This window comes from Lytechinus variegatus, chromosome 15, assembly GCF_018143015.1.
Source record: "Lytechinus variegatus isolate NC3 chromosome 15, Lvar_3.0, whole genome shotgun sequence".
Lineage (NCBI taxonomy): Eukaryota > Metazoa > Echinodermata > Echinoidea > Temnopleuroida > Toxopneustidae > Lytechinus > Lytechinus variegatus.
The window spans coordinates 27,187,230-27,258,329 of record NC_054754.1 but is presented as its reverse complement, the minus strand read 5'-3'; the positions used below and the strand labels follow the sequence as shown (position 1 = coordinate 27,258,329).

The window sequence follows — 71,100 nt, the reverse complement described above, 5'->3', positions numbered from 1 at the left end:
TCGAATTCTCATGCAATTTATTAAGTGCGTTTATCCACTTTGCAGAGTTCTCAAGCCGCTAAGAGTATCTTCTAGTAAAAAGAAACAATAATTCTTAAATGAAGATTCATCCAATGTTTTTGAAAGCAGCTTAAAGGCCACCGCACACCTTACGACTGTTCGCAATCCGATTTTGGAACAAATCGCATTTTGCTAATTTTCTGAAAATGTGAATGGAACTTATCACTTTATTCGAGGTTGAAATCAATTTTAAAAAATACTAATATAACCATTTTGAAAGATTGCAAGCCTTTATTTTGGAGTAAAGGCCAAATTAGTTTCAAATCGTAGCCAATCGTACGACTGCTTTTTATTTTATTCTAAGAAGGATAATGGCATAGTCATAGATTTGAACATAGGTATTCTTAGATGATTTAGAACATTACACGGTAAGATATTCCATGTCTTAATATTGGCATCAAACTCTACTACGTTTTATTCTAAAATCGGATCGCGAACAGTCGTAAGGGGCGCGGTGGCCTTTATATATTTTCCTGGATCCTGTCTACTAATCTCAACTATGAAAATCCTACAAGACCATAATTTGCCATCTAGAATCCATATGCCATTCCTACATGTTTCAGGATGATGTAAGATGCTCAGACACCCAAAACATGATTTATAAATTATGTGATCACTGGCCTTCTATAGTTACGATTGATCTGAATCTATCACACCATCCATAAGGCAGGCTCAGCTTTTCTTCTCATGTCTTATATACTGGTGCATGGTATGTATTTAAATGCTTGGATATACAAATTATGATTGACAAATTATGTGATCACTGGCCTTCCATAGTTGTTCTTAGTCTGAATCTATTTCTCTATTCATAAGGCAGGTCCTTTTCTTTTTACTCCTTAGTATGCTGGAGCATGGTATATGATCAAATCTTTACGAAACGATGTCCACCCTTACCAACGTATCTCACAATATTCTCTTCATCACGATGGCTCCATTCTCATGACATCAGATGGCATTCAATCTGGGTAAGTGATTGTTAATGTATTTCATTTTTATAAATCTGTTCAATTTTTTTTTGTAATAGAGATTGATATTTAATACTGTCTTATGAATATGCATCCTGTATGTTTGTTTCTCATGTATGGAAGGCCAGAGTCATAGGCTCATGTTTTTGAACACAGGTTTAATTCAAACTCTGGTCTAAAGTTGTTTAACTATGGAAAGCCAATTGTGGGAGGTATCTCTGACAGCACAAGTTCTATTTGTCAGCTCATTTGACTTTCAGATCATTTATAACTGACTGGGAATAAGATCTGAAACAATTCTCTTCATCATTAAAACATGAGGAAAGAGCCAATTAAAGATGGGAAACATAATTTTGTAATATAATTTTGTAATGTTTGGCTTCCTGTTATTTTAACAGAGAGTTAAAGAAATTTAGATAGTATAATTACTTTCGCATGTAGACCCTAACTAGAAGATTGATTTTTGTACTGTTCGTAAATACCATACTGCGTAAATACATATATAAGAAGATTTTTCATTTGAATGAAAATGATAATAACAACAATGGTGAGGATGAGGATGGTGATAATGATAATAGTATTTTTTAATGTTGACATATAATGCTGTGCAATTTTCCACTATCAGGCACGGTTTTAGGGGGGGGCTTTGGAGAATGAAGCCCCCTAAAAAATTTTTAAAGCCCCCCCCCCCTGAAAAAAAATGAATAAAATAAAAATTTCAACCACAAATAAAAAAAAATAGATATATATGTAGGCCTTACACTGTGCGAGTATAGGAAGTCAATGATCTCCTGCAATATACAAGATTCAACTTTTTTCAAATTAACTTCCCTGTAGGCGGGGTAAGTTGAGCATAGGGGCAAGTTGAGCCAACAGCCCCAGGCCAACAATGAATGAGTCAGACATTGTGGTGGTGTCATGTATTGATGACCCATAGCATAACCCCTAACCCCACCACATTGTTTTCCACTTTGAAACAAAAAGTAGTTTTTTAGAGGGAAAAGTATGAATTTCAGCAAAAAAAGTAAAAAAGAGTGTGAAATAGATAAGTACTTTATTCACACACACGTCTTTAAATATAATAAAGACATGATAACAACATTGTTAGTCCAGGTATGGATCTTCATTCTTGTCATAGTCTGTTATATGATGATGCATAATAAATGTGTGGATACAAAATTATCGCACTAAGCTCGGACTGGGGTAAGTTGAGCCAAACAGCATGGGGCAAGTTGAGCCATGGTAATTCTTATGGTAATGTATCTTAAAAAACAAACAAACCATAAAAATTAATTGAAATGCAGGCTGAAAGGAGCAAATTTACATGACTGCTCTTTTCCTTTTAAAGGATGTTAGTATTATAGAGAATTAGCAAGTAAAATGAATTTAAACAAAAAATTGATATCCTGGTTCTCCCTTCATACATTTTGTACGTAGTTTTTGTGGCTCAACTTACCCCCAGACGGTGGCACAACTTACCCCATATATGGGGCAAGTTGAGCCATTTGACATCGTTTTTTTCAAAGGTCACGATGACTTTCAGTGTGGGGGTAGAAAGTTATATGTAGGTGAAAAACATTTCCCAAGAATCAAATTTAAAGGCAAGGTACTTATTTCTACAATAGTACTAGTCATATCAATTCTAACATGCAAAATGCAAAAAGTGTCACAACTTACCCCGCCTTCCCCTATATATGTACCTCAGCCACTGTGAATTTAACAATGTTTAACCTCAAAACCTGTCTGTGTTTTGTCAAAACACTCTAAATTTTTGTCATTCTTAAGGATATTTTTTATTAGAAAATGGCTCTGTTGCTATATACTCCCTGATTGAGGCTAAACTTACCGGTATCTTAAACATAGTTTAGAGTGTCGATCCATGTTTCGGATGGTAAGAGGAGAGTAAAGATGATATCCAAAAATGTAAAAAAAAACAATGTCCAAAAATTTTGGTGCACTCTGTGTGCCAAAATTTTATTATAAAGCAGAATTTGGCACGTGAAGCACACCAAAAACTGTTAAACTTTTCATGTTTAATAGTATTTTTATGTCAACTGGCTTTATAGCGCATTCAGATGTTTTCTCAAACACATATTGGCAATGGATTCATAAATTTGTTCAGTATCCCATTTAGTAATTTAACTATGTTGGAGATGTATATTTATTTGGAAGTTGATAACGTGTTCCATATGCAAGCTTTCACTTCAAAAATGTTCTCCCTGGTCATCGCATTCCCTTGTAATATTTTAATGGATGTCATTAACATTAAAACCCTATCTCCTGCCATGTTCTGTTATATCTTTTTGCATTCAAAGTCTCTAAATTTTGAGAATATCACTCTTTTAAAAAAAAAAAACCTGGAGAGAATAACAACACAAACCCATTTCTTGATAACTGGTCCTACCCCCTCCCCTTCGTTATCTTTAAATTCCCTCATTTAACACCCATCTGGCCCTGTTGCATGAAAAATTCTAAAGCATTTTGAAAATGTTATTAATTTAGCTCAGTCGCTACGCTCCCTAGCATGATGTGACAAATAGTATTTTTAGGGGCCAAGCTGCTTGGTCAGATAAGGCTACCCACAATAGGCCATTTCCATTGTATTGAATAAACCAATGTCGACAATTTCTCAAGCCCCCAGAAGCCCCCCAAAAAACTTTTAAGTCTAGAACCGCACCTGTGACAGATGGACTCTTAGTACATTGCAATGATTGATGTATGGAATGCTAAAAGAGTGCTCTCTTGTTGTGATTGCCTTCTCACTTGAAATGAAACTTCAAAGCTTGTACTGAATAAATAAAGATATTACTCGCTATACCCAAAACCTCTTCTTTTATTAATCAGACCAGATCAGTGTGACACCACCTGGCATTTTGAGGCCAAAGCTACTCTTGGAGACCCACAGGCTGCCAAGCTAACACTCAAACCTATCGGTATCCCTGCACAAGGAGGTGAGCTTCTTGATAATATGTAATTTTATGAAAGCTATGTCTCCATTGCTGAACTGGACAATCAAGATATTTTAGCCTGTTTGGTGTAACTTGGTCTTGTTGTATTGAACAGGCTGAGATGCTTTAACCCCTATCTGCTTGAAGATGTTGTTGACGAAGCTGTTCATTATCGTTATTACTTGAAGTGGGTAAAGTTAAGTTAAATTTCAATTGGATCTGCAAAGTATAATTACAGGTGAATCTACTTCTGTCAAATTTCTTGGAATGACAAGATTTTGTAAGACGTAGACAAAATGTGACTTAGAGAAGACTTAAATGATAATAATATAGGGTATTTATATTGCGCACATATCCACCTTGCTAGGTGCTCAAGGTGCTCCTATATTACCCGGCTAAGCTAGGCGTTCATAGCGCATGCTATTTATATTTATGTATATGTATGTATGTACAAATAGCACATGCTTTATATATTTTGGGCTTACATCTTGCAAAGATTTTTAATTGATCTAATCAACTTTACCTATATGGAAATCCATCAATACCATATATATTTCTACAGGAAAATGCACAATGCCCTTTTGTAAACAAAAGAGGACAGTGAACTGTCAAGAATACTATGAATGTATAGAATATACATCGAATCTGACAAAATATTTTGAACAAACATGCATTTTTAGATGGTGATGTTGCTGGCTTTCCATAGTTATGGTTGATCGGATCAATCACAACTCTTTGTAATACAAGACCCTGGTCTGAAACTTTGCTTCAACTTTGCAATTATTTGACTTATGCAGATTTAACTGTACAATCCTCTCCTGATGAACCCAAAGTTTTTTTTCTAATCCCCTTTTGTCTCTAAATGCTGATAAATTATAACTTTACCTTTTATCTTTCCGACTTTCAGAGGATTACTGGGTGATCTACACCGATTACACCGACCACGCCCTGGTCTACAGCTGCTCCGACAAGAAACTTGATGGAACCTGTAAAGAGGGCGCTGTCCATGCTTATGTCATGAGTCGTAATACCACGCTGTCCGACCAAGCAATGGGACATGTTAATATGCTTCTTGAGGCAGTGTGTGTTGATCCAAATGCTATGATCCCCACACCCTCAGGTCAGTTCTCAGTCTTGATTTAACTTGAGGGATTCATCCTGGGTGGTGTTTTGTAAAGCTGTTTGTAAGATATGAATGACTTTACAAACGACTGGTGATCCTCTCTTGTGGTAAACGATACACCAGCTTTCTGTTGGTGTTGTCTTACTTTCAAAAGAAAGGGACACCAGTCATTCGTAAAGCCACTCATAAGTTAAGAACAGCTCTATGAAACAGCCACTTGGGGGCCGTTTCATAAAGCTATTCGTAAGTTAAGAGCTACTTTAAGAATGACTGGTGATCCTTCTTATGCGCTTGACTATCGCCAATGAATATATCATTTACCACAAGAAAGGATCACCAGTCGTTCTTAAAGTCGCTCTTAACTTACGAACAGCTTTATGAAACACCCACCAGGATTTATAAATCAGGGCAACTCAGATAGTTGATGATTATTCATTATTTTCTGACAAACCTTTAATCTCCCGCCCCCACCCCCCCCCAAAAAAAAAGATGACAATTAAGAGATATAAAAAGGACAAAATTGTCTTTATGAAAATATAACAAGCATAAAACAAAACATAGCAAGGAAGTTCATTATAACCTCAAGAGGGTGCACTTCTTGTAAAAAACGGGGCGATAATTTACCATTTGTGGCAAATAGGATTGGTGCGTACCCTTTGGGATGACTCCCCCTCCTTGGTGCAGCACTTAATCTATTTGAAATTTACATATTCTTCCGTCTGACTTATTGGTAAAACATTGTGTACAATGTTCATGCACAATGCATAGAAGGTGGTAAACATACAGCGAGCAAAATTTTTGTCTTGATATATGTGTCATATTTTAGTGATATTTTGTGTTCAAATTCAAATGCAACTTCTTATTTGATATTGTTCTGAGAAAACTTTCACTTCTGCCATGAAATATGTGTTCTCTTCCGTATGTTATGGAATTTGTTTTCAGCTCATGTTGGAGTACATATTGAAATTTCTGCCCCAAAGAATTCATGTCCATTTGAGACGAAAACCTGTTTGATATTGTTGCTTTTATTCTATTTATTTTTCTCTATGTAGAATGTGATCATGTTCTTGAAATGGGAATCAGAAGACCAGGTATGCTTATCATTCAAATACTTCACTATACTTTTTTAAGCCGCCTTTGACACAAGTAGCTAAAAAAAAAACACCTGTACCACTAAGGAAAAGCACCTCTGAGATGAGATGGAATTTTAGTAACAAGACAAGGTGGAAAGTTTGACAAATTATTTGAACTTTAACAATTATCAAAGTCTTTGGAAAATTTGTTCTCAACCAATCAAATACCAGGATATAGTAGCTATTAAATACACATTGAACTGGTAGTTACTTACTAAATTTATGGAAACTGGTCCCAGTTGGCAACAGTTATAAACTGCCTTCAGTTATCAAATTCATCAGCCATTGTGCGTAATTTAGATATCGATCTAATATCCTGTAAATTTTATTGATAACATGTTTGTATATTTTTTGTTTTGTATCTTAGTGGTAGAATTGGCCAGGTCTTGTGTTGTGGATGAGCTCCCCATTATGGAAGATTTTGATATTGCACGAGTAAGTTTGGTTGTAATGTTGCGTTCAATCATGACTGCATTAATATTTTTGTTTGTCATCAAACTTTTTGTTGATTTATGCCTGGAAGTTAAAATAAACTGAGCCTCTGAAAATAGAGGAGTTTCTTATTGTGACCAGGATCTAAGACTTGGTGTCGCAGATTTCGATGAAAATCAATATTTTGTTTTAAATACTGGATATGGTATCACATGATGGCCAGTTCATATCACAGCTCTAATGAAATAAATGATATTACAATGTCATGTCAAAGGGAAAGCTATCTTTTTGAACAACGCATTATTGCATTATGTTTTTCCATTCCCCTATACATATAACTTGCATCTTGAGATTTAAGGTTTTGTCACCCCATTATTTATATGTGTATAGGAGGGAAAATCGACCCCATAATTTGTGTTTTTAGGTGACTTTGATATCTTTATTAACTGTATGAATACATGTGCTCATAATTTTCCATGATATCGTTGTACAGAGAGCAGCATACTTATATTCTCATTCCTTTTGCAGTATGCCGGAGCATGGTATACAGTTTCCCAGATACAACCATTTGAGTATCCATTCCACAGAGTTTCAAACTATGTTCTCCAAGACAATGGAAGACTTCTGATGTCTACAGATCAGTTCTTCAGGTCAATTTCTTCCTTATTTGATCATATTAGAGATCATGATGATGGTGATGATAATGGAAGAATTGGTGTTGATGGTGGTGGTGGTGGTGATGAGGATGGTGATGGTGATGATGATCAAAGGATGGTGATGATGATGGTGGTGATGATGGAGGTGATGATGATGATGATGATGGTGATGATGATGATGATGGTGATGATGGTGATGATGATGCTGATGATGATGATGATGGTGATGATGATGATGATGATGATAATAATATGCAACATTTATATAGCGCTTAATACAAATGTTTCTAAGCGCTGCATACTAGTACCCCGGCTTTAGCACGGCTACCCTGATCGGGCGCATCGAGCATTCAAGGAATTTCTTCCTACCGGGTACCCATTTACTACACCTGGGTCGAGAGTGGCAAATGTAGATAAACGCCTTGCCAAAGGACGCTTTTGAGCACTTTTAGAAATGCACATCGACATAGTCAACTGGTACGAGATGACGTCATTTTTTAGCGTTCCATATGCCTCAGGTCCTCACACACGTCCACTATCAGAATCGAGAACCTCGCCACATCCATTTTGCGGTTCTCCTAAATCATAGTCGACGTGCACGTGAGTGACGTCATTTAACCGCTCAAGCTCAGCATGAAGTTCAACCTTTCCCTTTTAAAACACAGTTTTCAGTGACTTTTTCACAAAATTAATGTAAGTTGTACGATGCATTATGTTTATCATATTTGAAATTGCTTTCTGATCTCCGAAATTTATATCGATATATATCCTAACACGCGTAAAAAAGGAATCAAAGCAAGTGAAAGGGCAAGTGTGCACAAGTTGCACCTTCGCATCACCCGACCGGGTCGCCAGGCGATGGTACGCCCAGATCTTCCGGGTCGGGCAGCGTGTCATGACCCGCTGGTTATCATGCTGTTTCAAGTGGACGTACATACACGTACAAGTCGAGTGAAATCTAAAGTCATCCGATCTGTAGTGAACGAGGGCAGACAACAACGTTGACTCGAGCGATCAGAGGACTGCTGCGACGTTCTCGTTCACTACTCCTAAAAGTCTCTAGTGCTGCGGTGGGATGTGAACCCCGGTCCTTGTGGTTCACAGTCCGGAGACTTATCCACTGAGCCACAACACCTCTCGATGATGATGATGATGATGATGATGATGATGATGATGATGATGATGATGATGATGATGATGATGATGATGATGATGATGATGATGATGATGATGATGATGATGATGATGATGATGGTGGTGGTGGTGGTGGTGGTGGTGGTGGTGGTGGTGGTGGTGGTGATGATGGTGGTGTTGGTTTCGGTGATGATGGTGGTGGTGGTGGTGGTGATGATGATGGTAATGATTCTGATGGAGTTGTGGTGGTGGTGATAGCAATGATAATGTTAATTGTGGTTTTAGTTGTGATGATGGCGATCATGTTGATGATAATGCTGATGATGGCATTGATATTTGTAATTATAATAATGATTATAATATAACTACTAATTTCAACATAATCAAATTGTACACAATTTAATCAATAATAGCACTTTCGGGCTTAACGGAAAAGAGCTGTGTAAGTGATAGTAATGTTAATATTCAAAATAGAACACATAGGACACCATATATTATATACAGGCATTTCAAGTTTAGTTTATTCAAAATTAATTTCAAGTATAAGTAATTTAAAAAGTCCAACACACATGTATGAATACGAAAGAAGATAAATGATACAAAAGAAAAATTCTCAAACAGTTCTTGAATAATAATTCAATCTCTATTTTCTGTATATCTTGTTTGTAGACCAGGGAACTGTTCGACCATGCATTTTGATGCCCATGCCTTCCATCTGGATCGAGAGGAGGGCGATTCCAAACCAATCAATGGAAAACTATTCCTTCAACCTCTTGATAGTAGGGTCCCTCCAGGTAGGTTTATTATAATGGGAATTTTAATTCATTCATTGAATTTCTTGGGATAAGTTTTTAATCTGATTTTTAATTTATTCATGGAATCGACATAAAAATAGATACATGATAATATGCTTAATATTGTTCCACCATTGGACTGTTAAAACCTTACATCTCAAAATTAAAAATATTAACAAATTGAAGACAGCTCAAATAGGGCAGTATTTTAGTGTCGTGAACATGATTATGACATATTGGTGGAAGCCTAGTATTATCTTAATAAAGTTTCTTAATCCTTGTAAAGAACGTTTTCTAGGCATCTTATTATTATCACTCAATATCTCATAAATGAAAGTAAATCTCTCAGATGTCCTCAAACTATTATAGATTTGATGTCCAAAGTTTTGACATCCCACCAATGATATTATTAATATGATATAGGGGTATTATGTACATGTATGTATATTTATTCAAAACCAGCTGGAAATACAATTACATCTATTATTGACACTATTACCCATTATTGCCAAATAAATGTTTGTCTTTTTGTTATTTTATTGTCTTTATTATTATTCTCATCATCACTATCACCATCATCCTTCATGTCAGGCAACTACTGGGTAGCTTACACCGACTACACGGACCATGCCCTGGTGTACAGCTGCATCCGGAAGAACGTGAGCGGAGAGTGCATGAAGGGATACTCCATGGCCTGGTTTATGTCGAGGAATCCCGGGCTGAGCGAGGGCGCTATCACTCACATGAAACACCTACTTGGTCAGCTTTGCGTTGACCCGGCCAGATTGAGGGACGTCATCACAGGTGAATCCTTGTTCATCAAATCAATTTTAAGGAAAACAGAGTTAAATGAAAGATCATCATTGACATGTAAACTTTTCCTTCAAAATTGAGTCATTTGTTTATGTAGATGACAGATGCATTAGTATATAACATTAATAATAACAATAATATGAATAACAATAGCAGGGCCTGCTGGGAGAAAAGTTTTTTGAACTGAAGTGGTTATACTGGATCCAGTTATTATTGTCAATGATTTAATTTTTTATTGATTTATGCATACTTGATTTATTATGCATCAAAGTTTATGTGAATTATTTAGATTATTCATATATAACTGATGAAATTGAAAAGTAATTTGATTGTCTTTGTGTCATTGAAGGAAGAAGATGAATCATTGCATTAATTGAATAAATACTTACTACAGTACTACAAAACACAACTAGGCTTTGTTTGCTGATTTCTTTAGACCACATGAGTTATGCAGAGCTGCCAAGTAGTACGGATTTTCCGTATTTAGTGCTGTAAAAGAATAGGCCTACTGATGATTTCATGCAAAATACTGATTCTCTTTGGTTTCAGTAATATGTGTTGTCCTATGGTATTTCTTTGAAAATACCGATTTCCTCGCCAAAATACTGATATTCACCTTTAAAAAAATGAAATGTTCAGGTTGGCAGCTCTGGTTATGTTGGTTTCCCATATTTAGTTCATGCATTCTTGCTTTTACTTGTGAAACGTAATGATATTCATGTGTATTTTTACATTTGATGATAACAAATGAAGATGCAATTGAATTAAATTCAATATTGTTAAAGAGTTAACTGGGATAGTATGTATGAGTATCATGAAACAAATATTTACATATCATCTTTAGGCATGACTTCATGTGAGAAATGGATGAAAAGCCAGTTTAATTTTGTTTCTCTCTAAATTGTTGTTTTCCAGCTTGTGATGCAGCAATCGGTATAAGTTCAGAAGGTAAGCTTCTTATTTAAAATTTTACTTATATATATTGATAATGATAATACTGATGATGATAATGATGTTATCAATATTGATAATGATGGAATAAATGATAATACAAAATGAAAAAGGAAAGAATTCAAAATGCCCAGATAAAGAATATTTGGAGAGTTGGCTCTGAAGAAATGAGTTGAAAAGTATAATTTAAACATTCTTTCTTTTTGCTTTATTTTCATATACTTATTTTAGTAGAATAAGATTTCATATATTTCATTGTGCTAGTTTGATTATATCAAAGTTATTTTATGTTTGATTTTTATGTTTTGCAGCAAGAAGTCCATGCGATATTTCAACATTTCAAGTGAAGGAAAATTTTGTCATCGATAAGGTAGGAGAGATAAGTAATGTACATTATATTGAATCCTTTATGTTACTCGCATTTTTGCTTGATCATTGAACTGCCACTGGCAGTAACATAAATATATATTTTTTAGGTGTTCATATATGTGTATCATTATTCAAGTATTTTTGTCTTTGACTCTTTATTTGTCTCTTGTTTCTGTCTTTCTTTTAATCTATTTATATTCTATGTCCTGCTTGCTTTCTTCCTATGAATTATTTTCTCCCTTGCTAAATCTCTGTCTTTATATGTGTACAGTACCTTCTGTCAGTTGCTTTCTCTTTCTCTTTTCTCCCCCTCTCATACCCCTCCCCACCCCACCTCCACCTCTCTTTAACTTTCTTTCCCCATCTCTCTCTCTTTCCCATCCTTCAAACCTACAGCTGTCCAAGTCCACAACTTCAATATCAATAAAAGGTACTCCTTTATAAATCTTATATCTCTTTTTTTATTCCTCAGTTTATGGGAGACTGGTATGAATTAAGCCACATCCGTGGTGAGAATCGATTCATGGTAGTCCCGGACAATGAAAAGATGTCTATTACAGCGCCCTCTGGTGACAATGCTGGTCACATTGCGATTACCATGAAGAACATTAGATTGTGAGTCATAGGCCTAATACTGGTATTTGTATTATGAATATGCGACCAACCACCCCAAAACCAATATTAAGTCGCCAAAAATTGATTTTGAGATTTACACCAAGCTTGAAAAGCATATATTCTAAGCTTTAAAATGATATATAACTTTTCAAATTGATCAAAAATGACCCTCACAAGTACTAGATTGAATGCAGAAGAAATTCCATGAGAGCTTCAACAAAGGATAAAACAAGGTTTGAAGTTGGGCATTCACTCAATCATGACATATGTGCACACTGTACACTTTCATTCAAACTTCCAAGCAGCTAACAAAAATTGGTTATCAAAGAAATTCTTGTAACTTATCTTTTATTCAACTGTACAACTTCAAATTTTGACAACATGAAAAGAATTACTCTTTTAAAGCTTATTTTCCAAATTTTGCTTTTTGAATCCGAAACCATTTTGGATGTTTACAGAGTACCTTTTGGGGTGGCTGTCACATGGTTGATTTTTACATTTTCCTTATCATTACAAAGTGTTTGATCTCTTATAACTTGCCCATATTGTTGAAATCTGTATTGACAGAATGAACTTATAATGAGATTTAAATAACCATAACTTCCTGCCTCCAGTGAATATATTTTTGTATATCAAACTTTATATCCTCTCATTTCAAAATGACAACATTTCTGTTTGATACAAGTAATCATACATTTACTTCAGATTTATTTTATTCATAATAAACAGCTTTTCTCAAATAAAATTTCCTAATTATGCAGAGATGATTGGCAATTTTAATAGGTACCAATCACATTTTTTTTATTAATTTGAACTTCATCATTTATCAGTTTTTCTTGAGCATATTTTATTTTATCCCTCTCCCAACTTATTGCATGTAGGGATGGAGAATGCTTACCAAATGATATGCCAGGCATGGGATGGCTTGGTCGTGAAGAGCCTGCTAAGATTGTTGTATCATTTCCTCTTATACCAGAAGGTTATCAAGTACCCCAAGTGGGTAAGTACAAGTTAAAATGCCAGAATCGGGAATAAAGTTTTAAACAATATTGGACCAATGACCGCACCTTGTGGACTACAAAGAAAAGGCGTGGGTCAAGATTGCCTTGAAACTAAAACCATTTAGACAATTCACATCTGTCTTAAAGTTAGGGCAAAATTCTTAGCCAGTTTTAATTAAGAAAAGTTACTTAGCCATTCATCCTATATCTGTCTAAGTCGCGCAAAAACTCTTAGCCAAATTCTAAGACAAATTCTTAGCCAATTCTGTATAAGCTGTTAGGCTGAATGCAATGGGTTCATTAAACACAGCCTCAACGAGAGTGGATAGGTCGCATAATGGACGAATGAAGACAAGCATCATTTGGTTTATACAACAAATCTTCTAGAATGTGTTATTTGACAAAATCAATGAAAAAAAGCAGATGGAATTAAAATGTATTTGCCTTTGTCTCAAACATTTTCTCTGATGACATGATTATTTTCCCCATGTATGAAGGCAGTTAATTTTTGTTTTTTTTTGTAACGTGCTTTGATTCATGCATTTATAAAGTATACACAGCCGTGTTGATGCGCGCGACCACACACACATACAAAATGTACGTACACACACGTGCTCAGTACGTGGTACACACTGAGGGAGAGAGTTCAACTATGCAATGAAAAAATGAAAAATGCATCGTTGCTGTGCAATGGAAAATAAAATTTGCAAGCAGCACAATGACAAAATGGATCATATATTGAATGACTTTCAGCCAATGAAATGACAAGAATCTTTTTTGAGTTGTATAATATCCATTATCGCATCATACAGTGAACTACTGGGTGCTGGATACAGACTATGACAACTACGCTATCATGTACACCTGTCATCGGATCAAGAGGGACGGCACCTGTGACCCATTGGCCATGGGTCTCTGGATCTTGGGTAGAGAGAGGCAAATTCAGCCAAGATTCTGGGCAACCGTTCAGAGGGTCATCGAGGAAGCTTGCGTTGACCAGGCCACAGTGCAGGCTAACCCAGGTAAGAGACTTATTGTGTTTTATGATTATTTATAATAGGGCTTCAACTATGTTGCCAATAGCAAGTGTCGTGTTCATGCTTTAATACTACTCTACATTCCAATTGGCATTTCTGGGCACAGCGCTGTGCAGTTTGGGTGCAGCGCTGCTCTCTGGTTGGTCATGCATGCATCACACTGGCTATATGCTTGCCATCATAAATACAGAGAAATCAGGGGAGCGTTTCATGAAAGACTTGTCACAAGTTTTACCTGAAAGGTACTGTGGTCATGGTGCCTCTCTGCCAATCATAATTAAGGAAAGTTTTCAGACCAATGTTGATGAAATGCTCCCCAGTTCTTAGGTTTTACTCGCGAATCTGCAGTATTTGTATAAAAGCCTGTTCTACATTAACCACTATCACTTGTAGCCCTCTTATCTTTGCCCTTGTTATGAATATACACATAGGGATCCCTTTCCATAGATATAAGCTGATAAATTGAAATATGTTCAAACAAAAATATATAGTAATTATGAATATAGTCACTGGGTTTGTCATAGACTAAAACAATGTTAGATTTCATCAAGAATTTTAGAGGGGATTATGATTATTATAAACCCTCAGAAGGTACATGTATGACAAGATCATAGTATGAATAACCATTACTTTTTTTTTCATCCTTTCTTTTTTTTATCATTACAGCTCCTTGTCCCCAGGAATCTAATGCTGGCCCAGGTAATTTGAAAGTATTTTATATCCCGCTACAGCTTCTTTTTTTTCCCCTGTTCCCCATCAGGTCAAAGTATTTTGATTATGCTTGTAATTTCTCAATATACAAAATAGTGGTAAACATGAAATTGACAAATCCATAGGAAATTGATGGCAAAGATATACATTATAATTTTTTTTTTCGTATTTCCAATTCATAATCAAAATAAAAATCTTAATTAAAAAAGTAGCAGATGTGACAAATTAAATCAATAACAGTAATAAGTCATGATGTAGCACATCCAGATTCCTTAATAAACAAGAATAGTTTGAAAATATCCAAGGAAATGGGAACATGCACATTTTGTGAAAATTTTAATGTTTACCTCATTTTACTAAATGCATAAATTGAGAATAGAAAGAGAGTGTAAATATGACATCACATTCCTGTAGATTGTACACATGATAGAATATGTGTGTACCAAGAGTGGTTAGATTCAGATGAAAATGGTATAGAACGATGGGGCACGTGGTAGAGTGGTCTAAGACGCCCGACTACACACATGAAGTTGTAGGGTTCAATCCCCAGCCACAGCACCTATGCCCTTAAAGGCAACTTGTCGATAGTCTATGCTGCGCCTTTTAGCAGGAATCCCATAATGAAGGCACTATATATATCTATCAACTGCGGCTTTCCTGCTTTCCTTTGTTTTGTCTATAATGAAAACTGAGGATTGAAAAAGATGCTTGAGGGATCCCTGCAGAAAAGACAAGACTTTTGACAAGGTGCCTAGGCACGTCAAATCAACCTATTCTTTTATCGATCATACAATGAAATAAGTGGAAATGCTTTAGGCATTGTTGGTACCAACATGGACCTATTAGAGAGGGACACTCATCAATTAGTTAATGAATTCACTAATTGGTGACCGTCATTGTGCTCTGAATAACATTCTCTTCATATTTGTCTACGTTGATCCTTCCTTGTTCTGCCATCAATTTAGACCATTAGTTGAAAGAAGCAGTTCATGATTAGACATTGATATTGCACAAACTATATACACAGAAGATGATAAATCACATAAATCCTGGAAAATCCATGTGCAGTTCTGGTTATCCTTTGGCAATCATATTTCAATGTGTTTTATTTGGGAAAATGTATGCATATTTTAAGATAGAGGCAATATTGTAATTGATTGTCTATTATGTATAACCACAAACCAAAACCAGGAAAACTGTCCTTTTGTAGTTGCTATTGTCAAAACACCTGTATGTTCTCACTAAGACGCACATAATCACGAGGCAGCGGATCTCATTCGATCAAAGAAATGATAGCGTTGAGTTCCATCTATAATAGATCCACGAGTGTACTTTTTATCTTTTGAATTTTTAACTGGTGCATTTCTTGGGGATGGGGCTGAATTAGACCATCCAATGTTTTTATGCATCAAAAGAATTCATTGACATTTTCATAGTGATAGTAAAGATCTTCCTTATTTTTCTATCCAGCACCAGTTGACAACGTAGTTTGTGAGGACATAGGATTTGGATGCTGTCTCTTGTCTGCTGAGGCCGCTGTCGATGCCGACTACTCAAACTGTCCTCGTGAGTAATCACCTGACCCCATCAATCATCACTTGCATTTGATTTCATTATATTTTTTAAGTTCCAGGGGCCCAGATTCATAAAGGACTAATGATTGTGGCAACTTTGCCATAATGGCGACTACCTTGGTAACAGAGCTTGACAGCCAATCAAAAAAAAGGTCTCCATGGCCAGAAGTATAATGGCAAAAATACTGTAATGATATCTTTATGAAACAGTCCCATGATACAAATGACACATTAGATTATGCTGTATTTGTAATTGGCCAACAAAGACCTAACAAAAAAATCCCTTGTTCAGGGATGCTTTTCATAAAGCTGTTAGAAATATTTCTAGTGTTCAATTAGTTTCTCAACAAAATTCATTCTCATTTATAGGTAAGATTTAAATGGAATCCCTTAGATTAAATTTGAAATTCTTGTTATCAAACAGCTAATTGTAAAGTTTCAAATTTTACAAAAATATTGATTAGAGTTATATAAAGTTGATTCTTATGATACAAAAAAGACAAAACTTATGTATGCATATGTCATTTTACATTGAAAATATTTTTTCTCTGTAGCTCCTTTGAAAAAACACACAACTAAATTTTCCTTGACATTGAAATTTGGAGGTTGATTAGAAGCCATATATCATTCATTCACGAAGTCACCAACATCGTTCATGCATGGGGTTGATCCAGAATTTTCAAGAGGGGGGGGGGGCATTTTTTGTTCAAAAAAATTATTACAAGCCCCCCCCCACCCCTAAAAAAGGTCTTCTCTTGCATATGTCTGCCAACTTTCTACTTCAAAATTGTTTTTATCACTCTCAAGGGGCTGGGGCACAGGCCAGATGTGCCCCACGAATCCAACTCTGTATGTGATATGTTGATCCATTGAATATCTGTATTATGTTCTTGTATTAAATACAGGTGTAGCGCCCCCTGTTGCTGGCCAGATGATCCCTGAAGCACCTGTTAGCATTGTTGAAGGTGAAGGTAGGACAATATTCCTCAGCCCTGTTTCATAATGATCTGTTACCCTCAGCCAATCAGAATGAAGGATTTCAGTAGCTTTTAACTGTTAATTGAAATTTTTTTATTATAATATGTTTTGTGAAACAGGTCCCTTGGCCCTGTAAGATAAAAGATACAATTAGTGGTATGATAAACCATAATTATATTCCATGGCATATTATGTTCAACCATTTACATTCAGTTGTAAATATTGATTATATTTCTTTTTGTGACACCACTGATGCATTGAGGTTTCATTGTTTTTTTTTTTTCAAAATGGTTATTATAGATGTTTTGAATGTATGAACATTCCATTAAGCATAACAGTAAATGTAAGTTTACTGCAAATCATGTACCAAAAAAAATTATGATCAACTTGGGAATATTATTTGCACCTCTTATAGTGGTACATGTATCTACATGTATATGTCTTTGAGAATCTAATCTGCCTTCATTTTAGTTACAGACTAGATTGGTTTATATTTGAAATGAGATTTAAAGAAAGCACTGGTAATGTGGAAGGATGAAGGCCAGGTCATCCAAAATCGGAAAAATTTCCCTCTCTTAAACAGTATATGCACCATCTCTGTAGAATTTTAAAACAAAATTAGAGTCATTTTGGGGTTACTAAGGGCAAATAGCCCCTCTCATCCTTGCCACACTGCAGTCCACTTCGGTATACTACCAAGATGGACTGTGTGGTTCTTCGGTAAGTTCAGTAAGTTTGCTTGCCTTCGCCTTGGGCCGAGTCACAGGTAAAGTCTATTGAAGAAGGACTCCTGCAGCAGCCTTGTGAATTAAAAAAGAACCAGCTTCAACTGCATCCATGATGATTTATATGAATTAATGATAGATAACTGATCACATTTTATTCTGTTCTGCCTGCCTTCCAGCTGTCTGTGATAAGCGCTTGAATTGCAAGATGTTCTGCCGCTTTGGATTCAAGAGAGACAGCGACAACTGTGAGATATGTGCATGCGCCGAAGCACCAAGTAAGAGTTCTATTATCATATGTTCTATGTTCACATATGATGTAACACCAGTAACATCATTAGTGTGTTCAGAGTAGTTCCATAAAGTAATCAATTTTTAGTTTCGCCCAACTCAAATTTTTCTCAATTCTTACTTTGTACAACTGTAAAATAAATGCATGTTCAGAAGCACCAAGTAAGAGTTTTATTATCAAACATTCTAAAGCTACATTCCTACGTGATGTGACCAGTTTCCGTAACAGTATTTTTAGGCAATCCACACAGGCAAGAATTTTTTGGGGGGAGAAGGGGAGGGGGAGGGGGCTAAATTTAACAACCTACTGCGTAAATCTGCGACATTGGATAAGCTTTTAACATTGCAATGAATGAGGATTTCCAGTGCTCTAGCTATTCTTTATTGTCCAGGGGCCCGTTGCAGAAAGAGTTGCCTTCAAACGCAACTCTAAAAATCATGCGCAACTTGATTTTCAACCAATCCACAGTGCGCATTTGGGACTTGCGTTTAAACGCAACTCTTTTTCCAACGAACCCCGGTGCTCTTTCAAGCATTTCTGGGTGAAATCATCCCGAGCCCTGTGTAGTTCCTGCCATGAATTAATCAATTTATTGCGTACACCCGACCAAGATGTTTCTTTTTCTTACTTCATTTCATAATCATAATCTGCTCAAAGCTCCATGGCTTTTGTTCCTGCAACAATTCCTCCACTCTAAATTCCACACACTAAGTGAATGACCAAATTTAACCCTGGGTTTAACACTATACCTGACCCTAAACCTAACATAAACCCTGTTGCAACCCTAACCATACATCTGAGACGAAATTAAGCCCAGAGCAATTGTCGCAGGAGGAAAAGTCGTGTCACCCTGCTCAATGCAAGATCATTTAAAAGCATCACAGCGTTTTATATCAACTAGAAAACAGATGCAAATTATTTGAAGATGGTTCTACATATATGGCATCAGAGTAATCTTTGATTGGCAAAATAATAATAGTCTGTTCTTGTATAGTGCATAACACATTATGAATAACGTCTCTCTGTGATTCCAAAGGACTTGCATATTATTACCCCGGTTGTAGCTCAAGCAGCTTTTACGCACTTGGCATTTAAAGGAATAAGTTCCTGCCAGGTATCTGTTCAACTTACCTGGGTTGAGTGCAGCACAATGTGTATTAATTTCTTGCTGAAGGAAACTACGCCATGGCTGGGATTTGAACCCACGACCCTCTGTTTCAAAGACCGGAGACTAATCCACTGGGCCACAACGCTCCATGTCTGTAGAAATGTCTGTAGATTTCATCTTTTATATTGTTTACGTTTCCCTTAAAACGTTAACTAATGTGTAATGAATCATTGAGAATTCCTCATTTGTTGGGGGTTTACAAATAGAGATAAATAAAAACTTATATGCTAATTTCACTTTGTTTTTATATTTTGTTCCATTCAGTTCTAACACCAGATCAGCCTCGTCACAGAGGTAAGTTACTCAATACTAACTAACTTCTACATTTTCAATTATAAGTATAAATTTTCCAAATAAATTAACTAAATTACACAATTTTTTTATTAGACCACCATCAATTTCCAACTTACCTGCTCACGATTCTCTTTGTGTACCATATTTGTTTTTTATTGTATTACTTTTTTTGTTGTATGCCACACTCTGTTTATTCCTTATGATTTCAATCTTTTATATTGTAAAAACTTTTTGTAATTCGGCTCTGTGCTGTGATGAAAGTTTTTTATCTAAATAAACCATTTTGAATTGAATTGAATTGATAGGGGTCTCCTGTCTTCATTAGTAGCATTTTTATATAAAAGAATTTTTTTTGTTCACATCGTATTTTGTATTTTATTCATTATATGACTGCATTGTTTTTATTAATTATTTTGTATAATGTGTTTGTAAACATGTTTTATATTATGTATTGTATAATTTTGAATGCTGAAATAAAACCAAACAATATTCTGCTTTCAAGATTTAAAAAATATCTATTTTGGACCATTTTTCCATCTCTTGGTAGCTATTCTATGGTCCTCTTATATTTATTTATATTATATCGCTGTATCACATAGTTAAGCAATTGATTAAACAAAAATTTTAGCCATTTAATTGAACATAGTGATCGATGCAATCAATATTAAAAATCAACCTATGATCAATTACTTAGCTTTGTGTTATGGAACCCTAGGCTCCTAAAAGTTCCGTATCAGAAGTGTCTTTACAAATGAATTCTTAAATCATCTTCTCATAGGGAGAGCCTGTCAGAGACGTTATGACATCGTCATGGCCAAGTTGAAGAACAACCCCCCTCGTAACGGATTCTACGTCCCTCAGTGTGACGAAGACGGCAATTACCACAAACTCCAGTGCCTCTACCCACAGGAACGATGCTGGTGCGCCAATACCGAAACTGGGCAACGTGTCGGCAAGGCCCGGTACAATGGAGACACGCCCTCCTGCGCTCCTTGAGAGAATGCAATATGCAAGTTGGGATGAAAAGCTATCGATTTGTATGGAGAGATATGAAATGTTTGAAATGTTGCACAAAATTTTATTTTCTGATGATTTTGGGGCATTTTTTAATACTGCACTGTTGGGAGATTGCAGTTTTTTTTCCTGTTCAGAGAAGCCCCTCCTTACTTACAATTCTATGTGGACGTGATTGCTCAAAAATTTGTGTTTATTTTTGAAAGAATGGAAGACATTGGTTTTTGACCATATAAATCTGGTATTGACAAACGGGTACAGTTTTAATGGTTTAGGAACAGATTGGGATCATTACACTGGGCATGGTTTGGATCATATTGAATATCCTAATTGTTTTACAGTCCTTTAAGCTTTCCTTCATGTAATTAAGCTGACAAATCTTTATGTACTTGCACCAAGAAAAAATTGTGTTTCGACTCATCCATATATTTCATGACATTGTATTTAGAGTCTTACCATTATGTTGTCAGCATTTGACATTTTATGAATCTATTGTCATTAAAATTTGCTATTTTTGTATTGCATGAATGGATGTGAATTGATACAAACAAATATGTTGTAAATTGTTTTAAATCTCTTGATGAATTTGTAAATTTCAGTTTTGAAACAACTTGTACTTAACAATGAGTACCATGTCCAACCTTTTTCTTACTCTTTCTCTGTCTGTTCCCCCTCCCTCTCTCTCTCTCTTTCCCACTCCTTGTATCTTTGCTATATCATTATGTAGGGAGAAATGTATTACCAGTATAACACATACAAATACATTATTTTTTTCAGTGTAGCCGTCTTCAACAGCTCGTCAGTTTAATTAATTATGTTAGCTGATACTATTTTCACTACTAGTATTTGAAGAAAACTGCCATGATTTTTGTGATATTCCTTTAAAAAACATACAAATAAATTGTGTGATTCAATATATCATAGAGAGCCTGTATCCTTATGTTCTCATAAAGATTGTTTTTGGTAAAGTGTGGTCGTTTCATGAAGCTGTAAATTATATATGATTTTATGTGTGACTGGTGATCCTTTCTTGTGCTAAAAGATAATATCCCTTTGTATTATAGCTTATCACGTAGCACATAAGATCATGTTCCAGTTATTTGTAAAGTCATCTGTAACTTTACAAAGAGCTTTGTGAAACACATCCCTGATGTAATTGAGATGATTTTGATTAGAATAATCATGATGATGATGATGATGGTGGTTGTGGTGGTAATAATGATAAAGTGATGATGATGATGATGATGATGATGATGATGGGAGGATGATGATGATGATGATGATGATGATGATGATGATGATGATGATGATGATGATGATGATGATGATGATGATGATGATGAAGGTGATGATGATGATAGTGGTGGTGGTGGTAATGATGATAGTGATGATGATGATGATAATGATGGTGGTGGTGGTGATGATGATAAAGTGATGATGATGATGATGATGATGGGAGGATGATGATGATGATGATGATGATGATGATGATGATGATGATGAAGGTGATGATGATGATAGTGGTGGTGGTGGTAATGATGATAGTGATGATGATGATGATAATGATGGTGGTGGTGGTGATGATGATAAAGTGATGATGATGGTGGTGATGATGATGATGATGATGATGGTGGTGGTGGAGGTGGTATTGATGATGATGTTAAAAGGATGGTCCGGGTTGAAAATATTTATATCTTAATACATAGAGTAGAATTCACTGAGCAAAATGCCGAAAATTTCATCAAAATCGGATAACAAATAATAAAGTTACAGAAGTTCAAATTTTAGCAATATTTTGTGAAAACAGTCGTCATGAATATTCATTAGGTGGGCTGATGATGTCACACCCCCACTTTCCGTTTTCTTATGTTATTGCATAAAATCATATATTTTTTTTCATTATTTCATACTTGTGTGAATAATATGTCTCCCTTATAATGAAATAAGTTGCAGCAATAAATATCTAATGCACTAAATCAGTTGTCAATCCAATATTTTTAGTTCTTGGAGAAAAAAATTGAATAAACCTAATTTCATGTAATGAAATACAAAAGAACAAGTGGGGTTGTGACATCATCAGCCCACCTAATGAATATTCATGACAACTGTTTTCCCGAAATATTGATACAGTTTAAAATTAAATAACTTTATTATCTGTTATCCGATTTTGATGAAATTTTCTACATTTTGCTCAGTGAATTCTACTCTATTTATTAAGCTATAAATACTTTCAGCCCGGATCATCTCTTTAAGAGTGAAGATGATGGGAAATGTCACAGTGGAATTGGAATTGCATTTACTACCCGTGTATCCCTTAAAGTAAATACCGATAAAGAGATAAAATAGAGAACTTGCTCTTTGTGTCATTGGTGGTAAATGATGGTGAAATGAGATTAGTTAACTTTCCAGTGTAAAAAGGTCTGGGCATTTAACCCTGAAAAGACCAGGCTATTTCAACACCCAAGAAGAATGGGGGGGGGGGGTGATTCAGCTCCACCTTATGATCTCGGCCGTCGATCATGTGATCGTAACGAAAATCGGCACGCGCTTTGCACATGGCATAATTTCCAAGTTGTATGATCGAATTCTTAGAAAAATCCCATTTCTAATAAATTACGCTAATTCATGTGTAAAATCAAAAGTTTGCTTTAATTAACCTGAAATGTTTTTTTTTTCACAGACTTTATGAGATTCTTAAAAAAATTAATAAAAAATATAATTTCACAATTATTTTCTTATGTATTTTATCCTTTACTTTATCCTGACCATAATATACAAAATGTGCGCTGACGTCACAATTGATGAACAGGTGATTAATTAGCTGTAGGTATGAGCTGATTTTTCCAATTATCTGCCCTCTAACTGCCGATCCGATGTGTTATTGTATGAAGCTAATAAACTCGAATTATTCTATTGACCATACTTTTTATATACCTCTTCGGTTTCAAAATACTTTACTCTGCAGTGCTACAAAGTATGACGAATATAACCCCGAGTTTGAATAAATGGTAGAGTGGTTTGGAATTTTCCTCACATAGATACAAAAAATTTGGCGCGTTTTTTAGTGTTTTAAAAAGCACATTTGCTCTAATAAAAGTGCTGATAGTTTGAAAACAAGCGTATGAACCCCTACTTTTTTTAATGTTTACACCTCTTAGGCATACATTCCTTTAGGACTTTGCAAAGTTTGGTGAAAATGACATGGGTTTTAAGTAAAGGGCAGCATTTATTGTACTTCTCAGTTTTGTTATTGAAATTTCACATTTTTGAGATTTGGTTTTTATTATCTTTCACACCATTTTGAAGAACTGCCAGTGTTGTTAGACTTTGAAAAAATAGTAATATAAATAGATTATCCATCTTATGGATACAATTATTAACTTTATTGCGAAATTTAATGACATTTTCATGGATATGAACCGAGTAATGGAGGTTTAAACTCGTTGTAGTGATCTCGTGAGGTCTAAAAATGCCAAATTCTTTTGAATGCGTTTTTTTTAAAGAATATTCATTTGGGCGAACTTCTAATCTTTATAGCAAAAAAATCAAGCACATGGACCCATGTTAATTTTTGCAAAATTCAAGTGCTAAAGGATATATGTGAAAAGTTTGGTGAAATTGACATGGATTCCACTTTACCTGTGGAACGTCCTTAATCGATCAGTAAAAGGAAAAACAAATAATTCATGATATTTGGCTAAAAAATCCCACTATTTGCATTTGATTTGTTCACGAATTCACTTTTTGGAGCAATTTTGGGGTCTGTATGCACTTACGAAATGTTGCGTAATTTCGGAACCGTTTATCCGGGGTTTCAATTTTGGTCTCCAAAGTTGCGCGACACTTGAAAAGTAAAAAGTCATGCTCAAACTTTATGTCGTCACGATGATTATTTTAAGGTATTTTGGTTATATTTTGGCTTGCTAAAGTAAAATAGTGAGATGTGATCTGAATACGAGTTTAAGCATTTTGCTTGCCATGTAAAATGTTAAGTAGAATCAATACTTTCAATTGGATACCAGCCTTGCATGCATGCTTTGCAGTTTCTTAACACTGATGCCAGAGATTATTGAAATGTAGGCCTTTGTTATTAGTGTTGGAGAATGAGGTGTAATTTTAAAGTGTGAAGGATGTCTAGATAGAGGTCATTGGAATGCATGCCTTATTTCACTTTTTTTGTAATCAGCCAAGGAAAGGCTTTTGTGTTTGGGATTTTTCAGGTGTACATATGCAAATTAAGTAGTAAAAGTTGGGGCAGATACACCCAGTCAGTTACGGAAGAAGGACGTGCCTCGTATGGGCATGGGTCCTCATCAGATTTTATCATTTAAATATTTTCATCATTTCTTTAGTCTTGTATCATCAAAAGGTTCTCAAAGTTTGAGACCACAAGAACCTGTTTTTAAGTTGTAATTCGGCACAGACGGTGAGTTGACTTCGGAGCTTTTGAATCTTTTTGAAAAGTAGCAGAAATAAATGGCATGTGTGAATGAAAAGGATAGTCTTTCTTATTACAGTGAATGTATGATTCAAGTTTATGAGCAATTTACAAAATATTTGATTTAATTCTTAGTATCGTTTGAACTTGTGACGGAACTTTATAATGACTTTCAATATGCTGTATCTTCAAAGAATAATAAATAAAAAAAACATTATTGCTGGTCCAGTACTTCCCGGATACTCCTTTACATTTGTTGTCACCATAACCAAATCGGGTGAGAGAAGCAGCAAAAATGTTTGTCCGACAAGTTGACAGATTTGACGGTTTTCCTGATTTTGGTAATAGTTGAATAAAACGGATTTCTGGGATAAAAAAATCCGACATTTCCTTTCATGAAACGCTCTCCAGTTCCCTGGTTGAGAGATCGTACAGCAAATAAGTTTTGGTCGAATTTGGCTCAAGGCCTCCTTTGATCACGGAATTGGCGGAAATTAATGACCAGTCCTCGACGCCAAATCTGGCTACCTCGAAATGAGATGATTTAGGAAATACATACTGACATTTACTGATGAAACAATAGACAGGCATGGTGATGACGTCATCCAAAGGTGTCTAAAATATCCGCAGAAATTAAGAAAAAATATTGTCCTATGTGGGACAAACAACCACCCACCAACATGTGTTGTCATTTTGCTATGTTTTTCATACATAGTTGACGTCACATAACTAATCCTCTCAGTATGTGTCTTGTACACCTGTTTATCTCGAGCGAGCCTTTTGATTCGTCACGAATTTATGACGTCATAATAGACGGACAGTTCCTCACCTTAAATATAGGCACTTTATATATAGCCTTCATTGGACTTTGAGATTAATGAAATAAAAGTTCAATTTTGAAAATATCAATGTGGAATTAAGGAAAATTCGGGAGAAGTATGATTTTATTTACCGTTTGATTCGGTGTTACTTGCCAAACTACTATTAAAATGAAAATCAAACACCATAAGATTTCGACTTGGTTTTCAAAATTGGCTCTAGAACTGGCGCGAAGTTTCTTAACAACAAATGCATCTTAATTGTGCTGCACTCAACCAAAGTGAACAAATAGATGTGGCATGAATTTATTTCTTAATATTTTTTTTTATTTCTTAATATCAATCAAATAAATAATCTTTTACAAATTCTAAGATCTGCCGACGACCATCTTCGCTGATCAGACGTATAGGGTATTCACTTCACGTCATCAGTGAATGAAATCGGAAGATGACCGGATCATGGTTTCACGATGATAAAAGATGTAGGTTAATTAGTTGGATTAGGATAAGCCGTAGGCATATTACCTAGGTCAATAGGTATTGACAGATTAAAAATGAATTGAATTTTTCCTGCATTGCCACTGCAAATACAACCAATTATTCTTAATACATTCCAGGGAAGCCTCGGTATCTTGATATTTATTCTAAGAATCAAACACTAACGCTTACCTTTAGTCGGTAAATTGCCAATTCGTTACCTGCCAACGCGTTCACTCCCCACATCTACCTTTCTTCAGCAAGAAATTTATCCACATAGTGCTGCACTTGACCCAGGTGAGGTGAATGGGTACCCGGTAGGAAGAAATTCCTCGAATGCTCGAGCGCCCGATCAACGTAGCCGTGCTAAAGCCGGGGTAATAATACTATCATGTTATGCAGGGCCCGCTGGTAGAACAGTTTTCAGAACTGAAGTGGATTCCCTGGGTAAAATATGACGTTATCATGATTATTATTATTCCTTTAATCTAATGTCATTCCGTCCATCAACACTTCGTCTAACAACCGTTTGGTCCAATAATCATTTGGTCCAATCATCACTTCGTCTAATTACAAGTTCGTCTATGACCATTGTCCCATAACCAGTTGGTCTAATATCCATTTTATTTTCGTTCATTTAGTCCAATGAGACCAAATGGTATATGGACTAAGTGGCTATTGGACCAACTGGTTATTGATTACTGATTGAGACGTCTTGTTAATTTGAAACGATTTAGAATAGAAACCAAAAGACCTCCTTTTCTGTTGAGATACTTTGTGTGCATTATTCTGCTTCCCATCTTTCTTCTCTTTGAATACTAGTAGTAGTATAACTATATAGTTTTGACTCAGATCCGGCAATTACTGAGAGGTCATTGGCATAATATCGAGGGAGGTATAGGAAATTCCTGCAGAGAAATACTTATTCAGTTATCACTGACATGCAATTGAACTCTAATTAACCTCTGCACATCACAATATTACTTTCGCCTATTCTATTCGATGAAATAAGAAAAAATCAGATTTATTATCAATATTTTTCCCCTTTGACTTTGATGTTGAATGGCATTTTCACGGTGATCTTCCAAATTGCAAGCTCCTGAAAACACGGTCACCATAATCGAAACAAATAGAGTTCTTCCGGAAATAATCGGAAACTTTCAGCGGATCGTTGGATTTGTTCTACCGATAGGACAGGGGTTCAAGAAAAGGGGCACAGGGGTGCCAGGTCCCAGTGGTGGTGGTCTCGCGACTGGGTGACCGATCGGGGTTCGAAACTTTCCTCTTCACAAGTTTACTATTCGATGGATAATAAAATGCTCTTGGAACTTACTTTCTTTGGAAAATCAATGAAACTTTATTATAACTTTTGCCATAAATTTATTCCTCTAATAATATCCTTTTATTTTGTTATATCTTTGTACAAAAAAAGTGCAAAAAATATACATGCATGTATGTATATCTACAGTTTTCAATATCATCGTGGAAATCTAAGAAATATGTTCTACCTCAAAGTGTGTGCACAATGCATTTATTGATATACTTTTTCGGTAAAAAAAAACGTATATATCGTAGATGTAAAACTAAAAATTAAGGTTTAAATTGCAGTTTAAAATACACTGCACTAAGTTATGGGCCCGTTTCATAAAGGACTTACAACTGTTGTAACTTTGCCATTATGGCAACTACTATGGTAACCTTGATTCTGATTGGCTGATGAGCCCTGTTACCATGGTAGTTGCCATAATGGCAAAGTTACAACAGTTGTAAGTCCTTTATGAAACAGAGCCCAGGGGGCGTTTCATCAACATTTTTGTCCGACAAGTTGTCAGGTCTGACAACTTTCCTTGATCATGATTGGCAGAGAGGCACTGTTACCATAGTAACTGGCGGATGAAACGGTACTTGTCAGATAAAACATCTGACAAGTTCTTTCATGAAACGCTCCCTAGGTGTGTCCTACTGGCCTGCAATCAAGAAGCGGTCAAAAATGGGACACTGCACTAGCAAGTTAAGTCAATTGTTTTGGCTTATCAAATCAATGACGTCAAGAATGCCGAAAATAGCAGACGAGAGTCCCCCTACTTTTGGAGCCGAGTGCAAAATCAGGTAGAAATTTGTCGGCAGAGATCGAGATAAAGAAGAGAGGGGTTGAATTGCGCATGCGCATTGCTATCTGTTTCGATGTTGAATCATCAACGAACTAATGAACCTGCCGAAACTATGGAAAAAGGGGGTGTCCCCTAAAATCTTTCGCGCCATTTCATACATGAGGTGAGAAGTAGTTCATCGTTACCTGAGGTGGTCTAGATTGTAAAAGGTTCTTTGCTTGTTGGTCAGATTAACCATTGGGTTACATTGAACAAACCTTCGTTTAATTGCATCATTCCGTCACCATTTTCATCTGGAATTGGTAGCTTACGAGTCTTCAGCGCAGCGATAGTCAGTTTTCAGTTGTTGATGCCCCTGCCCCATGAACAAAGGATTGTGAACCAAATGGAGTTTTCATAAAGACGAGTTGCAACAAGATGAACTACTTCACCTCTCTTTAATCTATTGGATGGCAAGCTTGGATTAAACAGAGAGTGAGATACCACACATCTGCAAGTATAAAGTTCGTATCTTCCATCAAAGCGATCTATACGCTAGAGAAAGTATTTCTGTCGTGTTCATCTAATCTCTTTGTATTAAAAAAAAGGTGTGTTCCCTGAGGCGAAGACACTTCAGATTAATTGATGACGTTAATGCGAGAGAAAAGAAACAGAAGGAACAGTGAAATTATCTGCCCCCAGCAGGCAGCGGAATCAATTTCCCGCCAAATCATCGCGGGTTGCTTTGCAGACGATCGCTATGTGTTAACCCTATTTGCTGTCATCGGGGATTTGGCGCGGCGGAAGACGCGAAAAACGAGTTAGCAGGGGTTCAGAATGGAGATACATTATTATGAATAAGCTCAAACTGTTGATCCACTTCACACCCTGTATGCCGACAAAGTGAGCTTTGGTGTTGTTCACGGATCATTGACCCATGTATTGTCGGTGACATTTACATGCATTTTGTGAGATTTATATGAATGAAAGATGCTGTGATGATTCACCTAACTTCCATCAGGAATAAATTCCCGTGATCCTACTCATCTTGTGCTACCGGGTATCATTCCACGTCTTAGCATTTGAACTGATATGATAATCCCGCTCAATTCAGTGAGTATAATTTTGGAATGTTGTGACGACGGATAGAGCTAAGGATCACCGAACTCTGACGTCAATCTCATACTTACCTCGATAACTTTATTAGAACATTCAAACAAATGAATGTTGATTATTTTGATGTCAATTTCAGAAGACTGGGATTATATGGAACGCAGAGCATATATATTTCCGTGCGAATGTAGCAGCTTGAACCTGCTGCTTCTCATACCTTAATTGCTCAATGGAAATGAAATCGCACTTTTTCAACTAAGCGCACACCACACCAATTTCGCAGTTATCGTCGTTAGAATGACGCGACGCGTCCTAGTTTCGTCTTGATCAAAAGCCACTCAATCTTGAAGACATCCCGGTATCATTCAACTATTTGAATGTAGTACCTCTAATTGGAAATGAAAAACGGAAATAGTACAAATTGTGTGAGTGATCATATTTGAAGAAATATACAGAACGGAAGAGTTGTGCCTCGTACTGTCGATAAACAAAACGAAGTTTGAAAGATATATCTATATTGATTCAAACGTGCCAAGACTTTGCCATACTTTAAAGCTTGGATACTGTTGTGGATTGATACACCGAATGCGCTTTTTGATTTACAATTGACTGAATTAACTTATATCGTGAGGTTTTCAGCTCGCATGACCTAGTTTTTAAATAAGCAATCTTTGCTATTCGCAAGAATAATAATTTCTGATTACCTTGGGTGTGTGCCCTACCTTTGACAACAGTTCTTACAGAATATTTTACAATATGGGGGAAGAGGTGCGCTCGGGGTGCGTTGATGTCTTCGTAAAGGTCTTGTGTCTCATTGTTCTCGTGACACAAAATGCTCTGATAGACTATTATTTGATCCGTTTTGGAAACGGGACTGGCTTCCGTCGGGGTTATATCTGGATCATCTGCGACAGTCTAGTCCTGATCTTCTGGACCGTTGCCTTTGTGATGGTCCGGATCCGTGCCAGGCAACCCTATCCGGAAATCCCGAAAAAGGAGCGGCATTTACCTCAAGAACTTCCCTTCGCTTACTGTTCATGGCTGGTCTACTCTGGGGTGCTCATCGCAAAGTTGGTCAAGATCTACAATAGCAAAGACCACCCACAGATCTTCTGGTGGTTGTCGTCATCCGACATGCTGACGATTGCCGTATCAATGGCGGGTCTCATCTTCATGCTCCTTGCCTACAGTCATCATGAGGATGTCGACAATGCAAGATACCGTCTTCAGATACAAAAGTTAGGCACCGTCGTCGGTCTGGCCATTTTAGACACCACTGACCTCCTTGATATGCTGCATGAAATCGAGTCAAACGCAACACTTCCGTTCCATCTCAGGGCTGCCATCTTGGCATTTGGGTGCATCTGCATCGTACTTCCGGTCTTTCCGCTCTTCGCACTTCGTCTCATCGCTGCCAAACGTAGCGCGCACAAGCGCAACTCGGAATCATGGGAACAAGTCTTCTTCCTAAAGAACGTCCTGTTCATGCTCCTCGTCGATGTCCCGTACTTTGCGCTTCGATGTCATCTTTGGCTTGACTACGGCATGTCGGCATCGGTCTTTCTCACCAAGAACCTTATCATGTTCTTAAGAGGGACTTTTGATCTTCTGCAGGAAGTCAAACTATGTACGCGAGACAAAAAGAAAAATCGGCCTTTATTAGAACTTGGATTGGTCGTTAGGTTCAACAAGTGAAATATGGTATCATAATCATCGTAGACAAACCATGCCACATTTCATTTGTACTTTGATAACCATGATAACCTTTTTGCGTATTTGATTCAGATGGTTTCCTAGATGATTTAAGAGACAGAACTCTATTGTGCATCTGACAAAATCATCGCAGAGCGAAGTTTTCCTTGCTATTCGAATTCAATATGAATGAAGAGTAATTGTTACATAAGAAAATGTAAACAAATGGGAAAAGGATGAATCTGGTCTGATTGTCTGATTTCTTGCTGAAAAGATAGACGAATAGATGAATTCGTAAAATATATCTTTGGCTTACATACAACACGACCAACGATTGAGTCTTGTATTTTCAATATTTGGTATATTAGATTACAGGCATTAACAAAAATCACTGGTCGCGTATTGAAGACAACAATTCTAAATTTGACGTATGGATTCCATTCCCTTCTCCCAAAAATGTGTCTCGATCAAGAAAGAAGACAACGAAAGAAAGGAAAGAAAAAGGGCTGAAACATTATATATCTTTCTGAATATTACGTTAAAATTTATCCCAAATTATAATATTATTGTTTTAAAGATTAACATTTTCGCTCCCCCGCGACTTGTTAGAATGTTGTCTCCATACGCTGGTCATGTTCGCCGTCCTCAAAATATTTGACACAATGTCATTAGTACACATCACGCACCTGTATACATCTGTCTGTATAATGGCTAACTTTCTACAGTAACGTTCCTTCAGATATGCGTTAAAGCAAACCTGGTTTTAGTCGTACTCTTTTAAAGTATTTTGAAATATACTTTGGGAATGTCATTATATAAAAATAAATCTCTAAATATTAGTACTGCTGTACACTGGCGAATCCAGGGAGGGCGGCCCGTGCCCCACCCCCTTTGGGAGGCACAATTGAAATTTGTAATGTAAAATGTCGTTAAAAATAAATGTGCCCCCCCCCTGAAAGTGAAGACTTTTTTTTTTTTTGCTTGACAAAGTTTTCCTAGGTATAACGTGTCCTCCCTTTTGGAAAATACTCGATCCGCCCCTGCTTCTCTATTTTATATCACACAATACTAGTACACCACGACCTGCACAGTTCTCGAACAAAGAGTGATTGATGACAATGGATTTGTAATAATGACTTTTTTCTATCTTACATCTAACAGCGATAGAAATATGAGATAATTTCAACTTTATCGAAGAATCTGATCAGAAGACGGCGAGAGTTTAATCAGATACCATATTTGCGCTCACCTTGCGGGAGCAAACTTCTCTTTCATGATTCCGTTCGATGATAAAGTCATCTGTATGATTTGAATACAATAGTTCTACCTCAGATTTCCCTCCAGTTGCCCGATTCCTTTCCCAAATTTATATATTTTTGTGGATTGTCTATTCAAGTTAAGTGCAATCTATATGTATTCAAGTTACAGATTGATAATAAGCATATATTGAAGATATTACTGTTTCTTTTATAGACTCCATTCACTATGTAAATGTTGACACCAACGTTAGTTGTCACTTATTGTAAATGCAAACAGATGCCATACTGACATTACATTGTTTAGTATTATTAATGTTAAGTATTATTATATGAGTATAATATGGCCACATGCTAGGGCATTCCGATGAATCTGATATGGGAATATATAGCATCAAAATGTTTTCTGTATTCTGTGGCAATTATAAATAAATGTGAATACTAAGGAATAAAAGTAAGATTTATAATATACATCTATATAATTTCGTTATGTTTGTTGAGCATAATTACATCTTTATAAGCTGGTTTGAATTGTATTCAAAGCAGAATGTAAAAGCAACGCCAGGGCTGTACAAAATACAGTGCGTATCAAAAAATATAGTTTACACTTTGAAAAAGCCCTGGGGATTAAAAAATATACAACATGTGTTATTTTTTTCACATACAATCTTGGGTTTGGGTCTCATCTGTTCAATGAAAGTAAAGGTTTTTGACAGAATGTTACACTTGAGTGAGCACTGTCCATTTTTGTAAAGCTCGCAGAAATCTGTTTGCGCAGAAATGCTCATTTTCATGCTGTGTCAAGGGGAAAGGGCGAAGTCAAACTTACCCTGCAAAACATTTCTCATGCATATCCCTTGCACTTTTGGTCAATTGAAATAAAATGGATAAATTCAAGCATTTTGTAAACAATTTTGCCACCCAAATTGAAATTTCAACACTTAGTAAGCACAACCTTTACCCTTTTTGTGCCAGCTGGATCGGAGGGCATAACTGAATCTGAGCAAAAGTTTATATCAGACATCTCTAGCATATTTTTCACTAAGTTTTTATCATTTAAAGTGGGTTTACATTTCATTTTAATTAATACTTGTTTCTCCACACTTTTCCCAAGCTTGACAATGATTAACAAAATGAAAATCAAGCCTAAACCATTTCATGTAAAATACAGCTCAGTGTAAAGCAAATATCGTCACGATGGCCTTGGTGTGTGGGTGAGTGGGGTGGGGCGCAATGCACTCTTCGAAGTGTTTTGGGCAAGGAAACAAGTTAAAAAAAAAGGTAAAAGATATCTTCAAATCAAGTTTACTAGCTAAATTTCAAATGTTCTTCATTATTAAGGTCTACTTTTATTTGCATAACTATTTCAAAGTTCAAATAATTTTTTCACTAACTTTTCAAAAGTGATTGGTGCTCACTCAAGCGGAAATATTTTTAGACAGTTATACCATCATTTGCTTAAATGGATCTGTGTCAATCTTAAAATGTGGAATAATGTTTAGGATATTACAAATGTATAATTCTACAGGATTTTTTTTCCAAGTGTAAACTTTTTTTTGATACGCACTGTATAGGGATTCCGGTGTTTCGCCACCCCAAAAAGTAAATACCAAGAAATCGAAAAATACAGGACCTATTTGGGAGTTCATAACATTTATTATTATCGATGTGCCAAATGTCGTCCCAAATTTTCGACGAGAACCAATATGTAAAAATTACAATTAGATGATTTTAAATCTGTGCAGGTCCATGGTCTTTTGATAGACGATGTAAGTGCGAGGGTTTCATTCTCTAAAATTAGGGGTAGTATACACGACCTCGGCTTTTTCTTTATAATTCTTTATTTCTCTTTAATCCTATTCTTTTCTTTTCCTTCTCTCTCTCATTTTTTGTCCCTTATAAATACTTGAGAAAATGAATAGATAAGGCATTTGCCCCATGTAGCACCCTGCTCTTAATTAATTATTGTATGTTAAATGAATAATATAATACCAACCTTTTTTATACATTATACAGATCTCTAGCGTACCTGGGGGGGGGGGGCAGACTGCCCCCCCCTGACGAGTCACAATCCATGCAAGGGATCTATCCTTGCCCCCCCCCCCCTGACGAGTAGTTGAAGACCCTTTATTATTATTATTATTATTACTATTCTTTTTTTTGGTAGTCAGTTTTTTTCTGCTGTGAAAAGTCCTTTATATCCTGTTGATATGACCCTTTTTTGGCTTGTCAATTTCTTTTTCTGGTACGAAATCCTATATTTGTAGTTGAAGACCTTTTCTTTTGCTTGTCAAATTTTGGGCGGACGAATTTGCCCCCCCCCCCTTGGAAAATCCTAGGTACACCACTGATACAGATCATCCCCCAAGCAGTATGGAGGGGGAGGGAGCTTTCACGAATCGATGAACAAATCACGATTATTCTCTAAATTCATAACCAATAATAATCACTGGACCCTGAGAAATGAACACGTGACATTAGCATAATTCCTTCGCTAATCCCCGAAACCACTTTCATAAGGAAGAGCTCTAAATATAGCCCATTAGCCAAATTATTCAATTTTCTGAAGTTCATCTTACGGATGTGATTGTACAGCTCCACGGTCGGAGGGTACTCATCAGTCGATCATCCAATTTCTTCTTGTTGTGGTACCAGCACCAAATGACCGCGAGTAACATCGTCCTACCTACCAGGCAGTCGGGGGGGGAAGGGGGGGGGGGTATTGGATCGAGGGTCAAAGCTTTTCTTCCAAGGGAATTGTAGAAAACTTGCATGGAAGGTCGGAGCAAGTTAAAAACAAATCCCCGACAAAAAAGTGTATGATGGCTGATTCGACATCCTAGCCTGGATCAGCGGGGCAAGGGGTGGGGTGCCGGCTACAATTTAAAGTTTCAAAGTTATTTCATTGTGCTACACAGACATTAAGTCAAGAATGGCATGCCCTTTCAAAGAGCGATATTATACAGACTAGAAAAATCCACCCTGTTTGGTTAGAGACTTTCTAATTGTTTTGTTGTCTTTTATTTTGAGCGTATTATAGAAATAATATTACTTAGAATTAGATGCGGGGGAAAAATAATAAGGTTTTGTCGTCACATTCTTTTCTCTTTTTTTCCTTTACTTTTTTTTTTAAGTAGGACCATATAGGTCTATATTATTCCCGATATATACAATAGGAAGGGGTCGCAACCAGCATCTTACTGTCCCAACCTAGTTAATTAAAAGTATGTGTAAAGCAATGTACAAATTTACCATTCTTGTCGGAGGTTCGTTAACACATGAGTCATGAAGTTGGTCTAAAAAATATCCACAAATTTCATAATATATACCTCCTATATTTTTGCTTCAGTGAAGTAAACTAACTGATAATGCGCGCGATCCATTTCGCCCCCTTTTTGGAAGTAATTCAATCAAGAACCGACAAAAGGCTTTCTCTCTTGCAATTACTGAAGATAAACCGTGCTTCCGACAAAATTACCGCAATAATTATCATCATCACGGGCCTCCTCCCCGTGACGCATTCGTTTTCTGCGTATTTCTACTGCTAGAAAAGCTTATAATATCAGTTCTAATTAGACAGATTGGGAAATGTATCGTTAACAAGTGTTTCCGAATGGCTTTTGATATTTGACATTCCGCTATCATCCCAGGCTCTTTTGATAAAGTAAACAAAGAATGTGGCATATTTTGGGGTTGAATGTCATATGTGAGCATGCGTAGAAGAATAGAGCGGGGAGAATCAAGAGAGTGATGGAGAGAGAGATGAGAGAGAGAAAGGGGGACAGGAGGGAGGAAGTGAAGGAGGTGGAGGGGGGCGAGAGAGGCGTATGGAATAAGACAAAGTAAGAGGGCTTGAGTAAATGATTTCCAACCAATTTGAAATGCAAATTTAGGACTTTCAATGTGATATTGTAGTCGGGTTTGATCGTTGTTCTAGCCAACAAAACCCAGAATAAAGAGCATGAATCAATACTGAACAAGGTGAAATTGCTGAAAAAAAAGAGCCACGAGTCTGAAGATGACGTCGAGGTATGAAATCACAGAATTTTGGCTCTCTTAATAGTAAAACAAAAAATATGGTACAGTTTTTCATATGTGAGCATACGTAGAAGAAAGTGAAGGGAGAATAGAGAGGGGGAGAGAAAGAAGAATCAAGGCAGGGGCGGAAATCTCTCCCAAAAGGTATGGGGACAAGAGGCTGGAAAATTTGACAAGCAAAAAAAAGTTATCACCCCAAACTTAAGGTGATTTCGACGAAAATAAATTTGACAAGCCAAAAAAAAGGTTAGCATCCAAAAAGTGAGGTCATCTCGTCCTAAAATACATGTTTTATTTCGATTTTGAATGATTTTTTTTTCTTACCATCATAAACGACCACAAATTGTAGGGGGACATTTGATATTGTGTCCCCCCTACTATTTAGAGTAGGGGGACACGTCCCCCCCATCCCACCTGGGATTTTCCGCCCATGAATCAAGGAGAGTGGTGGACAGAGAGATGGGAGAGAGAGGGGGAGGAACCGAGAGAGGACGAGAGTGAGGTGAAGAGGAGGAAGAGAGTAGGGGCGAGAGAGAGAGATTGAGGGGGGGGGTGAGAGAGGCATAGGAACTAAGACAATGCAAGAGGCTTTGAAAAAAATATTTTCAACCAATTTAAAATGTAAATTTATAGGACTTTCAATGTGATGTTGTAGTCGGGTTTGAGCATTTTTCTATCCAATAAAACCCAGAATAGAGGGAGGAATCAATACTGAACAGGGGGGGGGGGGTGTTGGAAGAATAAAAGCCATGGGTCTGAAGATGGCGTTGAGATATAAGTTCACATAATTTTTGTAAAAAATAATCATTACATTTAACATTACTCTACCTACCAGCTTTATTCATTTCACTTTATTTGACCCCCCCCCCCTCTCTTTAGAAACCCAAATTTTATTCTTTTTATGAAAAAAAAACTCCCTCAAACTATCAAGATGTCATTCAAAGCTTTTTTCCCCAATAAACGCATACAAAACTTTATCAAGGCACAGACCTAATACAACCCAAGCCTTGCTCCATCTCTCTTCCCCTCCCTCTCTTCCCCCCCCCCTCTCTCTCTCCCTCTCTCTGCCTTTCCATTCCTCTAATCCTATCCATTACCTATAATTTACAAGTTGAAGGCAATGACATCATCGTATCTACCATAATCAAATTCACCAAATGCAACATCTCTTGCCAGACAAGCTTATAACCTGATTCTACACATTTCCTGCAATCATTTTCCATACATCTGAACTAGCTTTGATAAAGTGCTCAATTTATTCAACTACATATACCGGTATTTATAGATGGCATAAAGTTGAAATATTTGTTTTCAATATCCCAAATATTTATTAGAAAGTAATGTTAGAAACAAAACTCATCATAATATCATGATGAAATATATGGGGGGAAATTAATATTTAATAGATACATTAGATACATCAAAACTTTTTTCTTTTATATCTTTAACTCAGAATTAACTCTGATGCAACCAATTTTGCTCTATATTCCTGATGGTCTTTATTTGAAAATGGAGTATAAATTTTACTTTCAATTATACATAGACCTGTTGTAAAATGTAAATAGTATTTAAAGCACAACCTGATTGGTAGATTGACCAATAACAAGCATTCCTCAAGAATGATCTGACCAATGAGTTACACAGGTTCACACGACTAGGGTTAACAGAATCACTCCTAACCTGTTGCACATTGATGTATGAATTATATTCACAGGTGGAGTACATTATAAGCCTGGTGACGAAGGGTCATAATACTCCACTTGTTATTACGTATTAAACAGCTTTATATTGACGTCTTTGGGCTCATCCGGAGCCTATTGGGTAGCCTATGGCTAACAGGGAAAGTGTCGAGAGAGAAAATATACAGTGATGTTTATGTATAACATTTTTATCATGTCATTTATATGTGACAAGACACAGGTTTTTTACAATATGTCAGACATCATTTACACAATACCTGGAAAAAGACAATTATTTAGTTCAGATTTGAACATCTTATGGTTATTAAAGTTATGTTTCCTTTCCTTATTTTTTGTATTGTCATTTATTTCCATGATAATAATAATAATTATCCGGAGCTGACGGAGCACAATCCAGATTTAGCTCCAGCTGTTAAAGGTGCTTAGTGCATTCAAGGAATTTATTTTACCGGGTACCCATTTCCCTCACATGGGTCGAGTGCATCGCACTGTGGATAAATTTCTTGCTGAAAGAAAGTATGACATGGCTAGGATTCAACCCACGACTCTCTGTTTCAAAGTCTGGAGACTTATCCACTGGGCCACCCATCATCTATCACTTTAGCATCAAGTTATGTACATGCATTTGTCATTCCAATAATCCCATGTTGTTGTTTTTTTTTGAAAAACAAATTTGACTTCATATTATCTTTAAATCATTTTTCCCCTGCTACCCAAGAACATGAACCTGTACAAAAATGGTTAAACTATACTGCATTCATTTTTTGTGTGTTTTGCTTTATCTTTTACTATTGCAAGTTGGAAGCAAGTGCTAAAATATCCTGAAACAAAGATTATGTGAATCACAAAATTCAGATGTCAACAGGTTAATTCATTGCAACTTTGTCATAATCCTTGCATCAATAATGTTTGTGAACTCTTGAGCTAATGAGAGCTTTACCAATCATGTACACATACATGTATCAAACATGGTGTGGCAAAAAGTACTTGATCCCATTTACATAATGTAGGGTCAGTGATTGTCTGTTTGACGGTATATAAATGAAATTGCAGGTTTTCAGAAATGGAATAGGCTGGGTTATTTTTTTTTGCTCTAATGGAAACTCACTGCCCCTAACAATGACTCATGGTTAATATAAATACATGTATGTCTCAAAAATAATTTCTGGTTTCATAAATCATAATTCCACAATCAATACCTTAAGAGAATGCAAATGTTTGTTTTTTCTTGCAAATATGTGAGCTATCATAGATACCATGGTAACATAATTACCAGAAAGTTAAGCAATTTTTACAAAACAAAAATATCTATTGCAATCAAACTTGCATGAACTAACATGGCATTATTTCTTATATGCATACAAGTATTCTGTAATCACAAAATGAGGTGATTATTTTTCTCATGTGGAATAACCATAAATGAACATTCATACATGTATTTTTAAAGAATAAAGGTATATTCCTCCACTGTTTTAATTCCCATTAAAAAATCAAATCATCATCTAGTATGCTCTGATGAACGTTTCAGTGAAAACCAAAGGTGGGTCAACTGACACTGCTACAAATTTAATACTAAAACCAGAGAAAGTAGAGAAAAGATTAGTTCATCATACAACTTTATCATCACAACAAAATGTCTGCATCCTTCCTCAAAAAGACCTTAACCATGGTTATAAGTCACATCACTTATTGGGCCCATCCAGTTTCTTGCTTTCGGTTCTAAACACTCTAATATGGACAGCAGAGTTGCTTCTCTCCCTCGTATCGAAGTCCCCTTCATCGCAGAGTGGTTCGATATCGTCCACCAGGTTGACAGTGGACGTGCTGATGGATATCTGGAGGGTGCCAAGGCTTCGGGTCTCCAACTGAAGAGCAATGTTCAGTGCTCTGTTGATAGCTGCACCAAGACCATGAATGAACACCTCTTTCTCTCCCCCATCAAAGAGTTTCTCACATTTCTCCATCTGACTGGCAAAGTTAGACTTGCGGGTCACGTAGATGTCGTTCTTGCGCTTCGGAAGTCTGCGGGGCTGACGCTTCCGGATACTCACCGCCGCTGGATTGACCTTCGGTTTGGCCGACTTGTGAGGGCGGGCTTCGGGGGAAGCCGGCTGCGCATCGCCCGAGGCCATCTTATTTTGAGTTGAACTTTCAATTTTATTTTCCCCCTAGTGAAACTGTCAAAGGCAGCTCATCCACCATGAAGGGTTGATATGAAGATAATCTTGTCGTTATTTTGTATCTCGTACTCCAACTCACCCTGGATAGAACGGATGATAAAAACAAAAGCTTAGAAGCAAGGATAAATGTAAATGGTCATCAGTTTTATGGATATTTTAGATAACATCCTTATTTTTCTCTTTTCTACATGATATAATATCTCTTTACATGACTGTTCTAAATATCAAATTTAAGTTGATGGCATGAACAAAGCAAAGAATATCAAAACAAAGCTAAATCTATTGATAAAAAGAAATTTACAAATTTCATTGTATTTTTTACCACTGAAGTATACAAGAAATAATTGACATCACTCTCAACAGGTTTGACATTTCCTAAGACACATACATTGATTCATTTTAAGAAGATTGTGTCTTTTGTGTCTTCTTTGTTTGCGCAATCTATGAAAATTGAAAAGGATAAAACAATTTCACACTACTTTCCTAAACTAATGTGCACTCTTAGGTTTCCAATTTAAAAAAAAATGTTTGAATGACATTATTAGGATTTCATAGTCATCAACTATAGCAATGTCTTACCACTAATTCCCAATCAGCATCATTTACAAGGACCAGTATACCAGGTCTCCTGTTGAAAAGAAATGATACAAAAGTACAGATTTCACTATTAGAAATATGCAGTTGTCAATGAAAACATGAAATACAATATCAACATAATACTTTTCAGAAATGCTAGCGTTCATACCCCAACCCACACCCACCGGCAAAGTATGCTGCCTGAAATTAACTCTGCAAACAAAACTAATTACCTTTATAACATTCAACAGCCAACTAACAAAAATCTTGTTTGTCTGAAGAAAATAAACACTTCCATGTTTAATTCATGCAAAAATGAAACATAACAAATGAAATAAATGTCTCAAAAGTTAAAATGGAGGTAAACTTGAAAACAGACCAGGGGGGTGTTTCATAAAGAGTCGTTCGTAAGTCCAAGCAGTCGTTCTTAAGTTGGTGAAGTCGCACTTAAGATACGAGCAACTGGAAAAGGCCGTTTCATAAAGTCGCTCGTAACCTAAGAGCGACTCGATTAATAAAAAAACACTTCGATATTCATGAACGAGCCTGTTCTTAAGCAAATTAGATGCAAATTAGATGCAAATGAATGTTGACAAATTTATCAACGTTTCGATCTTCCCGCTGATAATTTTGCCGTCTGCTAAAACGAAGGGTTTCATCGTTCGATTGCTGATATCACAAGGTAAGATTCGTATTCTTATTTTCTGTTTGTGTTTATTAAGAAAATATGGATTTCTTTTTACAATTAAAGGATTAGTGAAAAAGATATAACCGTGAATAAAGCGACAAAGTCGTGACTGAAATGGCCGGTGTTCGCAGTGTTGTTCGATCGCTGGTCAATTCAGTCCCACATGTAGACAATCCCGTAGGGCGCTGCATGGGTAGTCTTGACTTTTTGTCTGACTTTATCTCATCTGTATTTAAATTTTGTGTCTTAAGACTTAAGTTTGTTTCAGATTGTACGACGAATTTTTAGATAAGGGTTGAGTTAAATCTTAATGAAAGTTAAGGATAAATGGTCCTGAATATTTTCATAAAAATATGGGAAACAACATGTCATGGGCATGTGGATGATCATGAATCATTGATGATGGACTGATTTGAATTAATTTGAGTGTTTTACAGTCTTGATCTTCTAGACTTGTGAAGTTGTGTTACCTACTGTTACGTTGAAGTTAGACCAAAACTGTCGGTCTCTGTTAGTGTAATGTTGGTTGTTCAGCTGAACTCCGTTGGCCTCATTTACCAAATAGAAAGACCGAAGTTCTAACTAGGCCTATCTATAGCAGTATCGTTAGCGCGATGTGGGGACTCAATGGCCATATTATGTTGCGTGACAGCGGAGCTAAATTAAGTCACTGTTATTGAAATTTTGTTCCTTTTAACTTGATTTTTTCCCCGTTTTTTTTTTGGCAATTAATGTTGAGAGGGAATGTTAATTTGCATTTTGGTCGTGTTGATTTTCAAAAGTTTGATTCATAAAAGACAAAAATTGAAGAGCCCCGACGGGGGGATTTTGCATTGTAAGTGCCCTAATGGTTGCCGCACGATAGCGAGCCGTCTGTTTATGAGGAGAAATTAATAAAAAAAAACTCCTTGAAACAGACGGCTGCCAGCTATCTGGCAATAAATAGAATACGTGTGAGTGCTCAAGAGTCTGCTACTTTTTGCTAGCCTAAATAAGTAAAGTATTTGTAATGTTTGTAACTTAGTAGTAAAGCTAGATAGGGTCTACTAATTATAATGTTAAGTTATAGTTCCGTTTGTAGTAGTAAAGATTTAAATTGTAGACTAGATTTAGGCTTAGCCTTAGTTAGAAACTTTTTTAAAAAATTGAAATCACAATAAAGGAAATAAATTAACAAAGTCCATATACAAAACAAAATAAAAATTAAGATAGGCCCAGGTCATGATGCGTAACTGTTGATGCAGAGCATTTGTACTCAATTGAAAAATCAATGAATATCAATCAGATTCAGACAAAGAGGCATCACAAGACAAGTCACAGACACAGAGTTACAACTTGATACACTTCGACAAAGACCTCTTCAAAATAATATTCAATCATGGCAGTTGAAAAATGGGGAATCTGATATTGGTTTTTCCTTTGGTCTCATATAACATCGAAGCTGGAGGCCAGAGGAATTATTAGGACGAGATTGTTTGTCTCCTGTTTTGTGAAGACTTCGAATCAATACCTAGGTATTTTTATTCAGAATGTTCCATGAAAAAAAAAGAATGAAAACCTTCACCAAAAATGAGCCTTGATACCTGGCATGAATATGCGTTTATGGGTGTGGTTTGTTGGAATGTCCTTGTCATGTGCCTCGGTTTGACCTCTAAATTTATATCACGCTTGAATAAGATCAGTTACTTAAAACAATACTTTTGACTATTGTTTGTCAATTTCAGCTGCAGTATGTCAGAACAAGAAGCTGGAACGTCAGCTGGGAGCTCAACCCCATCTGGGAATGGCAAGGTATGTTTCTTATTCACCAATAGTACACAATTTACATCATATATTTATATTTTGTTACTTTAATGGTATTTTTATGATGAGGGATACTTTGGTTAAAAGTACTTATATCATTCAGCAGTGAATATTTGCGCAGTGAGTATTTTCATCTCAGTTAAATGGTGTTCTCGCTTTCAAGATCTAAGAGAAAAGTTACAAATCAAGATAAAGCTGGAGCAAGACCAAGATCTAAATTTTGTGATTTGCTTTATAGCTTTGTTTGCAGGATTGGTTTGACGATTTACTTACTGTTCAATGCCCTGTTTTTTGTTTTCCCCTTGTTTTTATCCCTGATTGTTTTGTAATGTACTTTTTACAATTTTTTTTTTCATATATGTATTGTCTATGTCACGGTGCACTCATCAAAAGCTATGCTTTCTGAGTTGATACCTCCATTGGTAAAGATTTACAAAAGATATTAATGCTTTTAGTTTTATTGTTGGAAATAAATTAAGTTTCATTCATTCATGCCCTTTTTTAATTTGTTTTTACCTTACCTTTATTACAGAAGAAAAGAAGGGTAAACTATACCAAAGAGGAGCAGTTGCAGCTGGTGGAATTTGTGAAGAGACGAAAAGTGGACCTGTTCGGGAAGGCAGGGTATTGTGGAGTGAAGGTAATGTAAAGTTTGTGGTCACACTCAAATCCATTATGATTTTTTTTTAAGCTATGATCATCATAACCTTTAAAGTATGTGGATCTAATTCATGAAACTTTTACATGCACATAAGAGTAATCAAGTATCACTGAACATCCTGTCTAATACCTGAAATATATTGATGAGAATTTTCGCTGCATCTTCCAATATCAATATAATTATAATCAGGGCCCAGTAACTCAAAGGTTTGCAATGAATTGCAAATATGAAAGATTGGCTCCCGGTCAGTATTTTAAGCAGAGTACGCATGCAAAGATGATCTTGATTGGTCATTGGTATTTAGCGATTGAGTGTAAACCTTTGTGTTACGTAGCCCAGGGCAGGATCCAGGATTTTCAAAATGGGGGGGGGGGCACATTTTCCCCAAGCAAATTTTGACCCCCCCCAAAAAAAAAAATGTCCTCACTTGTGAATGAATGATAACCATTAAAATACATTCTGTGACTCTCAAAAGGGGGGCACAGGCTGGAGCCCCCCTCGCATTGGATCCGCCTCAGATTATAATAGAATCATAAACAGGAAAGTATTGGGGAATATTGTGAGTTCTCAGGTTGTTCTTTTTTTTAAGCCAAGCTTGTTAGACTTTGGAAGGAAAAAAAAAGTGTTTGTACATGAATGTTTTTGATTTCTGATTTTCAATGAAAACATTTTTTCCTGGGGCAAAACAAACTTGATAAAGATATTTGTCTTTTTAGGTTGAGCAGAGAAAGCAAGGGACTTGGAAAGAGCTTGCTACCCTACTCAGAAGCTGTGGGGGTCCAGAGAGGGATTGGAGAGAGTTAAAAAAGAAGTGGCAGGAGCTGAAGAGCAGGGCTCTCAAATGCACGGCCCACGCCAAGCTTACAGGTGAGCATATCTCTGTGAATATATGTTTGTTGTTCACTGTTGCAAGGATGCAGAAGATGACTGATGGTTGATTATGATTAGGCAAATATCAATCAAAATACATGGTCATCAATTTATTTTTTGTCATTCATTGATGTCAGTTTGAATTATTAAATTAATGATAATAATAATGTCCATTTATATAGCGCAATTACTATGTGCATATACTCAACTGCGCTTTGATATTTGGTATCATATTATTACCCCCGGCTGTAGCTGAGCGGCCATATTGATAGGCGCTAAAGCGTTCAAGGAGTTAATCCTACCGGGTACCCATTCACCTCACTTGGGTCGAATGCGACACAATGTGGATAAATTTCTTGCCAAAGGAATTTATGCCATGGCTGGTATTTGGACCGATGACCCTCTGTTTCATAGTCCGAAGACTAGTCCACTGAATGAAATTTAATGAAAATCAAATTTTTGAAATCAATAACTAATCTGTATTTGTTTTTATGCTTCAATATTCAGGAGGAGGACCCCCAAAGTCTATAGATTTTATATCTGAAAAGGTATTGGAAGCCGTAGCAACCGAAGTGAGGGAGGGGCTGGCGAGCTCCCAGAACGAAGCTGGGTTGGGTGTAAGTTATTTTGTTTGTGTGATTGACAATCGAAATTGTATTTTTCTTTCATCAAAAACCAAAATATTAAAAAAAAACTTGAATAATGTAAAAAATTGAATTAATATAAATCATACAAATTACAAAGAATCATTTTGAGTGCTAAGGAAAACATCTATACCTTTATTTAGAATGATTGCGGTTTGCCTGCCATTCCTAAGATATCCTTGTTTTATTTGTATGATATACTTGCTATGTAACTGTGAAAATGCTATTTTTTATAGATCATGAATACAATTTTTAGTAAGTACACAGTTTATGTGAAAGAGCATATCAAAACTATAATTTGATATCAGTTTCTATGATATAATCACTCTTGGAAGTGGCTGTTCACTTCAACTAAAATGTGTCTGCAAAAACTATTATATATCTTTACCCCCCCCCTCAAAAATTGGGGGGTTAAGGTGACAAAACATCCATGAAGGCATTACTTTCTACATTTTAAAGTTGACAAGGAACAATTCGGGGGTACTCTTTATCTCACTTACCCTATCCTGTTGTGTGAACTTTGTATTCAATGTTAGTGATTGGGGATAATATTAAGAAAACATAATCAGATGGGAAATTGGGGTTTATAAATGATTTTTGTTTTCTTAATAAAAATTTGTAATTCTTATTTTGAAGTACATAATTTTCTTTTCAACTAGTAGACACAATATCATTCTATTAATACTTGGTTGGAGAACAGTTCAGGGGGTGTTTCACAATGAGTTAAGTATGATTTAAAGTGCAATGCCAGGCATATCCATTTATGATGGTTAAAGTGACTTCAATACCTTCATATATTTTCTTTTTTAATCTTACCAATGAGAAAATAATTTTTTTTCATTTAGTTTTTATGAATGATTTTTTTTCTTGAGAGGATTTGAAAATAATATGTAGGGGCATATTTTCTTCTCAACCAGCATAAGCATTATAATCTGTTAATACTAGGTTAGTGTTGCAAGATCGGATTTTTAAAAACCCTTCCCATTTTACGATTGTTAATATATTTTTATATTTTTAAAAATCTTATTACTAGGAATGCACAAGCTCCCAGGATTTGGAGGTTGCTGCCCTCGCCGAAGACACGAACCAGAGCATGGTCAATGATGAAGAAGACTTGGACTTGGGAGATGATATTGGGGATATTCAGGTTCTTGAGAACTTGGACACAGTGACACAACTTGTTACTTGTCCCCCCGATGTTATCCATGCTGACCTGTTGAGAATCAGTGGTCAGTTAGATACGATAATAGATCTTCTTGTCAATAGACAGCGGGGAGGCAATGAACAATAATGGTCCACTGTGTTCAGGTTCTCTCTTTACTATTTTAAGTATTTAAAGCTTCTTTTTTAGGGTCAGCCCATGTCAATTCAACTCGGCCTGTATTCAATTCAATACTTAAGTCTTTTTGAATAAGTTAATTGAAAAAATTGGTAAATAAAATAATTTCGGGATGTATTGACAGGTAATTTTTTTGTGTGTTTGCAGTCATCCTGAGTTGAAGAATTGGGTTTTAGTGCTTTTGGTGAATATATTAAGTGCACAAAGTTGGTGATGTCACATTGTCCAGCATGTTTGGTTTATATATTTTGTTACAAAAGTAAAACAATGTTGACCTGAATGAAAAATAAGAATATTTCTTTGCAGTGTAAAATACATCATAAAATCTTTGTGGAATCCAAGTTTTGAATTGCATAACAGCCCTGATGACAATTTATCCCTCAACTTTGACCAAAGTCCACTAAAAATCCTATGGTATTAAAACAATATATATTAAGCTCACAATGTCATTTTGAGAACCACTAATGACCTGGTGAAACGAAAAAAAAGTATCTTCAGAGATTTATCCAGGATTAGAACTTGAAGAAGTAACAATGAGCCTCAGACAGTGAATATTAAAATTTGCAATTTCTCCAACTGTTAATCCCCAAGAATCAATTAACAATAGGCATAATATACCAGGCAATATTATGTTTGTTTCAGTTTACAAAGAAGAAGTTAACAATAAAGAATTGTGATTTGAGCATAGGGTGTATATAGTTTCATTAATGAACAAAATTGCTAATTGTCATTTAAATTTCATTAAATTTATCAGCTAGAAGGATGGTCAAATACTTGAAATTCTAGATCTATAAATATTATATTTGACCAGCCACCCAAAATCAACAAGTCTCCCAGAATAAATTTTGATGTTTTCATTGAGATTGAAAAGCATAGCCTAAACTTTGATATGATATATAACTTGTCAAAATTGATCAAGAATAATTGTTACAAGTACTTGATTGAAAGCAGATGAAATTAAGCGAGAGCTTCAAAAAATATGGAGAAAATAAGGTTTGAAGTTTGTGGTTCACTCAAGCATGAGATGTGCACACTCTGCTAAAACTTGTGTTAGATAGAATTTTGTATCTTGTTTTCTAGTCAACTTCAAATCTTCAGCCTTTGACAGTATGAAGAATATTTATCCTTTCCAATTAACTTTTTTTTTCATTTTGAAGACCAAATTATTATTTTTGCTATTAAAAGAGCACCTTCACTGACGACTTTTGTTGATCTTTAGGTGGCGGGTCACATATGGTCTAAATAAGAATGTTTATGTATCCATTAAGATAAATCTCCAGGGCCCTCAAATAATGAAAACTTTACAGGTTCCATTCATAATGCAACATGAACATTTCTGGTGAATTGACATGGACTTACTCTTTTCACACATAACGAAAAAGTAACTCTCCCCCTTTTCTAAGTACATAAACATTTAGATGAATTGATTTCATGCAAATAATTTTGCAGCAGTACCATTTAGGCTAATATTTTGAAGAAAAACAATAACAATTGCTCAATCAAGTCATACATGAGTGAGAACACATTGTAAGATAATTTTTTTTCAATGTAACAATTTTCAGTTGAAGAGGAAGGGGGCTACTTTTACGTTATTCATATCTACATCTTTTTCTGTCATGAAAGGTTTTGAATAAAAGATGCATTTTGAATATTAATTCCTGTAAATATAAAATTTTGAAAAAGTATTCACACACTTTAACAAAAGAGAGAAACTCTGTACAATTTAAATTCTTAAATTACATTGTATTTATTAATATCAATGTATGTATTCTAATAATATATGAACTTTATATAACTATATACAGATCAATTATAGATATATTCAATAATTTCATTACTTATGATACAGTGAATCCAAGTGCCTTTAATTTATTAAATCTGTTCGCAATTCATATTTACATAATGTATATAGAATATAGTTATATACAATTATTTAAAAAAATATACTTTTTACTTGGTAATTTTATTTCATGTACATATTCTTCTTTATGTCTATGAGAATACATTTGTTTATTTGTGTTTAAGATGAAAATAGTTATACCTTGATGAAATTATTCAATTGTCAATAAATAGTCTGACATGAATAATAAAGTGCTTCAATTTTCAAGAGTTGCTTTTCTAAACCTTTGTTCATTATATACTGAAATAGGGAAGCTGTTTATTCAATATGGTGACATGAAACTGTCATTAAAAGTTGCTGTCACAATGCTCATACTTCTTTTATTCAATAAATAGCTATCAGTTAAACATCATACGGGTTCCAAATAATTATCACAAAAGTAATGGATTACATAATTCACGGTAAGCAATAGATGACATTTGCAATTAAATCACATCTAGAAAATGAAAGTGTTACTGGAGTAATAATAATGACCAACCCTTAGTGATTGATATTATGCTATGATATTGATAAAAAGTATGTAATGCATTCAATGAGATTAATTATATTCCCCAACCGCCAACCCTCAATTACAATTAGGATTATGTTATCAACTTTCTACATTAATCAAAGGTAGAGTCTGCAATGTACCTGAACACATAACTTAAAGACCAAGATTGAAGCTAGAAGTTAAATTTACAAGTGGGAATTACATAGTGCAATGTTGTAAGTCTGATATTCACTGCTAGACAGCAGAGTATATTGCCTAAAAAGACTTTATTGATTTTTTTTAACAGTTTGAATCATGTGGTGTCAGGAGTGTTAGGATTACAAAGGTTTTTACACAGAAAAAATTGTTGATTTTTTTTTAATTTCCAGATTTATATATTCACCTTCTTTTCATTTGGAGAGGAAACAGGCACTGACAATATTTCAGTTTTTATGTGTACAAACCTAATCACAACATTACTTCACAATTTTTAGGCCGATGAAAAGCACAATAATTAGAGCTATTCTAAAGCAAAATATTCAACTGCTCGGTGGTGAAAAAAAATTACCGATACATTGTTTATTCAGTAGTTTATAAGCTTTTAATCGGTATATGATTTGTCAATTTTACGTTTGGGTCAGGTCTTGGTCTGAAAGAAATATATATGAATTAGACTATGTAAAGAAATCATTAACAATATCCATTTGTACCATCTGGCCAACCTGGTACTCATGATCATCATTTTCTTCCACATTGACTTCATCATTTCTTCCCTCTTCATTTTCAGGCTGTTGATCCGCTTCTTCTTCTTCGTCTGGTGGTTCATTTAATAACTTAGCTATGTTGTACAAGACTGCACATGCAACAACAACATCACAGACTCTCCTTGGTTCCATCTGCATCCCATGCCCCTTCAAGCACCTGAACTTGTTTTTCAGCTGTCCAAACGTCATTTCAATCAAACATCGTGTCCGTACATGTGCCCTGCATTTCAATAAATAAAGATAAACATTTCATGAAGACATTTAAACACTTAAAGGGGATCCAAATCCAAATAATAACTTGCATTTAGAAGAAAAATCAGACAAGTTGATATCAGACTAACAATAAGAAATCTATATTGTATTCACTATATCCATGTAGACTTCAAATTGGCCGCATATATTATGATGTCATTAATGCAATGAATACTCTCCTCTGTACTCCGATAAGCCGATAAGTCAATTAGTTATAATGTAATTTCTTTGGAAAAATGTTTTACTTAAAATATTTTTTTCTTTCATGAAAACATTGAGCAATATACGTTCTATTTAGATTACTACGTACCCTAGGGGAATTGGTACTTGATTGGCGAAAATCACAAATTCCTGATAACATGGCCTATGTGAAAGAAGTCCTTCCCCTTTTCATAATTTAATTGCCCATGGTTGGCAGTTGAAATATACAAAACGGATTTCAATTTCAAAGCAGCCTTAATTTCCTCATTGCTTGTCCGATTTCTTTCAAACATTCACTACTCTGTTTTATTTATCATTTTCCTTTCAAACATAACATTTTATGACCAGGGCTGAATTCCCCTTTAAAAATTCTCACATATTTGAATAGCTGAATTCAGGCAAGCCTATAAGGGTAGTTCTATACTTATTACTGTTAGGATGGTTATCTAGCTGGGAAGTTGATATCCTTTTACAAGAAACTTGTCAATTTATTTTATATATAAATGGCGATCATGCATGATAAATTGGTTACTTGATAACATTCCACATACCTGTTATAGGCTTTCTTCGCAGGTGTGTCATCTTTGTCTTGACCAAATGGGGTTTGAATCCATCGTCTTAGGGGGTAGCCACTGTCTCCCAAGAGATAACCACTTTCCCTTCTGTTTTGCAGAAACTCTCCAAGGTGGCTCATGTTAAGGATTCGTGCATCATGGACTGATCCGGGCCATCTGCAAATGACAAAGTAGCATACTCCTTCATGAACATATATTGTGGTTGCCTCTTCAGTATGAATGTAATATAGCATGCATTTTTTTTACCAGACATAATGCATAGATTAAAAATCCGCTCAAGATATTCATTCTTTCTTTAATATCTACTTTTTTTTATTCAACTTTTTTTTCTTGGAAACATAAATCACTTGATAGGCTTTGGATAAATTCAAATGCACAATAGACTCGCTTCAAGGGGAATCCAACACAAATAAAAAAAGTTGTAGAAGAAAAAGAAAAATGAGACAAATTGATATGGGAAAGTGTGAACAGTATATCGGACAAACAAGAAATTTATGAATTTTCAAAAGTTTAAAAAGTAAGTAATTCAGAAAAAAATCTTTTTAGCCATGTTGTAATTAAAACCATGTTAAATACTCCAATATACAACATGGTTAATTTTTTTTTCAATAATTTAACTTCAAATTATATTTTTCTTTCATGAGGAAATGAAAAAAATACTACCTGGGTAATATCTTAATTACTGCCCCAGGGGAGTAGGTATACTGAGGGGGAAACCACAAAATCCTGCTAAAAAGAAATGCACATTCTGGTCGGTATGCAAGTTAGGGAACTGATATGCCAACCACTCGCTATTTCTTTTTTATTATATGAGATATGAAATATTTTTATTTTCTCTGATCAAAGTTGTCCTGTAAAACAAAGTTTTATACCTCTCTGAACCCCCTGAACATTAGCATTTTCTTTGATACTTTTTATGGTTCAGTCAGATTGGTCTTTAATGTAAAATATTTAAAACTTAAAAAAAAAGAGATATAGAGAGTGAGAAACATATCTCACTAAGTTGTATAATTGTTTTGTGAAAATTTTTAAATTTCATAACATTCTCATTTAACACTTTGATTTTGATGTTAATTTTCATTATGCTTGTTTAATTTTTTTCTGATGATTCAATTCAAGCTAGGGTTGTCTTGACCTTTAAATAGGTATTTCAACAGTACCTGAAAGATGTAATCGCAAGTAGGGTCACAGGCCTATAAGGACCCTATGAAGGACTATTATTTATAACACTGTTTGAAGTTGGCTATTGTACTAGTAGAAGAATATGCTTCATCTTCGTGTAAGCCAAGGGAACAAACCATTTTTTATGAGGGGGGGGGAAGGGTCGTCAATCCTAAATACAAATATGATGGGTTGGGTTTATATGACAGAAAATGCATGTTTACAAAGTGTTAGATGATAATTTTTTTTTAGAATAAAGTGGGCCACATTTCCGTTTGCACGCTCTCAATATAGCTGACACACCAGCCACCCTGTGCCGTTAACCGTTTGAACAACTATAGTGTAATATTGATTTAAATAATGATAACATTAATAATCATTAATGATGATATATGACAAAAAATATTATAGTAATCACTGCTATATACTTCAAATACTACTACTAAATTATCATCATCATTATTATTATTATTATCATTATTGTTATTATTATTATTATCATTTTTATTATTATTATCATTATTACTATTTTTATCATTATTGTGATTATCATTCATTAATTTTCAATGATAATTATAATAATGTGATGAAAATAGTAACAATGGTAAAATTAATAATAGTAGTACCTTGCGACGACGTTGGTAATGACGTATTTTGCGTCGCAAACCATCTGCACATTTATGGAGTGCCGAAACTTTCTGTTCACGTAAATTGCTTCGTTTTCCCCGAGAACTGCAGAATTCAAGCCGACGTGTGTGCAATCCACAGCTCCCAAAACAGTCGGGAAACCTGCTATCACGAAGAAATCATTCTTCACCCGATCAGCCTCAGCTCCGGTAGGGAATTTGATGAACTGTATCGGAAATAAAATGTGAATTAAAGTTTTAAATACTTCTCAACATCACTGAGATCTAGCCCATGTCGAACTCGTATTTTATTCTAACTTCTTTTCTAGCAGGTGGGACTGTCGATAGGGAACGTACCCTTCCGCCAGCCCAAGCGGCGGTGCCGGGATGACGGAGACGATCGGCTCAGCTCAGTCAGAGCTCGAGTTTAAGCCTAGTCTATCGGCCCGCTATCGTAGACGTGTAAATATTTTACGTTTGGCCCACACCTAGAATATCTATGTTTTGGAATATTGAGCAATGGCATCAGCTCAGGAGGGTATGGACATGGCCTTAGATCTAGGAATAATTTAATATTATTAGTAGGCCCCTATTTAAATGAATAATTAATGTCAATATGATTTGATTAAATACAAAGGTATCTAAGATTCTAACTTAGTTAAATTGTCATTAGCAGTAATGTATGAACTGAATTTGGCTCTATTTTGCCCATGATTAAAAACACAAACTGCTAGTATATTTTAAAATTTAATATTGTCAAAAAAGGTCACTGCCTACCTCGCTTCTTCGTCGAACGAGTGCCAACGTCACGTTCCGAATACACCTACTCACGGAAGCATTGCTGACTTTGTGGGCACGTGCAATTTGGTACAGCAACGTGCCCCCAGCATAGTACATTAGAGCAATGCAGACTTGGAGTAGCACTGGCAATGCTCTAGTTCTGTGCTCCAAGTCTGCCCTTATGATGTCTACAATGTGCAGGATCCCATTCCTCGTAAACCGATAAGCTTTCTTGATTTTCCTGTCATCCAGGCCATCAAATGGATCCTCTCTTGGCAGGAAAACCCTCCTCCTTCTTGCAGCCATTTTGTTGCTATGACTATGACTGCACTTACGCACAACTTTACGAACAACCTCTTGAAGTTAAGAACAGCCCAAACCTATCGTAAAGTTACGCATGACTTTTTGGACTTACGCACAACTCAAACCTTTATGAAACGGACCGAGTTGTTCGTATCTTTACGCACGACTTTACGCACAACCTTACGCACAACTCGGAGTACTTACGCACAACTCTGGGCACTTACGCACAACTCAGGGCACTTACGCACAACTCTGGCACTTACGAACAGCTTTATGAAACACCCCCCAGGAGGCCTTTTCATAGAGTTGTTCGTAGGGTGAGAGTGACTTGAAGAACAATCGGTGATCCTTTCTTGTGGTGATATTCACCATCTGGTGATTATTTGGCGCGTAAGAAATGTTCACCAGTCGTTGCTCTAATGAACAGCTTCATGAAACACTCACCTGATTTACAAGTAAGATACACTGTAAACATTATTTAAAATTCACATATTACAAGATTTAAGAAAAGACCTGTCAATCTGTTTTATACCTCTTTTCTTTTATGTGTTGATAAAAAAAAATCAAAATGCTTACACTGTGTCTCCTTGGATGAATAACTCTGGTCTCTCTTTAAGAAGGTTATCTTTGATCCAAACCAGCAATGTCTTGATGGTCCCTTTGAAAAGAAATTTAAAAAATAGAACAAAGATCAATTTTATATTCAAAATAAAGTGTGTTGTGAAATACACTGTTCACACTTATTTGACAACATGAAGAATAATTTTTTTTTTACTTAAGCAAAAAAAAAAATAAAATTGACAAATATCAGTGAATGAAACAATCTGTTCTGTCTCCAACCAATTTCAAGTATTAGAAAAGTAATTGGACAATGAATCCCCCAAAACAAACAAGTTCAGGGCTGGATCCAAGATTTTTCAAAACGGGGGAGGGCACAATTTTCTGATGAATATGTGACAAGCAAAAAAAATTTATAACACAAAAATAGGTTTCATCTAAAATTTAAGACTATTTCGTCTGCGGAAAATTTGACAAGCAAATAAAAAAAAAGAAAAAAAAAGGTCATCACTATTAAAAGGGGGGCACACTTGGCTAAAAAACGGCTTGTTTACATTGAAAAATGTTGATTCTGGCTCTCAAAAGGGGTGGGGCATGGGCTGGCTGTGCCTCCCCCCCACCAGATCTGCCAGTGCTAGAGTTAAAGGGGAATCCAACCCAAATAAAAACTTGTTTTTATAAGGAAAAGAAAAATCAGACAAGTTGATTGGTAAAAGTTTGAACAATATTGGACAAACAACAAGAAAGTTATGAATTTTTAAAAGTTGTAAATATTGGTAATCACTATACCCATGGAGACTTCAAATTGGCCGCATATGGGATGTGATAGTGATGTAAGGCAAGGACTACTCTTCCATGTACTCCAATACACATTATGGCTAAAATGTCATTTTCCCCAAAAGTTTTATTTCAAATTATATTTTTCTTTCATGAGGACATAAAACAATATACTCCCTGGGTTATATTTAGATTACTGCCCCAGGGGAATGGGTACTTAGGAGAAAACCACAAATCCCTGATAATAAAGTACATGGCCTATGGGAAAGTTGTCCTTGCCCCTTGTCATAATTTACTTACTCAATTGCCAATTTGAAATCTACATAGTATTAGTGATCTCAATTTTAAAACAGCTATAACTTCCTTATTACTTGTCCGATTTCTTTCAAACTTTCACCATTCTGTTCAATTTATTTTTCTCCTTCCCAACACAACTTTTATGGCCAAGGCTGGATTCCCCTTTAAATGTGTTGTAGTAGGAGCAAATATTCTAAAATCTAACGGAACTTACACTTGTTGTCACTGCAGTTCAAAACAGCATCATGATGCTTTATCTTGTCAAATAATAACTCTGCTCCACCACTGTAAGGATATCATTTAAAAAAATAATCAATATACATGTATGTAGAATTTTTTTTTCAATTTTGGAATACGGTAAAAGGGAAACCAACCCAAGGTCCATTTGTTATGATAAGAGATAAAAAGAGAATAAACATAAAAGTTTGTTAACACTGAAAATTACTTCAAAATAAGAGAGATATCTTCTGATGTGCATCTCATCTACTCATAGTTTAGCGAAGAACAAAAAGAACAAATGGCGACGTAAATATCAGGCAAGTCTCTTCCATCTCTTCATAATATTTTTCTCATTTTTTGATGAACTCTTGTTTAAAAATAAAATCGATAGCGTAGAAATGTCGGAAATTGTAGTTGTAGTCGTTGGAAGTTCACTGTCCCAAAGTTCAGGTAGGTGGAGTGTACGACTGTGTAGCGGTAGTGAAATGGAGTGGAGCCTGCATGAAACTTCGCCCGAGGTAGGGCTGTGCATGCAGATGAATGGGAAGGAATACCTGGCTTCATTGAGAGTAAGCATACATCAGTAAATGATTTTTACTCTCTAGAAGCCTCCTGGCTAATTCTACCCCATTAATAGAGTATATATGTTTGCCTATAAATAATGGACGAGTCCTGGCATGGGGTACCTCGGGCGAAGTTCGTGCAGGCTCCACTCCACTTCACTACCGCTACACTACGCTTCACCTACATGTACCGAACTTCAGAATGGTGAACCAGTTTGGATATACCCGAGTGACCAAGGTGGGATAAAATGGTGGTTTATTGTAAAAATTATAGAAAAAATAGCTTTATTTCTTACTCTTTACATATTTCACTCCATGTCCATCCTCCAGTTATCCTAAAAAAATTGGTGATTTTTTTTTCCTTACACGTATTAATTATTCACGGCCAATTTCAAAATATCGTATGCGATCGCATCGATCGGCGCGAATGATCAAATGCAATGTTTTGAAATCGGCCATGAATCATACTTGCGTCCCGAATTTCGGGTAGGTGAAGCGTTGTGTCGCGTAGCCAGGAGGCTTCTAGAGAGTAAAAATCATTTACTAACGTAAGCTTACTCTCATACGAAGCCAGGTCTTCCTGGTCATTGACCCACAAGACGGAAGCCAAAACCTGAAACTTTCACCCCCAAGATTTCTACTTTCTTTCTAAAAGATCTAGCCTTAAATCATGTACATAGGATAAAACTTAATGTCCGACATTTCTACTCTCGTTATTTTTTTAACAAGAATTCATCAAAAAAATGAGAATATTGTGAAGACGGAAGAGACTTGCCCGATGTTTACGCCGCCATCTTGCTTCCTATTCATTGTTCTTCGCCAACGTTACAGACGCAAGCGTCGGGTAATTTTTTTTGATGAATTCTTGTTAAAAAATAACGAGAGTGTACTGTAGAAATGTCGGACATGAAGATTTATCCCATGTACATGATTTAGGGCTAGCCTAGATCTTCTAATAGAACTTAGGAATAGAAATCTCGGGGTGAAAGTTTCAGGTTTTGGCTTCTGTCGTGTGGGTCAATGACCAGGAAGACCTGGCTTCGTATGAGAGTAAGCTTACGTTAGTAAATGATTTTTACTCTCTAGAAGCTGCCTGGCTAGTGTCGCGGTAGTGAAGTGGAATGGAGCCTGCACGAACTTCGCCCGAGGTAGGCCTGGGGGGCTCCAGCCGGCAGCCCGCGAACAGGCAGCCCACGGGGCACTAACCTTGCATGTTGTGTGAGTGCAGCCGGGGTTGAACGCGAACAAACGGGGGCCGTGTTATTAACAGGCACAAATATACACTCTTCCACTCGATTTACACGCTGACATGATTCAAAATAAACCAGAAATAAAATTTAAAAAAAGAATCACAACTATTTTATAGATATCATGCCTAGGCTTAAGTTAAAATGAGTGATTTTACCTGAATTCAAGCTTCACGTGAATTTCACCGGTGGGCGCTGCCATATTTGATTTACAGGTACGGTAGCTGTAACACTGCAAAGTCTACATAGACAATCCCTTTTTGGCATTATCGTGATATAGGTAACCACTATTCACTTCATACAGCAGCGCTTTATTCAGTCGCACGCACGGTTCCCTATTTCCACCTCCATTCACTTTGTACACAAATGCGTGTACACAAATCTATGAGTGGTTTCCAAAACCACGATTTGGCCCTCTTTTTTTTTCACACGACACTGCACTGTAAAAACTGACCCCAATTGGTGTTGATAGAGGACCACACTCTGAGGTGTTAAAATTACACCCTAGAGATTGAACATAACACCAAAGTGTGTAAAAGTAACAACCATAGGTGTTGTAATAACACCTCTAGGCATGGGCGGAAATCTGTCCTGAAAGGTATTGGGGACCACAAGGGCGGATCCAGCCTTCGCCAATGGGGGGGGGGGGGATTTTTTTGATGATTTTTATTTGTTTCATTGACAGGGTAGTCCTCATGGTCACTTCTTAGCTTCATTCTTATAAATCAACCTAAATATATAATATCATAATCCGTATTTATATATTGCAAGCGCGAAGCGCGAGCAAATTTTTTTTGGGGGAAATTTTATGTATTTTTTCCCGAACATTCTGGGCAATTTATCTTAACCTGAAAAAGATGTGTATGCAACTAAATGATTACTACGAACGCAAAGTGCGAGCAGAAATGAACTGATATAAAAGGTACATGTAATAGACTGCTTGCAATTAGCCATGAAGGCGTTACATAGTGCGAGCGCGAAGCGCGAGCTGAATTTTTTTGAAATTTTACCTTAAAGAATGGAAATTCTAAGCACTTTTTGTAACTTAAACATAATATAACTGGACAATTGATGTGGAGCTCGAGCGGAAAATTTTGAGAATTAGACCTAAGAACGAGACACTCTATTCATGTTCTGTTAATCATGAAAAGGATGAGTAATTGGGGTCTTGCTTACATTAATGATGCGAGTGCAAAGTGCGGCCAGAAAATGTTCATGTACATATAAAAGGTAATTGTTAAGCAGGGGCGGATTCAGCCTTCGCCAATGGGGGCGGATTTTTTCAGCCATGTTTTCTCCGATCGGCCGCTCGAAGATGATTTTTGGTTTCTTTGAAGGGGTAGTCCTAATAGTCACTTCTTAGCTTTATTCTTATGAATAAACATAAATATATAATAATGCGAGCGCGAAGCGCGAGCAAATTTTTTTAGAAATATAACGTATTTTTTCCTAAAATTTTGAACATTCTGGGCAATGTTTGCCGCTATCCTTAAAAAGATGTGTATGTAAATGAATTATTACTACGAACGTGAAGCGCGAGCAGAAATGAACTGATGGAAAAAATACAAAAACTGCTTGTAGTTAGCCATGAAGACGTTACATATTAAAAAAAATCAAATAATGCGAGCACAACGCGAGACCTATTTTTTTTTTTACATTTTAGCCTAAGGAATGAAAATTCTAAGCATTTTTTTGTAATTTAAACAGATATTTATATAACTAAACAATTGATGCGAGTGCGAAGCGCGAGCAGAAAAAAAATCGAGATTTATATACCTAAAAACGGGACACTCTATTCATGTTTTGTAAGCCATGAAAAAAATGAGTAATAGGGGATCTTCCTACATTAATAATACGAGCACAAAGCGTGAGCAGAACATTTTTTATATTGTGATCTGAAACTGGATAATGATGTATATAGAGAACAAGTTGAGTATCTGAATAAACATGTGCGCTTGTTTCATACTTAGACCTATAGAATCTAGGCATTCTAAATACATCTTTTATCATCAAAACCAAAGCGAGCGCGAAGCACGAGCTTAAACTATTTGATATTCCGTTCTGAAAAAAAGTCAATTTCAGCTCTATATTTCAAACACTCTATAGGAATGTTGTGAGATGGATATGGATCGCACTTAATAAAGATAATAAAGAGCTGATATTCTTCATTATTACTTGAGTTTTGAAAAAGAACCGGGGCATCCTTAGGACATGTCATTGTGAAAATGGTGACTATCTTCCTATTCCTCTGGCTAAGCGCGAGATGAAACAAAATGGACAATTTAATCATTAAATTAATATCTTATTTATTAATGCCCAATGAGGATGAGAAATCTGATGATATTATGGCCTGAAAACTGGACATATCAAGCGCTTTTGTAATTATGAATAGAATGCATCAGTTAATATATTTTTTAACCATTAATGCGAGCGCAAATCGCGAACCAAAATCTTTGATAAACTGTCATGAAAACTAATATTGAGACATACCTAACTCGCCAATCAAATGCGAGCGAGTAGCGCTATCTGATACGTTTTGACAATCAGACTCAAAAGGGGATATTTTTAACAGAGCACAATTAAAAAAAAATCAGTTTGAAAATCACAAGTAATGAAAGTTCGATTTCCGAGGTGAATGTGTAATGTATATTGACTTCCAAACTGATATTTAAGCTCCATATTGAACAATCACCTAACAGGCAATGCGAGCGCGTAGCGCGAGCGAAAATTTTTTATTGTGACACGACAGATTCTTTTTATTTTCAAAGTCTTCCCCTCATTTTATTCACTCTGGAAAATTTGGCATGCAAAAAAAAGGTTTTCTCCCAAATGTAAGGTCATTTAGTCCAAAATACATGTATTATTTTGCATGTCAATGATGCATTTTTTCCATCATAAAAGACCAAAAATAGTAGGGGGACATTTGATATTGTGTCCTCCCTACTATTTTGGTAGGGGGACACGTCCCCCCTCTCCCCCCTGGGATTTCCTCCCATGCCTTTAGGTGAAAAACTAACACCACCAATTTAACACCGGTGTAAAATAATTGGTGTGGTCCTCTATGTACACCGGTTAACACCACAGTTTTTGCTGTGTGTAATTAAATCAAGCACTGTCCCCGGGATGTGAACTTGTTTTTCATACTCATTCTTTAAAACCCTTTTCTTGTGTTTTATACTGGGGCAAAGGTTGCTATTTATTTCAAAAGCTCATTTTAAAACAGAATGAAAATAATTTCAGGAACATTCTGAGTCTGACCAAGACGTTTGTCTGAAATCCTTACGTCATTTTACTGAGTAGAAATTTATTTTTTCGTGTTATGTTTATAATGTAAGCTAGTTTGAGTATAGCATCACTTAATTCCAGCAACTTAAAGGGGAAGTTCACCCTGACAAAAACTTTATTGTAAAAATAGCAGAAAAAATAATAAAAAATATTGCCGAAGGTTTGAGAAAAATTCATCAAGTAATTAAAAAGTTATTAGAATTTCAATTATTTGATTTGTGACGTCATATGCGAGCAGCATTCCTACATAGCGAATGGTAAAAAATCAATGAAATGTCATTTTCTAAGAAAATTGAAAATGGTTTTCACTTTACCTTTTGTATATCAATAGACAAATCATTTCACACCCAATCATGAATAGAAAAAAAATCAAGCCATCAGGAACCATGCAAAATTTGAAATTCATGCATTTTATATTACATAACACATGGGGCAGCTGCTCGTTTATGACGTCACAAATCCAAAACTTTGAGCTCTAATAACTTTTTTACTCTTTAACGGATTTTCCTCAAACCTTCACCAATATTTTTTACTATTTTTTCTGCTATTTTTACAACAAAGTTTTCTTCAGGGTGAACTTCCCCTTTAAAAACAATTTGTGCAGCAAAGCCTTTGCGAATTCAAAAAACAAGAGGATCTATCATGGGTATACGTGGGCGAATTGGGATGAATATAGAGTAAAGCGATATCCACGAAAAATATTCAGAGGCTGTGCCCATTAGCGGCGGAAGCCAAAAAAAATAGGGGGGCACCTGAAATTTTGGGATGGACACAGTTCAAAAATTGGACAAGTAAAAAAAAAGGTTATCAACCAAAATTTTAGGGTGGGCCACAAAAATTTTCGGGGAGGTCCACCTGAATTTATGGGGGACGCAGGAAACAAAATTGACCAAAAAAGGTATCACAGAAAAATTAGGGAGTCCGCCCCCCCCCCCGACCTCAAATTTAGGGGGGACAAGACCCCCCCCCTCACTTCTGCCGCCTATTGCTGCGCCTTCAAAAGTGTAGGCCTAAATCAATTACGAAGAGAACTAATTTCATCACCGATATAATTTGATAAGGAAATAGTTTATTGCTATAACGATTATCAATGGCAGGCCCCACTTTTGGCCAAAAGTCAATAGGCCTGTATGTGACCCCCCCTTTCTTTTTTTTTAACTAACGTGATTAAGGAATTGTCTTGGAAAAAAAAGAAAATAAAATTAAGAACAAGAACCGACGTGAGAAGAGAGAGACTAAAAGTCTCAAGATTTCCGAGTCTGCCACGGCACTCACTATCAATATTAACCAATAATTAACGGGTTCTTTTTATTCATTATGCATGTTAATGCAGGGTCAGACCATTTAGAGGTGTATAAAACCTCCTCCGCTATGGATGAGGCCCATCAAATTCGGGATTTTTTCTTTCTTTAAACCATTTCTGGTAATCTTTATTCACATATAAAACAAAAATGAGCTACATTTATTAGAATATCTCTTTTTCAAAATGAAAAAAAAAACACTGTTATACAGTAATTTGAATTGACCTAAAAATTATAAGGGGAATAAACAGATTCGGGATTTGATGGTGATGATGCATAGAGATGTACCACTGATCAATGAGATGTACACACTGATCTGGATGTACACTATGTGATGATGATATACACATGATCAATAGGGGGCGCTATTCAAGTCAATCAAACAGTGTCAATCAAACCAGACTGAGTAGTTCGGCGCCCGGCGTGAACAAGTGAAATTCCAAGATAAATTCATTTATTTTCTCATCGAGAAAAACACAATTAATTATATAATGTCAAAGGATGTGCATTAATATAATTATCAAGGATATGGGGAAAATCGCCGTATTCGTGTAGTCATTCGAATCAACCTAAGATGCACATTTTGTTATAAGAATTATTACATTTCAAATTTTCAAATTTCAAATTCAGTTATATTTCCAACAGAAAAAAAAGTATATATTACAAAATATTTTCATACAATATAACAAACATTTACGATACGAATCAAAGTATACATCATACTTATATTCAATGACATAAAATTAATGATACATAATATTCTGTAAATAATTTATAATACATAAAAGAAAAAAAAAGGGCATCTGCGGAAATGGGAGAATGACTCAAAAGCATAGATGTGAAACCCAATAAAGAAAGAAATCAATAAATAAAGAGGGAGAGGGAGAGAGAAAAGGCTCAGATGATTGAATACAGATACCTATTTCAATTTGGGTCCTGTGAACAATAAAATACATCAATAACATAATGAGTGAATTGAAAAAAAAATGCGATGTTCAATGATGAACATTAATAGGACTGTGGGATGTACGCAAGAATATTTCGGACACAAAGCAAGGCCATTGTTACACTTTCAAAAGTGTCAAGTCAAGCTAATCGACGTGAAATATTTACGTTTCCGACCAAGAAAAGAAAGTGATGAACTTCAACTCATTCATTCGTTAGAATCTTCCACACTGTTAATTTTACAAAGATAAAATCGTAAATTTACAGGATGTTTGCCTGTTCAAAAACAGACGACACAGTGATTTAACAAACCAAACGTATTTATGTAGTGATATGTAACGTAAATGTAACACAAAGTAACATAATCTTTGTAAAAAAAAATGCCAACGAACTATTGTGCTTTATACATTGATTGCAGTGCATCTATCGTATAAATAGCGTTCGTATTTGCAAATTAACGGCGATTTTCATGTTAAATGAATGTTAGAATTGTGGGTTTTAATTTTTTTTTTACAGTTATCCAGTATTTTTGCATTTTTACAGCCCATCGTAATTTAATAGTTCACACTTTTTGTGAGTCCCAGCTGCCAGTAATAATTGCTGTTTTTTAAAACAGTTTTATTTTTAACAGTGCAGAATATTGTTTGATGTTAACCATTTTTATCATTCTGACGCTTATTCAAGAATTTCAGATTGGTTACTTCGAGCAGTCGTTTTGAAGGGAGTGCATGAAGAAAAAAATATTTCTAAGGAAGGGGTTCATTTACCTCGCTCGTACACTCTAAATTCCAAGGATTTAAAGTAAGTCCACATCGGCTGCTAATAGTGACCAGCCAAATATTAGATTAAGATTTAAACCATTAGGATTTAAACATAAAGCTAAAGGAATTTAATTTAAATTATTTGAGATTTAAAGATTAATCCTGAAGCCCCCCTCAACATTCTTCGCGATAAATCCGCCGCTCGATTTTTTTTGACCGCGGCGCTTGCTGACTTTTTGCTTTTAAGTCTCACGCAACTTTTTGAGACCAAAATTGTGACCCCCGGGTTCCAAAATTACGCAACATTTCGTAAGTGCATGCAGAACCAAAATTACTCAAAATATCATACACTGTACATGCCTCAATTTTTTCTGTCTGCATAAGTTCATTGTTACTATTTTGATCACATTACTTTGTTCTGTTGAAAATGAAAATAAATTGAATTGAAAAGAAAAATCTATGTATAGCCCTCTTATATGGCGCCTGTTACTTGTGGCGTCAGATACTGACTTTGTGCATTTGGCGGCTCAAAGCTGATATGCAGCCTGCATGTGCTCTCACTTTATGTCTTTTTTTGAACAACTTTCATTTGGCTTTTATTCATTTTAAAGAGATCTTTATTAATTACCGATAGTTAAGCGGTTCATGCGACAATTTTATATCAGCCTTTTTAATTCATTTTATATCACTTTTTCATTCTTTTCTGTACTCACAGACATGGGCGGAAATCCCACACTCTAAAAATTCGAATGTTAAATCAACATTTGAAAGGTTGGAGGAATGACAACAAATTTTACATCCAACCTTGTATATAAAGCTGAATCCAACATTTTAAGTGTTGGTAACCATTTAAAGTGGTAAATGCAACATCTATATATGTTGTCACTCCTCCAACCGTCCTTTCAAAAGTTTAGTTAACATTTCCGTTTTTAGAGTGTAGGGGGGACGTGTCCCCCTACTCAAAATAGTAGGGGTGGGGGACACAATATCAAATGTCCCCCTACTATTTGTGGTCTTCTATGGCGGTAAAAACTACATTATTCAAAATCGAAATAAAATGTATTTAGGACACGAGATGATCTTACTTTTGGGTTGATAAATTTTATCTTTTATTTTATTTTATTTGCTTGTCAAATTTTCCAGCCCCTTGTCCCCCTACCTTTTGGGAGAGATTTCCGCCCCTGCTCACAGATTTTTATTTTCTTAAGGTTAAGTTGCCAAAGTTATGATAAATTTTATGTAGTATGAAAAAGATTGTATTATATTCAATTAAAAGACAAAAGCATTCAACATCTATAAACAATATCAATTCAATTCAATGTCTTTATTTCCATATCAGTAAAAATCAAATTCATATTTACAACACATAACATTATAAATGCATTTTTATTAATTATTTACATACATAAAGAGAGCAGAAAAAAATGCATTTCATAATTCATGTACAATAATATAGTAGATAAGGAAAAAGGGGGGAACTAAAAAGCGAAGCTTGTGGGTTAAATGTTCCCCCGGAACAAAAATTTAGTAGATTGTGTACACGAAGAAGATGATAAAAAAAAGAAATATCCGAAAAATAATGCCAAGTATAGTATCTCAAACGGGCCCTGAACATTATTTGAGCGATTAACATTATCAGGTTTTGTCAGCGTTGAATTGCTATAAGACTAAACTACACCAGCACGCATTTTTTGTTTACTGTACAAAACACGTAGCAAAAGTTATAAAACTTTATCTAGCAGCGATAGACGGACCGCTAGGGATTGGCTCCAGCGAGCAGGGGTAATTGGGTAGCCGATGTATGCCAGACCAGCCCGATCACGTATTGTAGTGCGCGTTTTAAGCATTGAATCCCGCATTGACAGTGCAGACTCGGTGAGAGGATTCTGTTGCAGGTGCGGTGGACTGACGTTCTGCCATTGAAGTTCCCTGGAACTTTTACGAAAGCATCATGAAGCTATTCCTGCTGGTTCTTGGTCTGGTAGTATTCTGCCGAGCCAACGAAAATTCTGTTCCTTGCTATGACGATCAAGGCAGGCCTCAAAGATGCGTTCCGGAGTTTGAAAATGCAGCTTTCAACTTGAGTGTCGAGGCTACCAATACTTGCGGACTTTATCGCGACACACGATACTGCAGGCAGACTGGCGTCCATGGAGCCCGGGGCCGGGGGCAGTGCTACAACTGCCAGAGAGGCTCGCATCCAGCACGGTATCTTACGGATTTTCACAGTGAGGAAAGGATGACCCGATGGCAGAGTGAAACGATGTTTGAAGATATCCAGTACCCAAACTCCGTCAACCTCACCATACATTTGGGTATGTATGATTTTCTACTTACAATGTATCAAATTATCTCAAAGGCCAGAACGAGCCGAAGCCAAGGCCCTAAACTCTAATTTTAAAGGAAGGAGAGAAAATTGTAAGAGGGAGAGAGAGAGGGGGAAAAACGGAGATGTGAAAAATGTTGGGGCCGGAGGGGACATGAAAAAGGAAATCGAAAGAGCAGATTTGGTAATATTCTGTTATATATATATATATTTCATTTTTTTTAACAGAAAATATGAGTTTGAGCAAGTGAGACCTGAAAAGGGTGATGCAAAGTTGAAGAAGGGGTTGGATTTTTTTGAGGGGTGTGGATCCTATGATAGAGGGGCCATTGACCCATGGAGTGAAATTGTAAGAGCATACACCTGTAGGTCTTTATATGATGTTTTGGGAATTACGCTCTTACAAGGCCCCTTGGCCTTTTTTGGCATTTTCATTTTTACTTTTGCTTGTTAATAATTTTGTGAATTTTGTATTATGTATATTTTTTACTGTAATTGAAATAAATGCAAATTGAATTGAATAACAGTACAAAAACTATCATTGGCAAAAAAGCAACCATGTGAGTGAGAGAGAAGAAACTTCAAGAAAGGGAGGGGGACCCTCTGTTAATACTGTAGGAGGAGGGGGGGGGGGGTACTTGTACTGTATGCACCTGTATACACATAACACATGTGCTGCATGTATTCATGACCTAATGACATTTGTCACTGGATAGTTTGGATTTTCCATAGTTATAGAAATGTTTTCAATTGTTAAGTCTGAGGATTGTCATCGATCAGTGACGACTGACGAGTACTTGAGTTTGTATGAATAAAAAAACATCTCTCAGCTGAGAATTCTAGAGATCATTCTAGATCTATTATAAGTTAATATTTCAAAAACTTATCAAGTATTGGTAGTAGAATCCTTAAAAAGTCACCTAAAAAAATTGTACACAAAAAGCACAGGAAACCATCAGGACAATGTTTTTACTTTAATCTGTTTTTGGCTAGACAACAAAACATTTAAAGATGAGAATTACGTAAAAACAACAAACTCAGGAAGTTCAACTTTGACCACGGTTTTGCCAGAGCCTCCAAAAGTAGGCCTATTCATGTTATCCCTATGAGCTAGTTCCTGCATTTATCTCATTAAACAGAACTTTGGTAACCCGTTTGCCTATAACCACACAATTACTTTTGTAATTGGAATTAGTTATCACCTTTGTGGGAATTTAGACTCTATTCATTGACATCTTTATCAATTACCTGATGTGCCTACATGTAGTCTAGAGCAGAATTTCAGTCAGGCTTTGTCATTACATGCAGATTACAAGCATGATTTTTTTTTTAAAGTAAGAAACATTCATTTTTGTTTCTTAATGTGGATGGTACACATAACTACAATTGAATTCTAAAATTAATTGTAAAGTTTTCCAAACATATGACAGTCGGATTGTATTAATTTCAAAATCTTAAATGGTTAAAAGACAAAACAATTTTAAGGGGAGATGATACATGTACATCTACATGTAAGACTTCAGACATCATCATGTATTATAAGGGTCTGAGTAATATACTAAAAAAAAAACAATTAGATGTGTATTCATAAAAAAAAAAAATTAGAGGTGTACTCATTTTATATCTTACATGTATGTTTAAATCCTGCTCCGTTCCTAACCAGGCTGTTCCTAAACAAAATATAGTTCATAATTACAGGTTTATTTTTTTTGCATCTCATTTAGGATTCATTATAAAAAAACCCCTAGCATTTCTCATCTTAAAATACCATGATTTTGTTTCTGGTGTCATCCAGGATTGAATTATTTTGGTGGCTGTTTGTAAGTTAAGAGCGACTTTAAGAATGACTGGTCATCATTTACTGTGGTAAATAGTATATTCATTCCCGATGTTTTAACACGTAAGAAAGTATCATCAGTCTTTCTTAAAGTCTTAACTTACAAACAGCTTTATGAAATGGCCCCCATATTAAACAATGTAGGCCCTTTTTTTAGGGGGGGGGGGGGTGCTCATAAACTGGTACCAAATTAATTGGTACTGCTGTCAGATTGAAGGTTATGAGAGGAAAGTACAGAGACTTGAATGGTTTTAACAGGCTCGATGCAAAAGGAAGTAGGGACTTCAGACAGACACGAATATTACCGCTATTATTGCCCACCTAACGGAAGCTCTGCTAAACAGACTAAACAGGTTTGATTCTATAGAACCAGACTCTTCTGGGTTGTTCACATGAGAAAAATGAAGGCCTCATTCAGATTGTTTCACAAAGTTTTCTTCCCCCTTTTTTCGAGGTTTAGGTGGATCACTAAATTTGGTAAAAGAATGATTTTAATACCTGTATGAATATTTTTTTCTTCTAATTTTAGTTTAATGAAGACTTTGCAGACATGCACAGGATATTCATGAACTTTAGAAATGTAGCCCTTTTTCGCACTTATACTTTGGCAAATGTCAGTGTAGTTTATTGAGTAATTACTTACTGTCTGACAAGTCCTTTCATGAAATGCTCCCCTGTGTAGAGTTCATTTTTTTCTTTTTTTTTTACAGGGGGGGGGGCTTTAATGACAGGTATGATAATGAAGATTGATTCCCAATTATAGCAGCCATGCATCTTACAGTTTTACTTTCATGCTTTCCCAACAAACGTACATAATTTATGTATCTTTATGGGTTATACAAGAAAGTTGTGCTCCTGTGTGAAAGGGGGCCATTTGTCTGTATAGACAGGTGGACAATCAAGAGGAAATTTGACACTTTACTACAAAAGATGTCGTTTGTAGGGTGCGCATGATAGGTCAGGAAACCCAAGTTATCATAAATAATCTGATTATTTTTCAACCATTTGGTATTTTCCCATAATTGATTTGTGTAGAATGTAGGATTATTTTGAAAGAGGAGGGGTTATTTGGATTTTAAAAAATCCATTTTCAAAAATTGGCTCAACGGTTCATTTTCTGGATTTTGATTAAGTATGATCTGTTGGTTGATAACCATTAATTAAAAAATGACTTCTTTTATGAAATAGCCACTTGTTTGAACTTTTTCTAGATGTTCATGGGTGTCAGAGCAGAGGATTATCTTTTGTATGGGGGGGGGGCACACAACAATAGATGTCCCTCAGACCCACCCCTATGAACAAAGGAGAATCCTGTGCGCTGATGTCCATGTGGATGTTGAAATATTTACATATGTAGTTATATTTGGTGTAGACATAAATAAAAAATCCATGTATATTTTAATAATTGCAATGATAATGCCTAAAACATGAAAGAAAACTGTATGTATACTAATGTATTAAATTAATATTCATTTATAAATGTAATCCCTACATATCTCTTTCCCTCTCATCTGGTTAAAATGACAGTATCCCACATCTCCATCGTCCAGTATACTGTTGTAAAATATAATATGTTCTAAAAGTTGTAGAGTAAAGTTGACAAAATCAATACCAGTACACTGTCATGTAAACATTTACCACCCCCTCCAACCCACCAACCCCACCCCCACACACTATTTTAGTGTACATATGGAGTTAAATTATTCATAACAGTGAATGCATACTGTACAAAGGGTGTTCTGCCATAGGCAGGCTGACCAACGAATGATTTCAGACAAATATATTCACTCTGACACTATTTCTTTTCACTTCCACAGTCCCATCCATACCCATTCACCAGGGCAAACTAATTTGTGTATGAATAGGAGATAGGGTAAAGTGAAGGGATAAAGGATTTCCTCTTCTTTCTTTGTAAAGCTTGAAACCAGCTCAGGCAGAACATCAGGGTGTGTTCCCATTAGCCTGGATAAAATGTTACAACTTCAGCATATTGCAGTAAATTACTGTTATTTTATTTAAAGGTCAAGTCCACTCCAGAAAAAGTTTAATTTTAATCAACAGAGAAAAATCTAGCAAGTTTATAAACGCTGAGTATTTCATCAAAATCGAAATGTAAAATAAGAAAGTAAGTTACAATTTAATGTTTCGCTTATTTTTCACAAAACAGTTATGTGCACATGCAGATGGGATACATGTAGTCAATGATGTCCCTCACTCACTATTTCTTTTGTTTTTTATTGTTTGAATTATACAATATTTCAATTTTTAGATTTGATAATGAGGACCAACTTGACTGAACCATAACATTTTGAAACAATCAATGATAATACCACAAGTTCAGGGAGGAATAAAACTTTGTTTTCCAGGACAACAGAGAGAAATTTGATTTTTTATTATCATATAATAAAATGCGAAAGAAATAGTGAGTGATGTCATCAGTCCCCTCATTTACATACCGTCCAGTATGTGAATATAACTATTTTTTTAAATTAAGCGAAATTTGAAAATGTCATACTGTACATGTAACTTGCTTATTTTACAACCGATTTTAATATAATTTTTTTTCTGTGTTATGCTAGTTGGATTTTTCTCTTTTTATTCAAATCAACTTTTTGTTGGGGTGGACTTGTCACGTGTTCTTATAAGTATATAATTTTCCATATTGCGCATGTCTCCGAATAGCTTTTCCCAAGAAAGTTTAGTGGAATTCATATTTTTTCAGGCGAGCACCAACTGACCAATCTTTTATTTAGAATACTCATGAATATTCATCTAGGGGATAT

The 71,100-nt window shown here is 35.7% G+C and overlaps 5 protein-coding genes across 7 annotated transcripts in view; 3 read left to right on the top strand and 2 right to left on the bottom strand.

Annotated features, from left to right (window-relative positions):
- LOC121428339 overlaps window positions 1-21,689 on the top strand; it is a 70,961-nt gene extending 49,272 nt beyond the window's left edge. The window contains exons 17-35 of one of the 2 annotated variants that reach the window (XM_041624914.1): window positions 901-1,025; window positions 3,870-3,976; window positions 4,881-5,093; window positions 6,149-6,187; window positions 6,597-6,664; window positions 7,190-7,311; window positions 9,121-9,245; window positions 9,837-10,049; window positions 10,974-11,006; window positions 11,321-11,379; window positions 11,851-11,993; window positions 12,875-12,993; window positions 13,807-14,016; window positions 14,698-14,730; window positions 16,213-16,308; window positions 17,222-17,281; window positions 18,199-18,297; window positions 19,744-19,773; window positions 20,552-21,689. In XM_041624914.1, the coding sequence (XP_041480848.1) occupies window positions 901-1,025; window positions 3,870-3,976; window positions 4,881-5,093; window positions 6,149-6,187; window positions 6,597-6,664; window positions 7,190-7,311; window positions 9,121-9,245; window positions 9,837-10,049; window positions 10,974-11,006; window positions 11,321-11,379; window positions 11,851-11,993; window positions 12,875-12,993; window positions 13,807-14,016; window positions 14,698-14,730; window positions 16,213-16,308; window positions 17,222-17,281; window positions 18,199-18,297; window positions 19,744-19,773; window positions 20,552-20,769 (2,112 nt within the window). In that variant the 3' untranslated portion in view covers window positions 20,770-21,689. Of the gene's footprint in view, window positions 1-900; window positions 1,026-3,869; window positions 3,977-4,880; window positions 5,094-6,148; window positions 6,188-6,596; window positions 6,665-7,189; window positions 7,312-9,120; window positions 9,246-9,836; window positions 10,050-10,973; window positions 11,007-11,320; window positions 11,380-11,850; window positions 11,994-12,874; window positions 12,994-13,806; window positions 14,017-14,697; window positions 14,731-16,212; window positions 16,309-17,221; window positions 17,288-18,198; window positions 18,298-19,743; window positions 19,774-20,551 lie in introns of both variants that reach the window. The other variant, XM_041624913.1, reaches the window with a different exon arrangement.
- Window positions 21,690-29,172: 7,483 nt separating this feature from the next.
- LOC121429287 (transmembrane protein 121B-like) lies at window positions 29,173-32,369 on the top strand. Its single transcript, XM_041626283.1, has one exon. It carries the CDS (start codon window positions 30,480-30,482, stop codon window positions 31,416-31,418), a length of 939 nt encoding a protein of 312 aa, XP_041482217.1. The 5' UTR covers window positions 29,173-30,479; the 3' UTR covers window positions 31,419-32,369.
- Window positions 32,370-38,091: 5,722 nt separating this feature from the next.
- On the bottom strand, window positions 38,092-40,541 carry LOC121428684 (ribonuclease P protein subunit p20-like). The gene has a single exon (XM_041625486.1). The coding sequence runs from the start codon at window positions 40,539-40,541 to the stop codon at window positions 40,092-40,094; it is 450 nt and encodes a 149-aa protein (XP_041481420.1). The 3' UTR covers window positions 38,092-40,091.
- Window positions 40,542-40,575: 34 nt separating this feature from the next.
- On the bottom strand, window positions 40,576-58,082 carry LOC121428685 (ubiquitin-related modifier 1-like). The gene is made up of 5 exons (XM_041625488.1): window positions 58,021-58,082; window positions 56,048-56,118; window positions 54,778-54,859; window positions 41,169-41,217; window positions 40,576-40,669 (listed from the first exon to the last, which is right to left on the bottom strand). Exons 1-5 carry the CDS (start codon window positions 58,062-58,064, stop codon window positions 40,601-40,603), a joined length of 315 nt encoding a protein of 104 aa, XP_041481422.1. The 5' UTR covers window positions 58,065-58,082; the 3' UTR covers window positions 40,576-40,600.
- Window positions 41,549-47,324, top strand: LOC121428683. Of its 2 annotated transcripts, XM_041625485.1 has the most exons (7): window positions 41,549-41,847; window positions 43,578-43,644; window positions 44,189-44,296; window positions 45,034-45,184; window positions 45,695-45,804; window positions 46,865-46,978; window positions 47,140-47,324. In XM_041625485.1, exons 2-7 carry the CDS (start codon window positions 43,585-43,587, stop codon window positions 47,158-47,160), a joined length of 564 nt encoding a protein of 187 aa, XP_041481419.1. In that variant the 5' UTR covers window positions 41,549-41,847; window positions 43,578-43,584; the 3' UTR covers window positions 47,161-47,324. The 2 variants fall into 2 exon arrangements, with proteins under 2 accessions (XP_041481419.1, XP_041481418.1); XM_041625484.1 differs by having other exon boundaries at window positions 46,865-47,324.
- Window positions 58,083-71,100: the final 13,018 nt, after the last annotated feature.

Coding starts and splice junctions, on each gene's coding strand:
- LOC121428685 (XM_041625488.1), bottom strand. CDS start 58,064: ATGGCAGCGCCCACCGGTGAAATTCACGTGAAGCTTGAATTCAG. Junction 56,119..58,020: donor CACGTGAAGCTTGAATTCAG/GTAAAATCACTC, acceptor ATATCCTTACAG/TGGTGGAGCAGAGTTATTAT. Junction 40,670..41,168: donor ATGCTGATTGGGAATTAGTG/GTAAGACATTGC, acceptor CGTTCTATCCAG/GGTGAGTTGGAGTACGAGAT.
- LOC121428683 (XM_041625484.1), top strand. CDS start 43,585: ATGTCAGAACAAGAAGCTGGAACGTCAGCTGGGAGCTCAACCCCATCT. Junction 44,297..45,033: donor CAGGGTATTGTGGAGTGAAG/GTAATGTAAAGT, acceptor TTGTCTTTTTAG/GTTGAGCAGAGAAAGCAAGG. Junction 45,805..46,864: donor AGAACGAAGCTGGGTTGGGT/GTAAGTTATTTT, acceptor TCTTATTACTAG/GAATGCACAAGCTCCCAGGA.
- LOC121428684 (XM_041625486.1), bottom strand. CDS start 40,541: ATGGCCTCGGGCGATGCGCAGCCGGCTTCCCCCGAAGCCCGCCCTCAC.
- LOC121429287 (XM_041626283.1), top strand. CDS start 30,480: ATGGGGGAAGAGGTGCGCTCGGGGTGCGTTGATGTCTTCGTAAAGGTC.